This window comes from Anguilla rostrata, chromosome 1 (assembly GCF_018555375.3).
Source record: "Anguilla rostrata isolate EN2019 chromosome 1, ASM1855537v3, whole genome shotgun sequence".
In the NCBI taxonomy this organism is placed as follows: Eukaryota; Metazoa; Chordata; class Actinopteri; order Anguilliformes; family Anguillidae; genus Anguilla; species Anguilla rostrata.
Genome location: NC_057933.1, coordinates 43,223,243 through 43,295,331, shown reverse-complemented (window position 1 = coordinate 43,295,331; position 72,089 = coordinate 43,223,243). Strand labels below are relative to the sequence as shown.

At 38.9% G+C, this 72,089-nt stretch overlaps 14 non-coding genes across 14 annotated transcripts; 5 read left to right on the top strand and 9 right to left on the bottom strand.

Annotated features, from left to right (window-relative positions):
* Positions 1-37,759: 37,759 nt before the first annotated feature.
* Positions 37,760-37,831, bottom strand: trnag-ucc (transfer RNA glycine (anticodon UCC)). Its single transcript has one exon. It is a non-coding gene; the product is annotated as a tRNA-Gly (tRNA).
* Positions 37,832-39,093: 1,262 nt separating this feature from the next.
* trnag-ucc (transfer RNA glycine (anticodon UCC)) lies at positions 39,094-39,165 on the bottom strand. Its single transcript has one exon. It is a non-coding gene; the product is annotated as a tRNA-Gly (tRNA).
* A 93-nt stretch (positions 39,166-39,258) lies between these two features.
* On the top strand, positions 39,259-39,330 carry trnap-agg (transfer RNA proline (anticodon AGG)). Its single transcript has one exon. It is a non-coding gene; the product is annotated as a tRNA-Pro (tRNA).
* Positions 39,331-40,285: 955 nt separating this feature from the next.
* Positions 40,286-40,357, bottom strand: trnag-ucc (transfer RNA glycine (anticodon UCC)). Its single transcript has one exon. It is a non-coding gene; the product is annotated as a tRNA-Gly (tRNA).
* Positions 40,358-40,467: 110 nt separating this feature from the next.
* Positions 40,468-40,539, top strand: trnap-ugg (transfer RNA proline (anticodon UGG)). The gene has a single exon. It is a non-coding gene; the product is annotated as a tRNA-Pro (tRNA).
* Positions 40,540-41,838: 1,299 nt separating this feature from the next.
* Positions 41,839-41,910, bottom strand: trnag-ucc (transfer RNA glycine (anticodon UCC)). The gene has a single exon. It is a non-coding gene; the product is annotated as a tRNA-Gly (tRNA).
* Positions 41,911-42,003: 93 nt separating this feature from the next.
* On the top strand, positions 42,004-42,075 carry trnap-agg (transfer RNA proline (anticodon AGG)). The gene has a single exon. It is a non-coding gene; the product is annotated as a tRNA-Pro (tRNA).
* Positions 42,076-43,030: 955 nt separating this feature from the next.
* On the bottom strand, positions 43,031-43,102 carry trnag-ucc (transfer RNA glycine (anticodon UCC)). Its single transcript has one exon. It is a non-coding gene; the product is annotated as a tRNA-Gly (tRNA).
* Positions 43,103-44,548: 1,446 nt separating this feature from the next.
* On the bottom strand, positions 44,549-44,620 carry trnag-ucc (transfer RNA glycine (anticodon UCC)). Its single transcript has one exon. It is a non-coding gene; the product is annotated as a tRNA-Gly (tRNA).
* A 93-nt stretch (positions 44,621-44,713) lies between these two features.
* On the top strand, positions 44,714-44,785 carry trnap-agg (transfer RNA proline (anticodon AGG)). The gene has a single exon. It is a non-coding gene; the product is annotated as a tRNA-Pro (tRNA).
* Positions 44,786-45,740: 955 nt separating this feature from the next.
* trnag-ucc (transfer RNA glycine (anticodon UCC)) lies at positions 45,741-45,811 on the bottom strand. Its single transcript has one exon. It is a non-coding gene; the product is annotated as a tRNA-Gly (tRNA).
* Positions 45,812-45,921: 110 nt separating this feature from the next.
* On the top strand, positions 45,922-45,993 carry trnap-ugg (transfer RNA proline (anticodon UGG)). Its single transcript has one exon. It is a non-coding gene; the product is annotated as a tRNA-Pro (tRNA).
* Positions 45,994-47,281: 1,288 nt separating this feature from the next.
* Positions 47,282-47,353, bottom strand: trnag-ucc (transfer RNA glycine (anticodon UCC)). Its single transcript has one exon. It is a non-coding gene; the product is annotated as a tRNA-Gly (tRNA).
* A 1,071-nt stretch (positions 47,354-48,424) lies between these two features.
* trnag-ucc (transfer RNA glycine (anticodon UCC)) lies at positions 48,425-48,495 on the bottom strand. Its single transcript has one exon. It is a non-coding gene; the product is annotated as a tRNA-Gly (tRNA).
* Between the last annotated feature and the right edge of the window lie 23,594 nt (positions 48,496-72,089).

Genomic DNA, 72,089 nt, shown 5'->3' with positions numbered 1-72,089 from the left:
CCACCAGAGTAGTGGCATAAGAAGGAATTTGCACTTTTTGAAAGCCCTTGATCATTCCTTGAGAGGGTACCAAGGAATTGTTCAGCATCTAGAGTGATCCTGTGATCCTCACACCTGGAGCCTTAAATAGAACACCCCCGAAATGGGCAGGCACTGACCAGAGTTTGCATCTGTGCAAATGGGTTAAAGGACTGCAATACTTAATGATTGCACTAAGATGCCCATCTACCTTTATTAATACCATTACTGCAGCCATCACTGCACATTTTAGAACAAATGTTTCTCAACATTTACATCTATTTATTCCAAAGCAGGGTGAGCCAGAAATCAGTTCCAGTTAGTTGGAGATGTAAGATGTTTTATGAAGGTGACTAAGAAAAAGAAAGGTCAAGCCAACAGTCTTTGATTCAGACAAGTCCTCTAAAAAGGTATTTTTTGGAAGTAAACTTATTTTTATGATCACTCTTCCTTCATGTACCTTTATTGTGTAAGCAAAATGCATTTGACAGCCACTGAGTCCATGTTCCATTTCCGTTGTTGCTGTTCTTGAAGACAAAGAGGTAGTGAATGTAAACTGGCTACTTGTCCAAAGCACTTCCTGTGATTAACTTTGAATCAAGCGCAACCTGGACATTTGTGAATGGGTGTGCCATCTGTTCCTGAACACATGTTTATTCAGGCATCAGATTATCAGAACTTCTGTCCCATCAATCACAACACCTAATTCTCAGAGCCTGCTAAAGAGTAAAATCCCAGTCTCGTGGATTTCTTCACATACATAATGAGAAGTGTATGCAGAGCCCCGGTCATTGCAACAATGATGTTAGCGCCTGGGACGGTGCAGATGAAAAATGTGGATTGTGGCTTTGCAGCTGAGCTGTTGTTCCTCCTAGATGTTTCCACTTCACAATAACAGCACTTACAGTTGACTGGGGGGGCTCTAGCAGGGCAGAAATTTGGCGAACTGACTTGATGGAAAGGTGGCATCCTATGACAGTGCCATGTTGAAAGTCACTGAGCTCTTCAGTACGACCCATTCTACTGCCAATATATGCCAATGGAGATTTTGGAAATGCAGTGTATGCAGGTTATTTGGGGCCACAACCGCTAGGGGGGCCACACGATCCAATGTTTATCTAAGGTAAATAATGTTATTTTCGTAATTATGTTATTCATCCCCTATCGCGGAACTAGCGTTATGAATTTTAAATGGAATGGCAACAGAACATTTAATAACAATGTAATGTAAGAAGGATTACCCCCCGCCCCCCTCCCCCCCACTGGAACGCAGCCCACAGATTTGTTTAGGACCACCAAAATCTTAGGGCCAGCCCTGAGTGTATGAGCCATATTAATGACATTTTATGACTGCCCAAGAAACAGACTATGAACTCATCTCATCCAGGCACATGGGCACTCATTACTCATTGTGCCCCAGTAACGTGATCTGGCAACACCCCAGTCAGTTGTACCATAGGGATCTGGAATATTCTTGTTGGTTGGTAGGGTAAGTTTACTAAGATAACCGGACAGATCTTAGAAGTTCAGCTGTTTCGCATAGTCACTTAGCTTGCTTCTCAACATTGTTCTGTTGCCAAAATGCGCACACATCATCTTCGTTATGACATTACTGTTCACAAATTTTGAAGGGGTCTAAGAGTGGATTCATCTGATTGATATGAACAACAATGCTTGATCTAGCTGGCACTACCAAAGTTTCACAATAAAATGCACTTAGTGGTTCAGGTAAAGGTCAATGGTTATGCAAAAGTAGATATGAACAGAGACACTCTTGGCTGAGTGAACAATGACATACCACTTCAAAGTGGGCTGTTTTCTCTCAGTGCTCCACCAATGGAAGGAATGGAAGCCCTATCAATTATTTATAAGGTTGAAGCAAAAATGGGGAATACGACCACAGGGGTGCCCATAACTAATTGAATGGTTTGGAAACAAGCGACTATTTTTCACACGCTGCTCACAGCCTCGCTTTTTCCTTGGGTGCATATCCTTGCCAGTTAACCGCAGACCATATAAATATCTTGCTTATGCACCATTAGGTATATATAGACCAACTTTGTTCATTGTCTCGCAAACCTTTCCGCCACAGGTAATTGGAGCCAGCTCAATGAGAGGCCTTGTGGTTAATTATGTCCAGGACGTCTGAGAATCAGTGTGGTGCAATTGCCATGGGTGACAAATATATGGTGGGAAATGCTGAGAACAATGTGGAAACTGCATAAAAAAAACTCATTACATTCTGCAATCCAGGAATTACATCTCGCCTCGAAACTAAGACACATGCAGTAGAGTATGACAAAACACTTCATTAGTATACAACTAGTATAATATACAGTACTTGCAGCCTACTATGTACTGAACACCTATGAGAAAGATTATTGTATTGTATTGTCTCTTCAGCATCTTATTTGTGATATCTTTAGGTTCATTCTGCTTCTTAAGCCAATGGATTTCTTCAGACCATCTCTTTTCAGTCCAATTGTGAAGTTGCACATAAAGTGTCCTCCTACGTCTGTGTGAACTTAACTGTTGTGCTGATCTGTGAAAAGAAGCAGTAGCTTGAAATGGTGTTTTGGATGAGGGCACTGAGCCTGCTTGAACTGATAGAGGATGTTTCAGCTATGAGCATAAATACCAGACACAGCTGGGAATAGCAAATTATAAGACATGAGTAACATTTTTAAACTATCTTATAGTTCATTAAAATCAGATTCTGTAGCTGAAACTACTTCTCACTGTTTTTTACATATATAAAGCATTTTGGCGTGTTCTGACTGATTAATATGTTTTAAGCTCAACAGTTCTAGTGTTAAAACAATACTGAGCCGTTTTAGTATAATATAATTCTGATTAACATCATTATGTTATGTTGGTATATTGTGGTACTGAAGTGTGTGAGGTAAAACACTTTTTACTCAAAGGAGCTCTTTTTTTGTCCCTTTTTTTGGCAAAGCTCTTAAGGTAGTGGCAGGCTTTAAATTATCAGTGCGTTGCAAATGAATTTGGTAACTGCCTGTACAGTAATGCTGGAAGATTTCTCTGTTCCTTTGTGGGTGGTTCCCTCTTTTTTTCCTCCTCTTTCCATGGAGGAGGGGGAGGTGGGAGTTTGGTTGGGTCTGTGGTGAGGCAGTGGTGCATTCACACAGACATGAAACTCATTTCCTCCCGGATTCCCGCCGCCTTCTCGCCAGGCAGTTAGGATATTGGGCTTGTGCGAAAGTGGTTTTATTTTGAAGACAAGGGTGAAAACAAGCCTGACTTCACCAGAGACCTGAGACATCTCATGTTTCCATGATACATAAGGCCATAGGTGTAGTTTAAGGTCCTTTTGAAAGGGGAGAGGAGTGTGATTTTTAAAATACTGGTGGCAAAATGTTTACCAAAAAAAAAAAAAAAAACTGCTGACTTGTGCCTTCTGACACTGGAATTTGTTGTCTAGTGCTGGAATGCCATTTACAGGGCAGCACAGCATGTTTGTTTGAAAAAGTAGGTATCTTCTACAGGAAAATGTAGGTTCCTGCTATATTTAAATATATTGATTTTTTTTATTTGAAGCTCTTATCAATATTGACAATTTGACAGTCCAACTAATATTGAAATATTTAATTTATTGAATGCAAGATAAATATCGTTTACCTTTAAAAACTATTGTATCTGCTGCAGAATCATTCCCAACCTGATACAATCTGGGTTTTGTTTGCTAACTAGCTAGCTAACTAACCAACTAACTGGCCAGACTTTTAATAGTTTAAACACTGACTGACAAGATGTCATTTTGAGTCAAGTTTGTGCATAAGATGTGCTGAATTCTGCACTTAATTTTCAGGTTTCCCCCTGTATTATCAAATGTTATGTCACAATACTGTTTTTAACATTTCTGGTAACTTAAACAGTGGGAAAGGGAACATAATAGAAAAAGAATAATAAAGAGAATTGTTACCAATCCATACCTAGTGCTGTATTTGCAATATACATATGATCACATGCCATATAGTTCATAGTAAAATACAGAATACGTGAAGTTGTTTAGAGCAGGGCTGCCCAACCCTGTTCCTGGAGATCTACTATCCCGTAGGTTTTCACTTCGGCCATGAGGCCTGAAATATATCCTACGTAGGTATGCAAATGCAAATGACAACGCCGGGCCGACGCTTTGCAAACACACGGCCCGGTTGTACATACTGAACATGCGTTCAAACGCGCGGCCCGGTTGTACATACTGAACATGCGTTCAAACGCACGGCCCGGTTGTACATACTGAACATGCCCTGTCCCTGTGGGTATAATAAACTCAGGTCCTCAAGGTAACGATCCAGCACAGTTGTGAAAAGTCTGAGCGGAAGAAAGCACAAATCGTAGACAGCTTATCCTGATGTTACTTGCTATAGCGCCCCTTGCTGCAACACTTGACACTGCAGCTCGTGTGTGCATTGCGTTAAGAATTTCAGGTGACACATTTTAGAATGCAATGACGCATGAAATCGACTGTGCGTAGCTGAAAGCACCGGCGTTCCCGTACTTACATTGGGTATGTTTCGGGCCTAACAATGCACACCTCATTCAACAGCTAGAGATCTCATTGAGCTGCTAATTTAGAATCAGGTATGCCAAATTATGGTTGAAATTAAAGCCTACGGGATGGCAGATCTCCAGGAACAGGGTTGGGCAGCCCTGATTTAGATATTTTACAAAAAACCCAATATTGCTAGACCATAGTAAAATTGTTCAGAAACAACTTCTCTCTTTCTAATTTCACACAAGTTGATTTCCATACTTTTGTCAGATCTCTCTTTTTATAGTTTACTTTGTTTCTTTTTAAACTTATTTATTTATTTGTTTGCAAGTTTGTTTGTACCCTGAATAACTCCATCTCGTAAATGAGTGATGTCTTGATTTTTGGATTTGTGCATATTTGAGCTTAATGTATGTATCCTTCAAACAATGCTCCAAACATGCTGGGTCAGATGGATATATGAAGTAATAATATGTACCACCTTTTACTGCTTTATCAGTCTCGCACGTGCACATGCTTGTTTGTGCTGGAACAACTGACAAAATCCAATATAGCTTCCAGGTTGACCCTTTTTTATTTGCTATCTCTTTAAATTCATAATGGGGTATATAGTCAGTCATACCGGACGTGATTAATATGAACTACTGTATTAATGATTCAAAGCATTTTAGAAAAATAAGAGAAATTATAAATATGGAACATAATTATTCTGGTGAAATATTCCTGAAACAAAATATGATCATTACAGGTAGAGTCCTGCCGACTCAGACCACACTGTGTTCATCCGTGCCATTGTGCAGCTATAAATGAACACCCCACCACCACTATCTTTATAGACCTCAGAGGTTCATCAAATCTGATATGGGCCACACACCAGCCTTTTCAAATTAAGTTTTGTTCAGTTGTTTGCATAAATGTAAGGAGGGCGGGTTCTATTTTTCAGCTCTGGTGGATACATTTAAGCATTCTAATTTATAAAGCAAACAAGCTGGATGAATGTGCAAACAAGTGAGCTAAGCACAGGCACTTTATGGAAACTACAAATCAGCTGCAAATCCTTGAATACGTTATAGGATCGTACATTCATTTTTGTCATGTGTAATCGTGCTAGAAGCATGTTGGAATGTCCTTTTGAAGAGTAAAACATTGATCTGACCACTCAGGTACATGTCAGAATATTAACAGAATAAAAAGCAATATTTAAAAATATATGTCACACTAGGCATGACTTCCCTTGGAGGAAAAGAATAGCTGGACACAAGCAGATATGATAATTCCAGTTTTTTTTGGCAATTGCGATGGAGAGAGTTTAAAAAAATAAATTAAAAAAATTTAAATTTATTGTTCACACTCACAGGATTCTAGCAAAAACAAACTAAAATGAAAAAGACAAAATAAAGCAAAACACCTCAAAAGCTTATTAGCTCAGCTAGATCTTACTTTTCTGGCGGTCGAGTTTCACTCTCAGAAGCACACTTTTAAACCTTGGGCTGATTAGTTAACACAATCCAGGTGTGTGTGCCCACTCAGTTCTGTTTTAAATCAACTGTTAGAGAGTGCATGTGGTCCCTATTGGATTTAACAATGTACATTTTACTGTGCACCCGGATATGGGAATTGGTATCTTATTACTGTGACATATTTTGTTGAGACATCGCATTAGTATAAAGGAATATAATTTCTCATTTCTGAGCATGAAATGCATGCATCAGTTATTTTATGCATGGCTCTTTACTCATCTTTATCAAAGGTGTGAAGGGTGTGAGGGAACTGTATATGGTCATGACAGCAACAGGTCATCTGCTTGGAAGCATAAATATAACAGCATGTGTTCCATTACATTTTTATATATTATAGAATTGTATTTGCTACCTACTTAAAAATGCAGACAAGCACACTCACCTCTTTGATGTGTTGTCAAGCTGCTTCTTTTAAAATTGCAGTCTATAAGTTGGGCCTGAACAGATACGAGTTGGAGAAATACACTTCATATGCTGCTTGAGCAGAATGCTGTCGTCTGATTGGTCATTGCGGGGCAGTGAACAATGAGACACTGACATCCCCCTCCCCCTGAATATTTGGGTTCTATTTTAGGGTTTATTTAATGTCTGATTGACTGTATACATTAACTTGAGGTCAGGACATTTAAAGGCTGTCATTCATTTTCATCCACATGCAATGACACCTCTGGGCCAATTCTGATGAAACTAGAAAACCAGATTGTGTCATTGAGTGCCTTTTTGATATTAAAGACAGGATGGAGTGCTGACCTTGGGCCATATGAGACAGAGTTCATCTATGCCAAACTGGGAACCAAAATCCTAAATGTAAAACAGGAACCAACAAACCATGGTGTTATCTTTGACCCCAATCTAAATTTTGCTTCAGACATGAGTCACCCAGGCCTACTACTTCCATCTAAGAACTATTTCTAGTCATCATTTTTGTCTTAAGGATTCAGAGGATTTGTGCACCCATTTCACCTCACACGGATTACTGTAATTCTGTGTGCTCCTGCTAAATTACCTACACTTTAATCTTGCTGCAAGGCTTTTTACCAAACCATAAGCAGTCTCACATCACATCAGTCCTGAACTCTTGGCACTGACTGGCTGTGGCTTTTATAAATGTTCAAAATTTTTATTTTCTGGCACCTAAATATTTAAAGAATCATTATATCCCCTCAGAATAAAGCAGAGGAATCTATTCTTTAATACTACTTTTAAAACGTGTTTTAAGTTCAATTTTTTCATTCATTTATTAAATTTCATTTAAATTTTTATTCTTGAGACTACCCAAATATCTGTTAAAATGTTTTTTGATTTCATTTTTATTTGGCATATCTAATGTATTTCCTTGATACTTTGTTCATTTTATTTGGATCATTATTTTCCTTCATAATTATACTTTCAATCTGTAAAGCATTTGATGAATGAACAAGACATAAGTGGTACTATATGAACTTACAAAATTAAACTTATTATAATGTTAGTAAATTTTAAGTTTGAACTGTATTACATGAGCAAATATGAAACATCAGTACCTCTGTATATACAGTGATAAATCAAACATATTTTCATGTTCAATTGCAGCCCAGGTAAGAACTTGTACTTCTTAATCCGGATTCTTTGCAGATGGGTAATGAATATAAATCGAAGCATTTCCACAGGTGAAATGTTGGAGTAAATCACCCCACAGAAATCCATGTAATCTCCCTGTACCTCCACCTAAGCAGTCAGATATCAGCTTCATGCAGCATTTAACTGCTTGTAGATGGCTCTCCCATCAGATCCTTTCTGCGCTCACTTTTTGGGCGCTGCAAAATATTTAGTTTCCAAGAGAGATGTTGGCGCCAGGTCCAGCCAGAAAACCATCAGAATGTAAACCTGTCACCCTCCCTCCCTCCAAGTACACATTCGGATGAGCAGCTGCTAGCCAAATCCAGCTCGCTCCCCCCTCTGCAGGAAAATTAGCATGCAATGCGCTAGAATGAGAATGAGCAAAGCTGGTTTGAGGGAGTGCTCTTCCCCCTGAAAGGCTTAAAAAAACAAAGGTAAAGGACAAGATGGAACTTTTACTGCTGAGGAAGTACCAAATGCATTCTCAACAAAAGTGAGTCATGCATGAGAAGGCTATTTATGTCATGGAAAACACAATTAATGTGCCTGGACTGAAAAGGTTTGCTCAAATTTTGGCAAACACTCCTTTGAAAGTAAATTTCTATGATTATTTTTTATTTATTTACATTCATGGGTACCACTGTACAATTCTGAAACACTTGGGAATTTGACCAACGCTCCTGCTACAACTTTCCATTTGCACCCTATAGATTTATTTGAGGCCCTAGAGAAAGACTTACACAACCAATCCAGTGATTTCATCTCCGTGCCAACCAGCCAGCCTGCAGCTTGCCATAAACCTTTTGTTTTCTTTTCACAATGGAATGGCAACAGCACCCTCTGTCTGTGTGAGCTGAGAATTTCCCCCCATTCATCTTTTCTTCTCCCGTTGCATGAATCCAGAATTAATGCGCTTGAGTTCAGCATCGCAGTTACGGTGAGTGAATAAAGCTGACTGCGCTGCACGACTCTTACAAACAGCCTTGGTAAGATAAGCACTTTCCTTCACCTGCATTGAAGGCAATGCACACTTGTTTGTGCATGCATTTATTAAATTTATTATTAATAATTTCATTATTTTGTTCCATTATAATATTGCAAACCTCTGTGCAGTTATCGCTGAAAATATTTTGAAGTGAAACTGAAGTGTCTGGACAGTGTACATATAGTGCATACAGGGTAACGAATGAATGAATAGTAGGTTGTTTCAATTTTTATCTGACTTCACAATCAATCCAAGGAGCAAGGTAATGAAAAAGAAATAAAAATGTTGTTCTTCACATTTTCCTTTGGTCAAAATCCTTATATTTTTGAATGAGTAAAGCTCAATAACTGCACAGTGGACAATCAATACTACTTGAGTGTCACTTGTGTTCGAACATTAGTCTTATAAAACTGCCAGTACAGTTCACATGTTATGACTAGGGCTGCAAAGGGCTGGAAAAGATTTAATGATCTCATAGTTCATACATGTATATGCATTATCATTATCAGTTACCCAACAAACACAAAACGAAATGGTATCTTAACATCCAAAAATGCCAATTTACTCATGCATACAAAGCACCAAAGTTGTACATTTTCTAAAATTAACTTGACAACCAAGTTTAAACATATCCTTTCTAGAGTGCAAGTTTTCATCAGCTGTTTAAAACATCCATTTAAATGTTGACTTCTTCCATGAGGCATTTTTTGTGATTTGACACTTTGATGTGACACAAAATCACATCAAAGTGTCAGTTCTTTTCAGATGGTGCCACATACTTTTCAGATGGTATGATGAAAAACACAAAGCCAAATTACATGAAATAATTTAGGAAACATTGCGTAGTATTGTTTCAGAATAGAGCAATTTGTTCAGTTTATTTGAGCTAAGACAGCTAATATTATTTGTTGTAACTTGTAATCAAGGCTCGTCTTTGTGAGGAAACTTAATGATATTTAATTTATATAGAAAAATGCTACTTTATGTTCTACTATGCTACTTTTAGTCTGGTTTCCAGTCTGAGTTTTATGCCTCTATGTGCTGAGGAGTGGACAGCACAAGGCTAAGCAAACTCATTAAGTAGGTTTGCTCCACTGCTGGTGTGGCATTGGACTCCCTGGAGGTCATAGTGTAGCATAGACCTTTGAAAACCAGGGACATAAGGCTGAATGCTATGCACCCTCTCCACTCTGCCATCATCCACCTAAAGAGGTGGTCTGTCGACTTTATCGACTTAGTCTTTTATCTTGTTAGCATGGTAGCTAGCGATAAATGCAGAGAGCGGAACTGCCTAAAGTGTGGGTGTATAATATTTGGATATCAGAAATATAAATTAGTTTCCTGCGAAGATTTTACAGATGCAAAAGCAATAGTTTAAATGTCTTATTTTCAGTTAGCAAGCGAGCCAATGTAATGAGTAGGGGTTTGCTTCAGTCTGCAGGAGGATTTGAACGAGGGTCTAATGTAATACTTTCCCTGGTGAAAAAAACCCCTTCACAACAGTTGGCCAGATCAAGAACACCCTCCAGGAGGTAGGCATATCTGTGTCAAAGTCAACAATCAAGAGACGATTTCACCAGAGTAAATCCAGAGGGTTTACCACAAGATGTAAACCATTGGTAAACCTCAAAAACAGGAAGACCAGATTAGAGTTTGCCAAAAAACATTTTAAAAAGCCTGTGCAGTTCTGGAAAAACCTCCTGTGGACAGATGAGACAAAGGTCAACTTGTACCAGAATGATGGGAAGAGAAGAGTATGGAGAAGGGAAGGAACTGCTCATTATCCAAAGCATACCACCTCATCTGTGATGCATGTTGGAGGTAGTGTTATGGCGGGGGCATGTATGGCTGCCACTGGAACTGGTCCCCTTGTATTTATTGATGAAGTGGCTGCTGACAAAAGCAGGAGGATTAATTCTGAAGTATATAGGGCTATATTATCTGCTCAGATTCAGCCAAATGCTTCAAAACTCATTGGACGGCGCTTCACAGTGCAGATGGACACTGACCCGAAGCATACTGCGAAAGCAACCCAAGACTTTTTTTAAGGCAAAGAAGTGGAATGTTCTGCAATGGCCAAGTCAATCACCTGACCTGAATCCAATTGAGCATGCATTTCACTTGCTGAAGGCAAAACGCCCCAAGAACATCCAGGAACTGAAGACAGCTGCAGTAGAGGCCTGGCAGAGCATCACCAGGGAAGATATCCAGCGTCTGGTTGTGTCTATGGGTTCAAGACTTTAGGCACTCATTGAGTGCAAAGGATTTGCAAGTATTAAAAATGACAATTTAATTTATGATTATGCTAGTTTGTCCAATTACTTTTGAGCCCCTAAAATTGGGGGGGGGGCTATGTATAAAAATGGTTGTAGTTCCTACATTGTTCATACAATATTTTTGACAGAACCCTTAAATTAAAGCTGAAAGTCTACACTTAAATCACATCTTGATTGTTTCATTTCAAATCCATTGTGGTGGCGTACAGAGCCAAAATGATGAAAATTGCATCACTGTCCAAATACTTATGGACCTGACTGTATACATGTTAATTTTGTGTCTGTATCTGGTGATTTTTGTAACACTTTCAAATCGTGTATCGTGTAACCAGATTGATTGAAAATTTCACCATAAAAAAACAGAATGAATGCAAATAAACCCACTCTGGCTGAATATGGGCTGGTGCAACATAAGCGGTTAAGCGCTACTGAAAAAATCTCCAAGAATCCTTATCAGTTCATAAACGTGGGTATTATAAGTCCCCTTTCAAAGTACAAAACTGTAGTACCGTCACCGTGGAGAGCCACAGTCATCGTGTTGAAGTGAACAGAAATAACTGCTTTAAAGAGTTGCCAGATGATAGAAGACACTGTCCCCTTTTTGTTTCTATATTTCTCATGAGAGTGCTGGGATATTAGAGACATCCATTAGTGTTTCTGCTGTAATTTCAGTATTGATAATGACAGAATAAAATAAGAGGTGTGGTTCCATTAATATGCCAAGTCCCAAAGCAGCAGTTGTATTTCATATTTATTTATTTATTTTAAACAGAGGTTGTCTTATTTCACCAAAATCATGACATTTATTCTTCTTATATTTTACACTAAGAAAATAATACTTTGATGATAAACAATGATTGAGATTTATCCTAACTGTACAACCTGTTATTATAATAAACCGCCTATTGTACTGGTAAACCATGAGTCAGTTCATGGTAGATCGTTAAAGTAGAATCCATTGATATGGATGTATATCGTTCAGTCAAACAAAAATCCAAAATCTACTGGAGAGCCTTCTCAGAAGACTGGTGGCTTTTACAGCAGCAAAGGGGGTCCAACTCCATATTAATGCCCATGGGTTTGGAATGAGATGTTCCACCAAAACATATGGGTGCGATGTTCAGGTGTCCACATATTTCTGGAACTGTAGTGTATTTTATCTGAGAGAGAGGACCTTCTTGATTTTTTCAGACAAACAGAAGTGCAGTGGAGGTCAAACCGTGCAAGTGATCACATATGCGGAATCCCACTAGACTACAGGCCAGATGGTGAAACTTTGTAAAACAGTATAAGCAGCACCCACTGCTCATACGCTGTACTCTAGTACACTGTAAACATGCTCAAATAGACACCAGAGAAAGAAAAAAATATATAAAAATAATGTTGGCCTATGAACACAAAACCAAATAAAATAAACAGATTTATACAATGTCAAGTTCTTCTTCAGCTGTAGTTTTCAGCACAGAGGGTGGTATGCCTGAGGAAAGATGTTGCCTCTGCTCTGTTTACGTGTTTATACCCATGGGTATTTTCTGCTGTTGTGGCCTACCTTAAGACTGGGACCTAAAAATAAACTATGCACTGCTTTCTGATATAACAAAATACCAGAATAAAACAAACTGTTTGGGAAAGAAACCTAAGATAGGAGTATGTTCAGAAAGCATGATCTTGAAAAAAAACTGCTCAGATTACAGCTGGAATGATTGGTTAATTCAAATTTTGGGATGTGGCTATAAAACTAAACTAGCCTATTTAAAAATAAGGTAACAGTAATGTAAGCAACAATTCCAATGATAGAATTCAAATTATTTAAACAGCCAAGAAACAATGAAACAGAGGCCCAAAAACCTTAATCCCTGTTTTTATATTATAGAAGTTATGTTGTACATACATACATTTAATTAACAAGAGCATATCTTAGACAATTTGGCAAATGTAGAGATGACACACTCTGTCTCCCTCTCTCTCTCTTTCTCCATCAAAAGTCTCATGTGATCACTTCCCTCATATGTGTGCATTGAGGATTAAATACCACAATGCACCAGCATTAGAGTTAAAAGCCTTATTAGAAACCAAGCTTGCACAGTGACTAATGATTTTCTTTACACACTCACCATTGCACTGCCCTGCCCATGTTGACGCAAATGGGTTTAGTGCAGACCATAAAACTACCAAACCTGGTAGAGTTCTAGTTGCACAGCGCAAAATGAGCTATTTTACTTGGTCCCTAGGATTTGCGCTACCATTGCCATCAAAATTTCTTTCTAAATCTTGTAAATCCAAACACACATTAAAAATGTGACATTCATCACTTGTGCTTAGCAGGTGCGGGCTGTGGGTGGGCCTAACGGGCCTGGGGCCACCCACTTTTACCACTGGCCCATCCTAAAAGGACAGTGGGGAGATTATATTCTTTACTTACTTCCCAATTATTCATTAACATTTAAATGAACATTAAATATTGAAAATAAAAAATGTCCTCTCCCTTTCTAAAAAAAAAAAAAGAAAAAATGAAAAGATAACATTTTATTAGAATATATTATATTATACATTTCCAGGTATGTAAACCGGATGTAGGGGTAACTTTCTTCCAGTAGCAGAAAATGGATCTCAGAAGCACTTGCTGCTCCATCTCAAGAGTGAACAGTCCCATTTGTCCTTTCATTCATTCATTGACAAGCACCACCAGTAGTCTATGCATACATAAAATCTTAAAAGGCAATTAGCTTTCAAAGGAAATATATTTAATCACATGGAAAACTCTCGGGCGGCACGGTGCTGTAGTGGGTAGCACTGTCGCCTCACACCAAGAAGGTCATGGGTCTGAATCTTGGCTTGGTCCTTTCTGTGTGGAGTTTGCATGTTCTCCCTGTGTTTGCGTGGGTTTCCTCCAGGTACCCTGGTTTATTCCCACAGTCTAAAGGCATGCAAGTAGGCTAATTGGAGACTCTAAATTGCCCATAGGTATGAGTGTGTGAGTGAATGGTGTTGTGCCCTGCAATAGATTGACAGCCTGTCCAGGGCGTAATCTTGTCTCTCGTCCAATGCATTCTGGGATAGGCTACAGCACCCCCCTCGACCCTGCCCAGGATAAGCGGGTAGATAATGGATGGATGGATGAATGGAAAACTCTCAAACAGATTCAAGTTAGCTAGGTAGCCAGCTAGGCATTCCACATTCATTCATTAGAGTAAGCCTGTGTTATGCTAGGTCTGCTGTCAGTTTAATAATGTAATTGGGTCAAAATAGTGAATACTACAGTAAAGGTCAACATGTCTACTGGATTATATTCAAAACAACAGCTAAACTATAAATGCAATCACAAAGCTACAGAACAAAATGAGTTCCATTAAATATGGAACAAGATCCAATATGCTGTCCAAATGAGGGACAATTCTGTATTTTGAGGGCTGGTTGGCAACCCTACTGTAAATCTATAGACTACAGTAACTAGAACCGTGATTGAACATTGCTGCTATTTGTGAAACCTGGCGTTGAAAAGGGGAGGGAATGTTAAATTATTTCAAAATCAAAAGAATGTCATTTCTGTTTAACTGCTTTAGAATTCTGCTTTTGATGATTTATTTGATGATTTTGTAGGGCACTGATTTTATTGAAAATGAATGCACTGCCTTGGTCCAATCAAAATCCAGTATTCAGCCAAGCCATTGTATAATGTGAATTAATTAACTTAACCCCTTAGTGCACATGCCAAATCTGGTCAATCCATGCCCATTTAGGGGGTACCCTATTTAAAGCTTGATAACTGGCTTAAATGAAGCAATAGATTTGTACCATTTACAATACTAAATTAGATTATATTCATAATTTTGGAAGAAATAAACTAAAGTGCAACAAATGCAATTGTCTAGGCAAAAAATCAAAAATAAATTTGCTCTTTTTTAGTTTGCAATGAAACACTGAGAGATTGCATATATATACAGCAGGTTAAACTATACACATCCTGAATCAAAAACGTCTTGACCACAAATTCATAAAATCTAAGGGTGGATATGTATAACTACTAAAGATATATGAAGCAAAAACTAAGCAGTGTACCCAGTGTCTCCAAATCTATCCAAAATGTCTAAATTACTGCTGCAAATCACCTCATATTCACGTATTTCACTAAAAATCAACTGTTTTGAATCAAGAAACTCACTGTTGCATCATTTCCAAGTGGGAATTACAAGCTGTTTGTCAGTACAGTGGTATAAAATAACTAGGTGTCCAGAAACATATCCAAAATCTCTTTTGTCCATTATAAAAATATCCTTTGTCCATTATAAAGCATATAAATGAGCCCCTTATGAAGGTTTAAGTTGAAACATTAATATCAGATTACAAAATAAATGTGTAATAATTAACTCTCGTATGTAATTCTGTACTCTGTTCCCTTGTATGTTTTCTGGTATGGGGATGGGACAACATGAATTTTCAACCATCCACCACGTTTTGACAATGTTCCAACACTTATCTATGGCAAGCCATTTTAGTTTTAATTCATTTCTGGAGGATATCACAAATTCAATTCTAACTAGTGTCGGACAAGCAAAAATTAATTAAGAATGTTTCTTTTCTGAATCCAGCGGCTCCAACAGTCAATGTCCTTGTTAAAATGTACAGCACTCTGAATACTGAACCAAGTGTCAGGTGCGTGGGGGGTTAGGACCCAAACGCAGAGTGGAGGGGAAAAACTCAAAACTCCAAATGGTACAAACAAAAGACTTTACTTAACAAGTCCAGGACAAAAGGGAACAAAAGGCCTCGCAGGGCAACTCTTCAAAAAAACACAAAGTAAATCTACAAAACTCAGGAAACAGAAAATCCAAAAATCCAAGAATGCATGAAAAAACCGAAACACACAGGGCAGAAACATGACCAGAAGCACACACAAAAACAAGGAGTCAGGGAGAAGGGAACTTAAATAGACAAGACACTGACGAGACACAGCAGGGCACAATGCACAATCAGGCCACAGAGAGGGAAGGGAAAACGAGACAACCAAAAAACAATAATTGAACAATTGAAAACAATAATACAATTAAACAGGGTACAAGCAGAACACAAAACAGCCATCTGGCGGCCCCACAAGGAAAGACAGGGATGGAAACACAGAACCATGACACCAAGTGATATTGCATGCTAGAACCCCTCACTTAACCTACATATTAAATTAAATCTAATAAAATATATTTAACAATTATGTTTAAAATTAAAATTATCAATTAAATCGCCAAATTTTTTGATAGGTCAGCCTACAGAAAACTGGTGGAATCAACCAACAAGTCAAAACAAGCTGTATATCAGGTTTTCAGATTAAATAATTGAATTCAATAAGAAGCAGTCAATTATATTAAGGAATTGAAAACTTACATTCTTTATTGGATGAAGGCACACTACTTCTAAATTGCATAACAGAAAACATACAGCAAAACATTAAACAACTAATCTAGAAATACCAGAAAATAGAGAGAGAGAGACGGTTGAGAGAGAGAGAGAGAGAGAGAGAGAAACGGATCGGCCAGACCTTGCCAAACTATCACCCACTTCCAGTATAAGCGCCACAAGGAAACCAGCTAAAAAAACACAATCTAGGAACCACCATCAAAATAAAGAGGAAAACTCTTCTTCTTCCAGGCTCCGAAACCAAACGCAACACAACAACCTTTTTTCTGTGGCAATCTTAAATACCTTACTCAGCATGGCTTGAGGATGTTTTGCCCTGATTGGGTGATGCTGAGTTAAGGCCTAGGATAGAAGGGGGGGGGGGGGGGGTCAGACTAATTTATGACAAGGACTGGCCTACCTAAAGATTGCATTCAAACTTAGAGGACATGGGAAAGGGAAATGTTAGGCATGTAGGGTCTCAGACCCCCAATATCGTGTCCTGTGTCATCTGGTTTGTCTCTTTAGAGGGGGTGAGACCCATAGATTGTCTGCCTAGATCAGGGTATCAGTAGATTTTATATTGCCCCAATCACATTTGCTTTGATGCTGGTGACGGGGAGGCCAGGCCACATTCTTATTCACTGATTCCCTCTCTAGGGCCAAAATCTAAACACATAAACTACATATCCTACACTAGTTTGAATGCAATTTCTTGATATCAGAAGAATTATCAATTGTAATTAATTATGTGTATTTCTGATATCAGAAATTCGATTTTAACTAGTTAAAATGCATATCATTGATATCGGAAATTAAATTTTACCTTGTTAAAATGCCAATTCTTGATATTGGAAATTCCATTTTAACTAGTGAGATTTAAAACGTTTTTCTCATTCATTTAAATGGGAGTTGGAACTTGACCTAGTTATAATGCCAATTTGTGATATCATAAAATCAATTATTTATATCAACAATATAATTTCAACTAGTTAAAAAAAAAACAATTTTTGATATCATGAATTCAAGTTTAACTAGTCAAAATGCCAATTATTGATATCAGAAATAAAATTTTAACTAGTTGAAAATCCATTTATTGATATCATTAAATCATATTTTTATATCAATAATTAAATTTAAATTCTTGATATCAAAAATTGTATTTATGATATCAATTATTGGTATTTGAACTAGTTAAAATTTTATTTCCAATATCAACAATTGGCATTTGAACTAGCTAAAATTGAATTTCCAATATCAAGAAGAGTCATTTTAACTAACTTTCTGATATAAGAAATACACATTATAACTAGTTACAATTGAATTTCTGATATCAAGAATTTGCATTATAACTAGTTAGAATTGAATTTGTGATATCCTCTACAAATTAATTAAAGCTAAAACGGCTTGCCATACTCATCGCTGTTGCATGCATAACAAAAACTACTAAACTACCAACTAACACTTACATCACTGTGTGATATCTGTTAAGAACCGGTCTCGGACTGGACCCAAACGCAGGACTCAGAGGCAGCAGTAGATATAATACAAAAGGGGTTCATTTGAGTACAGACAGAGACGGTAGGAACCAGGGCAGACTTGGGACAGGAACCGTGAGGGTAGGTACAGAGGTCCGGAACCCGGCTGGGCGTGGCGCTGAACAGGCTGTGGCAGGAACCCAGGCAGGCTTGGAGCAGAGCTGTGGGGTTTTGTGGGGAGGTCCGGAATCCGGCTGGGCGCTGGACAGAATACCTCCGGTGTCGGTAGCGGAGCTGGGCTGGAGACTGGGAGGCCGGCGAAGGACGGGCTGGATCGGGAGGTTGGAGCTGGGGAGGTAACTGGGGAGAACAGGGGAAACACGGAACAAGACGCAACGCAGACAACACGTAGGCACGACAGACAGGGGAACACTGAACAAGGTACATGAACAAACAAACTGTGGCCAAGGTGCAGAGAAAACGGGGTATAGAAAAATAGTGCTAGGCTAGGTTTTAACGTGATAGCAATGCGTGACGCTGGGCAACAAATCAACGATCTGGCAAAGACAGAAACAAAAAGTGTGGCTTTATAGTCTAGTGCAGATTGGAATTAATCAGGGAGGGTGTGAGGAATGCGACCTGAACGAGTGTGCAAATTGCTGAAGGCTGGAAGTGATTAGGGAGTGCATGGGGAAAGATCACGCCCACCCTGTGGGGAAAAGCAAAGACGTGGTGAGGAACAAGGCACGCGGAACAGAAATAACCGGAACACAAGGGAAACCATAAGACAACCAAACACGGGGGCATGACAATATCCTCATTATAAAATACCACTAATCTATTCGAAGACACTCAATTTAAAAAATAATGTATATAACTGAAATATTTTGAATACTTACATAACGATGATGAAATCTTATCTGTGTTCAGTAGATAGAGACAGAGACAGTAAATCAATAATACAGTTCTCTCCGCTTCTGTCTTACTCCAGAAAATGATGTCAGCTAGGTCTGTCAGTAAACATATGGCTTAGCTATGCTCATAAGTCCAAGAAATTACTAAAAATCATTAATAACGTTTTGTGCAGTGTCTTTTACTGCTACCACAGAGTGAATGCGATGATGAGAAAACATTCGGTTACGCTGAACTATAAATATTAGACATGTTATACGTCGTTAGAAAGCTTATACTGTCACCTACTGAATAAATGAATTGTCAATCAAGCCAGACTGTACTAAAAGGGCAACAACTCCATAAACAACTCGTGTGGTATTACGCACAGCTATTTTGGAAGGTACCCAGATGTCACAAATGTGCGTATATTTCACAAACGAATTGTCTAAGACAATATATGACCACTCAGTCTCAAAAGGGACATCTCTACGCGTAAAAACAAAGGTAAGGTTGTGTATTTATTCAATATTTAGTCCCAGATATTGACTGTAGAATGACATGGTATAATTTAAAAAAACTTTTGTTTACTTTGTTATTCAGTGAGAATCGTTTTCACTGCTGTATTGGCATACCTTAGGGCTATTGTCAGGTTTATCTTGTTGCTATGACGGAACACAATTTTTAAGTTGTGAAAGAATATTTTTCTGAATGCCCAAATAAACAGTATTATCCATTATATCATGAATGGGGGTGTAGTTGCAGATGAGACCGCAGGGAGGGGGTGCTTGTTAAATGAATGACCAGAGTGACAATGGTGGCGCTGTATTTGTCATAGTTGTCGTGTATCGTCTACTAATGAAACTAAAACAAAGCGTTTCTGTTTTCAACTCATACTTTGGTTGCAGGAGCAATGAATGTCTGAGTTGAACAACATAGGCATGCCGGCGTGCCGACCAATAGGTGGTGTGCGCTAAGAGGTTAAGGACATGGGGTGTGGAAACAGTTAGCCTAATTCACTTTGGCCCACCCATAATTTAAATCCTGGTGCTGCTACTGGTGGTTAGACAGAGAAAATAAAATTTCCTGAATCCTGTATGGTAACTCACAAAAGAAATGTGATTATAAAGTAAAGAAAACCTGGGTTGGCTATTATTTTGGGGCATATGATGTCATATCACCCTAGAAAAAATCCAGCAATAATCCCTCAATTAACTTTAGGACTTTCCCCAAAGGTTTAAAAGTCAAGAAATTAATTTAAAACTTAAATTAATACTAGTATTAATTCCAGGCAGTGATTTCATAACGTTGATATATTTTGTTGGTTCCTTCAAAATAATTGAAAAGGAAGGAGAGCCGTACTTACAGTAAAATGATGAAAATATTACTCTGAGGTCTTTATTCAATTTTGTAATCTATTGCACCTAAATTACATGCCCCTTGGAGTTGTTCCCTCTTCAGATTTGTGTTGTATGATGTAATCCATAACTGGATTGTGAATTACATTTTTTTTAAAGATTCCAAGTACCTGCAAGGTGAAATAAATGGGCTTCAACTTACAAAGACTGTACCTAGAAATAAAAACTGTCAGAAAAATCCAATTAAGTAATTGTTTAATCTACAACTGTTCTTCTCTCTGTGGTTTCTCATTTATCATGCTTTCCCCCAAAATTGAATATGTAGTCATTTCCACAGTTAATAACTCATGACCTAGACACACATGGCATTTATCAAATTTCTGAGATTTGCAACTAAATGTGCAAAGCTGATGTATAGAGAAAACAAATGGCATTCAGTAAAGAAATCACAGACTTGTAATTATGGACTACATTTAATAAATAGAAATAATATTCACCAGCCGATAGAGAATCATATCTAAATATCCCTATGAGGTTGAACATTGTCCTCATAATATTTGTACAGAATGAATACTTTTATTACTCCCTCTGAGAAGAATCCTGTCTGGTGTTAATTCACCAGAGATTCCCATCTCTCTTTGTTACAGATAATTAGAATAGACTAGATATCCCAGCAGAGAATATAGAGTGACAAAGAGCAAATGATAATGGGTGGTTCAAACCTCCTGCAAAGCTTCTTGTGTGCCCAGTATGCTTTTTTGAATATATTTTTTCTTTCATTTTAAGATTAGCCCCATTAATTCCTGGCATAGGGTTGCCATGAGCTTTATATTCAGTCATGTATTCAGTATCAGACCTGGGTCAAATGCAGGTATTGATCAAATAGTTTTCATTTAAAATATTTGTTTTGTGTATTTATGTTATTTGCAAATAAAACGGGGAAGACCAATTCCTTTTATTTGAGGTATTGTACATAATTGGGAAATACGTTCATTTGAAATAATTGCAATTATGGATTCAAATACTATTTTAAAGGAATTCATACAAAATGGAAATATCAAGTTGTTCTGTATAATTACTTCAAATACTTTAGAAATAATATTTCATGTGATATATGGCAATTATATTGTATTATCCATTGCATTACATTAATGTTTATTACGTGTCAATAATACAATATGAAATATATATCCTGAAATGAAATATAATGAATTAACCTCTTAGCGCCAAGCCCCTAGTGGTCGGCACGCCGAGATTACTGAACTCAGACAGTCAGTGCTACTGCAACCAAAGTACGAGTTAAAAACATAAACACCTTGTTTTAGTTTCATTAGCAGACGATACACGACAACTATGCCAAATACGGAGTTTCGCAGTGCCACCATTGTCGCTCTGGTCGTTCATTTAACACGCGCCCCCTCCCTGCAGTCTCATCTAAAAAACACCCCCCACTCTTGACATAATGGACAATATTGTCTATCTTGGCATTCATAAAAATATTCTTTCACCACAAAAAAAAATCGTATTCTGTCATAGCAACAAGATAAACCCGACAATAGCCCTAAGATATGTCTATACAGCAGTGAAAACGCTGCTCACTGAATAACGAAATAAACGAGAAAAAGTTTTTTAAAATGATCCCATGTCATTCTACAGTCAATATCTGAGACTAAATATTGAATAAATATACAACCTTACCATTGGTTTTACGCATAGTGATGTCTCTTTTGAGTGGTCATATATTGTTTTGGACAATCCGTTTTGGAAATATACGCGCATGTGTGATGCGTGGGTACCTTCCAAATTAGCTGTGCGTAATACCACACCTGTTGTTTACGGCGTCGTCGCCCTTTTTAGTACAGTCTGGCTTGATTGACAATTAATTTATTCAGTAGGTGAGAGTATAAGCTTTCTAACGATGTATAACATGTATAATTCTGCTTTTGTAATAGCGTTTTATGGGTCAGCGTAACCAAAAATATTTTTAGCATCACATTCACTTACGCATTCACTCTGTGGTAGCTGAACCTAACGAAACGTGGTCAACGATTTTTTGTAATTTCTTGGAAAATACTATTATTATTGAGGACTTCTGGACATAGCTAAGCCATATGTTTGCTGATAGACCTAGCTAACATCGTTCTCTGGAGCAAAACACTGCTTAGTTTTTGCTTGATACATCTATAGCACTTCTACATATTCACCCTTAGATTTTATGAACGTGTGGTCAAGAAGTTTTTGATCCAGCACATGTATAGTTTAACCTGCTGTATATATGCAATATTGAGGAAATATTGGGTAGCATTGCTTTGGAATACATCTTACTTAATTTCGGTGAGGCAAGATAGCCTATATTGTTTGTAGTACCGTAACTTGGCGTCATTTTGATATCAGTACTTTTGAGTAACTTGGCATTTTTGTACATTGAAAACGTGTTTTTTATGAGATATCATTTCTTTTTGCAAAGCGTTTTATTATGAGAGTGAGAAATGCGAAGTGACCCTGTAAAAAACGGTTGTGGATTATGGCTGTCCTTGTGTGAATTTGTACAGTCTGATGAGCGTGTACTGTTTAGCAGTTTCAGTTTGCTATATATGTAAAACAGTGGCTGTTACAAAGGGTGCGGTGGCATAAGTATAAACGCAACAGAAACGCAGGTGAAATATGGCCAGTGTATGTACTCACGGATTTGACGGCCATCCAACAAGCCTTGATTGAGAAAAGAATCAGCAAGCCCGTAGAATTAGAGCTGCCTAGGTCGCAACTTGTGTACCCTGCTTTCCTGCTCCGTTGTCTGTTATTTCGTAGAGATGCACTTTTAGTGTTTGTAAGGTTTATAAGGCATTTTGATAGGCTTATCTGCAGGTGGGAATCCTGTTCGCTGTTTTGCTAAGCTAGAACCGGAAAACTTGATAGTGGAGAATAGGAGCAGACGCATATGTCCCAGTAGGCTTTGCAGATGAGAAAATAACAACAGTGTGAGAGAAATTAGGATGAAATGATGAAATTGCATAGTTGAAACAATATGTTTTTAGCAGAATGGGCATGTAGGTGAAGGTTGACATGATCACAGACTATAGTGCGGAGTAAATAAAGTGACCATGAGCGTGTTTAGTTTCCTTATGGAATGGTATATATAACAGTCGGTATAGAGCATTAGCTGTTAAAGTGGAGGGTTAAGTAACGTGTGAAATTTATTGCACTAATGTGCTTTTCTCATGTTCAGTACTAGTAGTTATACTTATGAGTGAGTCATGGTTTTAAATGTAATGTTTTCATGGGGAGTTGCAGAACGTACATACGTAGTAATTGTTTGTATGTGGCTAGATAGAGAACAGGGTGAGGTAACATGAATGTAGAAACGTGGCATTTGCTGATAAGAAGGTTTTGAACGGTAGCCAAGTGAAGAAATATAGTTAGTAGAAATGGCAGAGTGGTGAACTGCTGTAACGTTTTAATAAAAGGAATACATTTGCCGTCATGAAATGCATATGAGTGGTCGTGAATGAGTTTTGGTAAAGAAAATATAAAAGCGTAAGAAAACGTTAGTGTAAAAGAGGAAATTATCTGCCTGAGGGCGAGGCGGGATTCATCCTTCAACCGGAGGTTTACCAGTCTGTGACTTTGTTAGTGCAGCACCATGACATAGCTATGCAATGCGTGAAATATCATTAGCAAACCTGTCCGTGGTTTTAAAGAAGAACACAGGCCAGTAAGCACAGAAGAGCTCCCGTTGAATCCATATGGCTTTGCAATATTGTAGCCGGTTAATAACTGAACGTGCAGACGGTACGTCATAATGCAGTGTATACGTTCGGTGAACGGCGGTAGATATGGTGCAAATGCAATAATTGAGAAGTAGTAGACAATTATTAGTGAGGGTAAAAGCAGGTTAAAGAAACACGTCTCTAGCTGGGCTTGAAACTACGACCCCATGTTCCCAAGACTGTAACCTTACCCACTAGGCCACAGGTGGACTAGCTGTTCAAATTGGAAATGTTTCAGAATAAAAAGGTATGGGTATTTTGCGTGTGTATGCGAGTTTTTGATTGGGTCGTGACGGTGAGGATTTGGCTGGTGTCGGTAAAATGTCCAATGGGGAGACATGTTGTTAGTGGGATAGGCGGCAGGAAAAATAAGAATGAGAAGAAGAAGAAGAAGAAGAAGAAAGAGAAGAAGAAGAAGGAGAAAATGCAAAATCCCCTTAGTTTGGGGCTTTATTGTGTGGACATGTGAAGTTGTTTATGAAATCTGTCTGTTGAAATGGGGTCAGAATGTACAGAATTTAATGTTTTTAAGGGCTGAGTGTCTGTGGCTGTTGTGGTTATTTCTGTGGGGGAACCCTGAAAAGTGCCGGACTCTCGGTGCTGTATAGGTATGGGGCATGCCCCCGCCAAGGTGTAACTTGACGGGATGGCATACCTGCCATCCCAATCTCTCAGTATTTCATTGCAAACTAAAAAAGTGCAAATTCGTTTTTGATTTTTTGTCTAGACAATTGCATTTGTGGCACTTTATTTCTTTCAAAATTATGAATATAAACTAATCTGCGTCAGTATTGTAAATTGTAGCCATTTCTCAAGTCTCTGTGATGTTCACATCTGGAGTTATAAAGCTTTAAATAGGGTACCCCCTAAATGGGCAAGGATTGGCAAGATTTAGCATGTGCGCTAAGGGGTTAATTTATTTTAAGAAATATTTTCTTTATTTACAGTTAATTGTGTATGAGAGCTTACCTATGTGACACTCCTTACTAAGAGCAACAACCAAATCCATTATTATACAACAGTGTGTTTTCTACAACTTTGATTGATGTAACTGCTGATAGCGGCAGTAGAATAAATTCTGAAGTGTTCAGAAGCATCTTATCGGCTGACGTGCAAGCAAATGACTCCAAACTCATCGGATGGTTCTGCATCCTACAGCAAGACAATGATCCCAAACATACTGCTAAAACAACAAAGGACTGGGAAATCAAAAAACTCAAATATTCTTGATTGACCAAGTCATTCACCTGATCTGAATCCAATTGAACACGCATGTGATATGCTGAAGGGAAAATTTAAGGCAGCTAGCTTTAAAGCATTCACATTAAACATTTAAAAATGAATATCATCTTACCATGTATAAAGGCCTTGCAGAACAGCCTTGCAAGTAGGAATCTTCAAATCCACATTGTGACAAAATTAGAAAATTACAAACACTTGTTTGCAGTTTCATTTGCATGGAAAATTTGAACACACATTTAACAATTGCAAAGGCATTGCAGCCTCTATGTACCATCAGATGCATATATCCCTTGTTTAGCACTGGTGCTACTCCAGTCTTAACCCGTAGACATAATTAGCATGAGGATGTTTGAATGAATTGATTGATTAATGTAGTGCATGAGAAACAGCTCTGTTTAAAAAGTAATGTGCCATTTTATGACTAATTTGCTCCTGAGTGCTGTGTCATGTGGGTCATGTCCACATGAACACTTAACAATCAACTAGATGAAAAGTGTTACTTTCTGCAAGGCTTGAATGCTCACCCAGTACCAAAGGGCTGCCATGTTCAAACACTTGAACTTTTGCACTGGTGAGAGTTCGGCCCCATGCGGTTAATATACTATCCTAGGTTCTAATTTTGGCCCTGCGGTCTTGAGAAGCAGTATGGCTACAGCTTCATGAAAAATGCCTCTGTAACAACCACCCTAGAACCCATCAGTCCTAACAATTTGTCTAGTGAATAACTCCAGACTGTGATTATTTCTCTCCATCTGTGAGCTGTACTGTTCTGGAACTGTCAGTCCATCAGTCAGTCCCTTGGGTTCACCATGTCTGAGTATAGTGGCATCCCCAGCACCAGGCCTGAACACTTAGTTAACGGGACCTTTTTTTGGTAACGGGAGGAAAGGAAAAAAATGGTGAGCTTATCATATCTGATTAGGCCTGTCACTCTCAGACACCGGCTGCAATTAGTCCTCAACACGGTCATTCAGACCTCCTTTTTCAGAAACCCAACCAAGGGTGTGGGTGGATGGGTGGGAGGGGGCACTTGAGCCATGTAAGTGTGTACATGAGTGGCAGCTGCTGTACATGCTTGTGAGAGATTTTCTGGAGGTAGGGCAGGCTGCAGAGAGAGAAAGGGTTTCAAAATGAGTTAGAGCTGGCATTTGAAAAAGTGAGCCAGATCGATGGCACTCCTAATCCTGTTTACCATGGTAGATATTCAGAGGAGCTTTGTGTTACCATATGGGCTGGCCAGCTTGTCTATTCAGACCAACACCCAATACGAAATGCCCCCACCCTTCCCCCATTCTCCACCCTTCAATCTCACCCTTGTCCCTTCCCCGCCACACATAGATACACACAAATGCAAACACACAGCTCTCTTCTCCAATGTGTGTTTCCTTTTGTCCGAGCATAGAACCGAGTTATAGAAACAGACCTGGTGATTTAGCGTTTAGGTGGCACCCTACTGTCCACCGCCGCCTCCCCCCCACCCCCCCCCCCCGCCGCCCCGCCCCGCCCCGCCCCCTCAGAACTGAAAACCACCAAGGCCAATCTAAAAGGAAGACACAAAAACATAATTAACAAAAATAATTTCTATCCCCGATACTCCAGCAGATTGCTCAATAGAGAAATGCTCCTCCATGATTAGAGGTCCTTGGCTTTTGGGGAGTGGGGAAAGAAGCGGTTGGGGGAGGGAGAGAATGAGGAGGGTGAATGCCAAAATTACACCCTGTCTTCATCAGGAAATAAAATGGCTGAAGAGGGAAGGCATACTGCCTGCCTCTCTTTCTCCCCCTCTCTCTAAATTGCACTTCTTTCATTATTACGCATTTTACATGCAGACCCACACTCATACACCTGGCTGCCTCTGGGTTGAATGGGAATTGTGATTGTTTCTAAATGCTTTGAATGTGATATTTGATCTCTTCAAATGCATTTGGAGAGGGTCCACTGCTTGAAGACGAAGTCTTCATGAATATTCATCAAGTTGTGCTCCCCCTTCTCTAATGCAGTAGAATAATTGCTTTGGAATCATTCAGGCAACAATATTGACATTGTGAAAGGGTTGGTTTAGAACAAACAGGCACTGCTCAGTGAGCACAAATTAAGCTTGAATGTATGGAAGCTGTAGGTTTTCAGCGTGAAAGAACAAAATTTTAAAAAGCTACACCCAGAAGAGAGATTCAGTGATTTATCGTATATGTCTCCATGGTTTTATGGACACAAAGCATAGATAAACAGGTCTGTTGTTTTATTAGCATTTTCTGACTGCTGTAGGGTGGTGTCCTTTCTTGACTGATTATGCAGTTTTTGCCCTCCTGAGACAGAGTTAACAGGAATGAGAGGATATAGTTGCTATAATTCATACCATTTACTCTTGGTTACCTACTTAATGCTGAAAAATCCAACATTCAAGCTTTGATAGGTAGATTTTTTTTTTTTTTGTTGAACACTGACCGAACTGATTAAGGTGATAAAACTGAGGCCCTTGTCCTCAAAGCCAACAATAAAACATCAGGTAAACCAAACTGATTTAAAATTAGCCATTTAAATGAATAAACCAAACCTTTCATTGTTCATTTCTCTGGCCAACAAAATCCGATTTTTATTTTTTTATTTTATTTAATATGGGTGTCAGGGTCACATTAACACATTTACTTTTTTCAGAAGGTCTCCATCTGAAAAACAAACATGGTTTTTTGTAGCATGTTTTTGTGTGGTGTTTTATTTGTATTGTTTTACTTGCCTATGTAAAACTGTCAGTCAGTTCTCTCCAGTGAGAAAAGTAATGAGGTTACCCTTCAGGGGCATGGTCTAATTGATTAGTGTCATTTCATCACTTACAAAGAGTTACCATACCAATCAGATTCTTGACCTAATGTTCCCTCTGCCATATTTCCAGGACATACCTCACACCAATGCAGCACAGAAATTTTGGCCCTGTTAGGGTTTCCCACAGAAATGATTTATACACTAATCAGAAACACAAAACAAACTGCTGTAGCTAGTTAACAATTTCCTGTTTTTACTGTGTTTAGTCGTATATCGATGGGCATGGGTACATGAGGACTTAAAGGCAGACCATGATTTTTTACTTGCATATATGATAAAATAACCACGCTAAGTCATATCTATGGTGCACTGGGTATCAACATGGGATCAGATTCCAGAAGTGCTTGTTGCTTGTTAGCTGCTGCAATGACTGATGCCCAGAAGCCTAGATACAGCAAAGCAAAAAGACAAGCTGACAGGGCTTGTTCAAAAACTGGAGTCAACCTTGGAATTGCTTTTCCTTGGTGGTGTCAGCTGAAGTTCGCAAAGGGGATGAAAAGCGACACGGAGTTAGGCTGTTTTCTGTTGGACCTGGAAGTAACTTACTTTTTGCAAGCTAGCTGTTAGGCAGCTAGATGCCCGAGGTTGTGGGGCTTTTGTATTGAATTCCATTCTCCCATCAAGATGTCTTTCTCCCTGTGGGAACTGCTGGTACTGTTAATAGTTGCAACTTAGCTAACTTGGTAATTCACCAGCATCTGTTTCAATCAGGAACTGAATTGCATGCTATCTAGCTATGTGTAGCCAACTTCAATAACAAAGCTAACAAAGTTGCAAAGAAAGACTCCCTGTCCTCATTAGGATTCACTGATAATAAAACGCAGCATAACTGCCTAGGCATCAGTAGTTCACCTGTATTAATTTTAATCAGGGGAACTGAATTCGATATAGCATGCATGCTATCTAGCTTCCTGTAGCTAACTTCACTAACAAAGCAAAAACAGTTGCAAACGAAGACTCTTGTCCTCATTTGGGTTTGCTGATTTTAAAACACAGCATAACTTATATATTATATAACTCAAATATTTCAAGAATGTATTTCTAACTTTAGACCTTGGGAATATAACAATGCAATATTACATTACATTTTATTTCTGCACAATAACAGTATACCAAAGAACGTTGGAACAACTGCAGAACACAGGTGCAATAAGGTAGCTACAATTTTCACCAATTATCCATAGCCATTAACATAAACATGATGTGGTATTTGAGAAAATAAATTGGCTAATATTTGAATAGGATACAGATAACTTTGTGAAAAAGTAATTCACTTTACAAGTGTATTAGCTAGCACACAATGTTCCCACACGTTAAAGGGTGAAAAAAGATCACTAGAACATGGCCTAATTACTGTTACCATCTATATGTAATCATTCATGTTGCTAAAATTGCGATTTTCAATATCTGACCACCACTCCTCTTCGCTTGAAATTTTTCTTGTAGTGCTTGGGGGTGTGTTCTCAACGGAGGTGTGGGTGGGGTTGAGGACAAAGGAGGAGTCAAACACAGAGTCTAGAAGGGCCTCAAAAAATCTGCATACAATACCTAAGAAAGAAGGATTGTTTCTTGTTTCTACTAGCTAACAAAAGCGGGTCACTTAACAAAATTGCATTTGTATTTCAGTTAATCCCATACAAATACAATTTATGGTAATGTAGATAGAAATGCCAGATGTATTCTGATTAAAGAAAGGTCCCCATTACCGTTGATACATTAAAGCTAGATAGATTGCCTGTCAGATACATTCAGATAATAAGGTTAATGCCAGTAGCACACAACAAATGCTCTGTGTCCTTGCTTCAGGCTGCCACATGGTGATTGCATACTATGATTTCTTTATGAACATAGACAATATTATACTGTGTACAGTTTTTAATATAATTATCATTTGCCTTAGCTTGCTGCTAATTCTGTCAAAACTGCTCAACCTAAAGGACTTTAAGAAACTTATTTTGATCATATCACTTTTTTTACCCGGTGCATAATGAATTAAATCAGCCTCTCTGTTTCACAGTTTAGGCTCAAGGTACCTATCTTATGGCACCTTTTACAACTGCTAATTTCAATTCATTTTTGAGACACTGTCAATTTGAAAGGAAACAGGGAATGGGAAAATTGGAAAGACTGAACCTGAGCACCTATATAACCAGCGATTGAGAAACTCCCCAGTGGGGAAAAAAAAAAAAAAAACATCAAAAAGTGGCAAGAAGAAACTCATTGGTGGGAAGAAATCTCGGGAGGAACTCACACATTATAAAAGGGAGGTAATGGGCAATCTATCAGACAAAATAATCATAGTGGTTGGGCAAATTATAGCCTGAGGTATTAATCTGGATGGTAAAATAGACAGTCCAAGCAAAGAAGTGTTTATTAATATGCAGTGCAGAAGAGCAAGCTGATGCATCTAGGCCTCCAGGTAGCACAATAGCGGGGCATGAAACAACAGAGGGCCAGAGCTCAAGTGGCTCATGAGGGTGGGGTAAAGGGACAGAAGCCCCAGAAAAGGACATAAATGCAGATATATTGGGAACTACACAATTACGATGTCAAGTCCTGCAAATGTAGAGGTCTGATTTAAATAGAAAAGCCCCAGTGTGCTATGCCGTGAAAGTGTATCTAAGAAAGGATTGCATACAACCATGAAAGTGTTGTTGGACTGATGGCAACCAAACAACGAACAGAAAGCCAGAGCATTTACATGCAATGACTACCCTCTCCACAAATATTTGAATTGATTAAAAAAGTGAGATTTCAGCCTACACTTAAAACATTGTTTTAAAGCAACAGGCCACAGACATGATAATCACTGCAATCTCAGATGTTTGTCACTGTTTTATAAAACCACACACATCCATCCTTTCTGCTTTGCTTTGACCTCTATTGTTAATCTGAAAAGACATTTGTGATAGACAGAATCAAGGATTTGTATATTTGGAGAAAACCAGGAAGATCATGGCTTTCACAGAGAAAGAGAGCCTGCAAAGGCTCCCCAAATTAACAATTCATTAAAGGTATACAATGAAGAAACTGGTTTTGGCGTTATTCAAGTGATTGGCACAGAGTCTGTCAAAATGGATCAAATACAGCAAAGTGAGAAAACATTTCTTTGTGATTTCAGTATTTCTTTGATTTTCTAAAGAAATAGTCTTACAGGTCAATGCTGTTATGCTTTAAATCATCACCCAGCATGCAACTTACCAATACATTATGCAGGCAGCCAGTTACATTGGCAACTATACAAAGGTTCACCTCAACAAAATATATAATGTCTCACATTGTGTTCTATATAAATCAACCCCCGTGTCTGTGTGGGTTTCCTCCAGTACTTCGGTTTCCTCCCACAGTCCAAAGACATGCAGGTAGGCTAATTGGAGACTCTAAATTGCCCATAGGTATAAGTGTGTGAGTGAATGGTGTGTGTACTCTGTGATAGATTGGTGGCCTGTCCAGGGTGTTTTCCTGCCTCTTGCCCAATACATACTGGGATAGGCTCCAGTCCCCCCCACGACCCTGCCCAGGATAAGTGGGTATAGATAATGGATGGATGGATGGATGGATAATAAATCAACATCTAAAAATAAATAAAAAATTCAGGACAATACAGTTACAGGTAGCCAATAAATAATTTGATTAACTCCACAACAGCAAAGGGCACCAATTTGACAGAATGCATTTTTCAAATTTTAATTGATATGAATTTTAATATTTCCACTCTGGCTGGGAATCTTGTTAAAGTTTTCCTCGTGATATGCTCTGCGTAATAATGACCTTTAGTTTGTGTTTATAACACCGATTTATATTGGATCTGTTCATTAATTGCTAATTAAATGCAAAATAAACTGCTGATGTAGTTATTACTCTTCACACATTCATCTTTTATATTTTTATAGAACAATACATTTTAAGGAAGCAATTACATTTCAAAAAGAAATGTTTGCCATCACACAATCTTATTCAGGCACCGTTGTTGTTAAAGTTTGAGAGCAAATTTATCATTACACCTCAGACCTGCAATTAAAGAAATCTGCAGATCTTAATTAGCAACTGCAGCTGTTGAAAGCCCCATCCATCCCTGACAGGACTATCAGCTCCGTCACTGAGTCCCGTCACTCTGCATGGCCTTTTGAAAGAACTCTATAAGTGTGACCCATGTTGGAGCTGTAGTCCGCCCTGGTCCTTGCCTTCACTGATGCCCATTCCTCACCTTGGTAGAGCATCGACGGGTGGAAACCACTTTCTTTCTGACACCTCAAATAGAGCTTATCTACTACTACCCAGCGACTTGTAAAACTTCACAGAGCTTATGAAAAGGATGGAAGGGTGGGAAGTGTGATTTTTTCTGACAAAAAAAAAAAAAAAAATGCCACCAAGAAAGAAAAAAAATTCCTGGCTTATGGAATTAAGTATTGAGCATCTGGCAGCTCAGAATACCCATGTAATGTCTGTGTGCAGCACATAGATGCCTTTGTGCCTGGGCTGAATCTGATCTTTGTGTGCACTGAGCTCCCGCTCAGAAATCAAACTACCAGGTCCTGACGACAGGTCACATATGAAGTAACCCTGGGCTGCACGGTCTGCCTCAGTCGGGTGATACAACCAGAACACTGGCAAATCCTGGATTAGATAAATGCTTTAATATTTTTTTTTTAAATCAATAAAGGTACGGAGTAAATGTTCTATCAGTTGGTCAATACGTGCTGACCACAGAAATACATGCATCTCGATATCTGTTTGAAAAGAAATTGTTTATATCAGCAGCTGTCTTGTAAGCTGCAGTGTAGTTACTGAAAGTCCAGACAAATTGTAGTAAACACGATGCACAGTTGTATGTGTGTTACATTTTGACTAACTAATATGAATAGCATAAAGCATTTCTCTTGTGCTATCATAGGAATACCAATTAAATTATATTTCCTTTCCTTTTTTTCTCTTTTGTGTTTTGTATAATACATTCTTTTTGCAATTAGATATAATTCATTCACTGAAGTGTTTGATTTACAATTAGCAACATAAGTCAATGATATGTGGGCATGTGAAATCATTCAGCCATAATTGCCTGTCTTTACTTTTCCTTAGAGAGCAAAATATCAAGCTCTCCAAGGCCTAATAAATATGGCTTGCCATGCTGCTGATTAAGAGATGTTCATTTTTCACAAACAATATTACCATTTTTCTTCAGCAGCAGACATTTGGCATTAGATTAAACCCTAACCTGAGGTAGCCCTCCAGCTAACGGTAAAGCTTGAAGGGCAAATGCTCTCCTTAATTTATCAAGTTTGCCTCGTGGTGCTCTCTGGACAGTAATGACCTTAAGTTTCCATTCTAAAGATGGCTTTTACCGTCACAGAGTAACAACATCTGATTGGTTATAATGAATCACTAGAGGTAAAGGCCATCTTCTTGTCTGATTTAAGGATTTTGATCTTTTGTACACAAGCTTGCACAAAGAGAAAAAAAAGGTATTTTGCAATGGATTCCTTTTTTGATGTCTCCTCCACTACATGTGTGCTGTAAATGTCAGAAATTAAATCAGATGCTTTTTGAGTTGAAATTGGACTTGGATCTGTCGTGCTACTGTTGGACGAAAGAACCTGACTGTCTGTGTGACATGACATCACATTGCAGACATAATCTTCCATGCTGTAAGCAAATCATGAGCAAAAACATGTCTTGAATTTAATATGATGAATGATTTTGTAATCAGTTGCATGTTTGCGTATAGGTACAGAAAATTGGCAGATATGCCATCCCACCAAGTTACGGCTTGGTGGGGCAGCATGCCCCATACCTATACAGCATGGAGTGTTTGCCAATTTTCCAAATTTTCTACAGAAATAACAAATCACAATGTCCATAGACTCTCAGTGCTTAACAATATTAACTTCCTTCTTCTTCTGACCTCATGTAAACAGACATAATTCACAAATAACTTCACATGTCCTCACAATAAAACCCCAAACAGGTGATTTCATGTTTGTTCCTATCATTTCACATACCCAACATAATATTGTTCAAGGCAGGCCACAAAACCTTGGATTGAACCATTAATGTCATTACTCTTTTACTAAAACATTAAAACAACTGCATGTCTAGCTAGCTTGCTAACTCAGCTCAGTTCAGTTAAAATGAAAAATCAAACTAACACTATTTCGGGGGACAATATTTATGACAACGTTGTCATTTTGTTTGTCATCATGAAATTCACCCACCTAGGCTATTGTTGTAAGTTACCCAAACCCCAACTAACTGCTTTAACTAGGCTAACGTTACTGTAGCTACCTTGCAAATGGCACAATTAATGTTAGCTAGGTCTATGGATCATCTACCAACATACAATCAATTAGGTCCGTCTTGTATACAATAAAACCCGTGAAAAATACTTACCACATCCATTAAAAAAAATATGACAACACTTTCATTTATCTGTAATTCATTTCCATGGTAAAGGAAAAATGAGTGAATCCATGACTATGTGTTTTGTTGAGCTAGAATGGATGTGTGTTTGCATGTATGTATGTGTCCACATTGCTTTGGAATAGAGCTGGTTTAATTTGTGAGCCAAGATAGCCAAGATACTGTCTGTTGCAAATTGGCATCATTTTGATATGAATACTTTTAATGGTGGCCCTAGATATATTAGGATTTAATGACTTATAGGAAGTGCTTTGTATGTGTGAGTAACTTGGCAGTTTTGTGCTTTGAAAACATGTTTTTGTTTAGATAATACATTCAAGGCCATGCAAAACATGCAGTGATTAATTTTTATGTTCTCCATACAGTATCTGCCTTTTTAAATAACTGGCTTGAAGCTGACAATCAGGGTTTTCAAAACCCTGGCATGAAACATTTGCAGAATCTATGTTAGCTGTTTGTGCTGTTAAGTATGCTGCATCCCTTCTGATGCTGTTTTCTACCTCAGATGTGGGATCCATGGTTTCCTTCTGTCATGGTTTACCAGTTAATTAATATTTAATAACAATTTGAGAATCAAAACTTTAAACTAGATATTTTCATCAGTAGATCTGATATAAAAGAGTAAAGAAACAACAATTTGTAATCACAACATCTATGTTTGCATTTTAACCCACCCACAACACATCTTAACTCAAACACCAGTGCACTGTGCTGTTTTGGTGCTTTTTTTGGTGGTGTTATGAATGCATACGTGTGAATGTATGACTACTTGAAATGCAAGCTGTACTCAGTTAAGCACGCCAAAGTATAGGCCCTTGAATGGAGTGGTCATTCAATGCACTTGAATGTATGAGGGAAAAGGAGGAGACTGGCTTTACAGACATCAAATCATGTGAAACACACATTTCTCAAATGTGTGCATGTATGTATGTGTACAAGCAGTATGCATGCATGTATGTATTGCGGCATCCACAATCCTGTCTTTCCAATCCTTTAATTCTCTCTGTCCCCTTGTCATCAGACCTACAAGGCTGTCCTCTCCCAGCACATCCTTATCATCCTGGTCTTAGAGAGCCACTGGTTTTTGTTTTCTAAAAAAATTCTGCACACAGTTCAGACCAAAGTATTCAGGTGAAGCGTGTTAACCATATAATCAACTCCTCTAATTGATTAATTTTCAATGGAGATGGCCCTGCTCGCCGTCAGCGAGGGGCTCTATTCTGCAAGGGTGTTTTCTCCGACCACCACTCATGGGTGTCATCAACCATAGGCATATGCCCACATCCCACATTCTTTGGGGGGGGGGGGGGGGTGTCTGAATCCCATTTCACTGTGAACATTGTATCCCCCCCAGAACTACAGAAATATTAAAGGTGAACTCTAATTACTTTGACAGTTACAGTTCTAGTTACTTGGCAATGGACTGTAACTCTCAACCAAACCAAAACATATTGGGAACTTCATAGCCAAGCGGATACTTACTTTAAAATTTTTATAAAGTGATCATATGCATTACATTACAGGCATTTGGCAGACGTTCTTATCCAGAGCGACGTACAACAAAGTGTATAACCATAACCAGGAACAAGTGTGTCGAAAAGCCTAGAGAAAAGTACCATTCCAAGTGCAGGGAACAACCGCATAGTTCAACTTGGACCCTGAAGGATGAACTGATTAATACTAACACAAACGAGAACAGCAACAATGCAGTCTACGCAAAAATTCAAGCAGTAGATAAGACGAGTGCATTAACTAAGTCACCTACGAACAGCTACCTAGTTACAACCCTAAGCTTAAAGTTAATTTAGAGATTACAGGGAGGTAGGGAGGGATGGGGAGAGGTGTAGCCTGAGGAGATGAGTCTTCATGTGTCGAGAATATTACAAACAGCAAGTAGCTGGCTAATTAACTGGCTACCACATGTTGTGTGTATGATATTAAATTATAAGAGGTCTAAAGCCACAGTATCTATACCAAGGAATAAGGAAAGTGTAAATTTCATTCAATAGGCATATCAGTGTGTTCATCAGATCTCCTGAGCATGCAAGATTAAACGCTATTGAGGAAGGTTTAAATTGCAAATGTTTTCACATTGGTTATATATTTATATAATCAGAAGAAAACATATATTTTCATAGCATTTAACAACTAACATGTACACTACCTAATTGAAAATGCCAAATTTAAATCATTTAAATAGATTATGTTCAAATATAAGATTTGGGATTTTGGCTAATTTAGGGCTTAACTCTGAAAAACGTGATGGCGTGCTCGCAGTGCCAGATTTCTGCTTTGCCAGCGATTAATTTCTGATCACATGATGCAGTATATGCTCCCTACGGAAAAATGTCTTACCGCTGCTGTCACAAAAGATTTGGGATTTTGGCGTGTTTTGCTTTCGGAAATTTCGGAGGACCACGGCAATATAATGATCCTCTGGCTCTTGGTCAGGTATAGATTCGCTTTGGGTAGGGAGGTCCCGGTTAAATCCGACGAGCCCTTGGCACGTCCGTGCCGTCCTGTACCCTTTCCAGGTCCAGATTTGGCGCTGGTTGGGCCAACCTGAACGTGCTGGCGTGCTCGAGTGCTCAGATTTCTGCTTTGCCAGCGATTACTTTCTGATCACGTGATGCAGTATATATTACATGATTCTCGGCTATTTGGTCAAAATGGCAGCGCTGAGCGCACTGAGCAACATTAACAGGTCATCTCCCCTAGCATTCGGTAACATTCACACCCTTTACTTTTATTGTTCCATTTACTTGTGCAAATGCGCTACCAAAAGAAACCAGTTTCTAGCAGGATTACACTTCCTCACCTTATTCAATTAAAAGTACTGTCTAATCAAATGGGCATCCACAGGTTAAAAAAAATCATTTGGATATTTTCAATGAAATTTCTACCCCATTCATGGATAGAGACGTGTGATTCTGTAGTGAACTAGTTATAGGCACTCTTTAGCCCTTTTGGGACATTATTGCATACATACTGCAATGTGGCATGATCTCTCTTCCCTTCACAAAAAAGCCTCTTCTTACAGCTGTAAAGTTAACACACCAATGTTCCATTTGCTTCTGATGTCATAATAAAAACACTGAAAAAATCATTTGATTGACTGATTGTAAATTTGACTGCCTTTACAATGCATTTCAGCCCTGGCATAGTATTTCACAGGTGATTGGAGAGGATTCCCTTTGAACATTGCTGTCTATGCATCCATGATGTCAAATTTCAGTCATTTCTTAAATAGTAAGTCTGGAGGTGAAACACTGTGCTTCCATGTTGTAAGTTTACAGGCATGCTTTCCGTTCCTTGATGTATGTTATTTTTCACTACGATAGCCAGAAAGGCTGTATGCCATCGTCCAACAAATCCGTGGCGCTCAGCTCACATGGATTTTGAATTGGATTCGAGTTGCTTTCGCACCCGACCGGGTCGTTTACGAAAACTTCACGACTGCCAGGAAGCAGATAGCTCCATGAAGTGCATTGGCCGGGAATCGAACCCTGTTCAACTGCTTGGAAGGCAGCTATGCTCACCACTATACCACCAATGCTCCCTACGGAGGAATGTCTTACCGCTGCTGTCACAAAAGATATGGGTTTTGGCGTGTTTTGCTTTCGGACGTTTCGGAGGACCATGGCATGTGGCTCGTTGGTCTAGGGTATGATTCTCGCTTGTTCAATCCGGAGAGCCTGGCGACTCGTCGTCTGTCCCTTGCAGGGTCCACATATGCGCCTGGTTGGCCATCTGAAACCTGATGGCGAGTGCAGTGCCAGATTTGCTTAGCGATGTTCTGATCACTGTGCCAGGATTTACGATTCTCGCTATTTGGTCAAAATGGCAGCGGACGAACCTGGTTCGAGTGCAGTCATCAACCTAGCTCGAGAAACTGTGAATGCTGCTCAGTACCGTTATTTTCTTGACTTTGCCAGCGTACTTTCACTTGTGATGAGTATATACATACTGATTCTTCGCTATTTGTGCAAAATGGCTAGCCCTTGCTGACAAAGACTGAGGCAACATTAACAGGTCATCTCCCCTAGCATTCGGTACCATTCACACCCTTTACTTTTATTGTTCCATTTACTTGTGCAAATCGCTACCAAAGAAACCAGTTTCTAGCAGGATTACACTTCCTCACCTTATTCAATTAAAAGCATTGTCTAATCAAATGGCATCCACAGGTTTAAAAAAAATCATTGGATATTTTCAATGAAATTTCTACCCCATTCATGGATAGAGACGTGTGATTCTGTAGTGAACTAGTTATAGGCACTCTTTAGCCCTTTTGGGACATTATTGCATACATACTGCAATGTGGCATGATCTCTCTTCCCTTCACAAAAAAGCCTCTTCTTACAGCTGTAAAGTTAACACACCAATGTTCCATTTGCTTCTGATGTCATAATAAAAACACTGAAAAAATCATTTGATTGACCGATTGTAAATTTGACTGCCTTTACAATGCATTTCAGCCCTGGCATAGTATTTCACAGGTGATTGGAGAGGATTCCCTTTGAACATTGCTGTCTATGCATCCATGATGTCAAATTTCAGTCATTTCTTAAATAGTAAAGTCATGGAAGGTGAAACACTGTGCTTTCATGTTGTAAGTTTACAGGCATGCTTTCCGTTCCTTGATGTATGTTATTTTTCACTACGATAGCCAGAAAAGGCTGTACTGCCATCGTCCAACAGAAATCCGTGGCGCTCAGCTCACATGGATTTTGAAATTGGATTCGAGTTGCTTTCGCACCCGACCGGGTCGTTTACGAAAACTTCACGACTGCCAGGAAGCAGATAGCTCCAGTGAAGTGCATTGGCCGGGAATCGAACCCTGTTCAACTGCTTGGAAGGCAGCTATGCTCACCACTATACCACCAATGCTCCCTACGGAGGAATGTCTTACCGCTGCTGTCACAAAAGATATGGGATTTTGGCGTGTTTTGCTTTCGGACGTTTCGGAGGACCATGGCATGTGGCTCGTTGGTCTAGGGGTATGATTCTCGCTTAGGGTGCGAGAGGTCCCGGGTTCAAATCCCGGACGAGCCCTTGGCGACGTGCGTCCGTCCTGTACCCTTTGCCAGGGATCCAGCATTATGGCGCCTGGTTTGGGCCCAACTCTGAAAAACGTGATGGCGTGCTCGGAGTGCCAGATTTCTGCTTTGCCAGCGATTACTTTCTGATCACGTGATGCAGTATATATTACATGATTCTCGGCTATTTGGTCAAAATGGCAGCGCTGAGCGCACTGAGCAACATTAACAGGTCATCTCCCCTAGCATTCGGTAACATTCACACCCTTTACTTTTATTGTTCCATTTACTTGTGCAAATGCGCTACCAAAAGAAACCAGTTTCTAGCAGGATTACACTTCCTCACCTTATTCAATTAAAAGTACTGTCTAATCAAATGGGCATCCACAGGTTAAAAAAAATCATTTGGATATTTTCAATGAAATTCTCACCCCATTCGTGTATAGAGACATTTGGTTCTGTGGTGAACTAATTTCAGGCACTCTTTAGCCCTCGTGGGACATTATTGCATACACACTGCAATGTGGCATGATCTCTCTTCCCTTCACAAAAAAAAGCCTCTTCTTAAGGCTGTAAAGTTAACACAGCAATGTCCCATTTGCTTATGATGACATAATAAAAACATTGAAAAAATTATTTAATTGATTGTATATTTAACTGCCTTTACAATGCATTTCAGCACTGGAATAGTGTTTCACAGGTTATTGGAGAGGATTCCCTTTGAACATTGCTGTCTACGCATCCATGATGGAAAGTTCCAGTAATTTCTGAAACACGGTGCTTCCATGTTGTAAGTTTACATGCATTCCGTTTCCTGATGCAAATTATTGGCCAGTACTGTTATCGTAGAACGGAAATCCGCTGCACTCTGCTCTCACGGATTTTGAAATCGGATTTGTGTTGCTTTCACACCCCCACTGGCCATTTTTGAAAATGAGGCATCTGCCAGGAAACTTAATGCTGCCGCAAACTGCATTGGCCGGGAATCGAACCCGGGTCAACTGCTTGGAAGGCAGCTATGCTCACCACTATACCACCAATGCTCCCTACGGAGGAATGTCTTACCGCTGCTGTCACAAAAGATTTGGGATTTTGGCGTGTTTTGCTTTCGGACATTTCGGAGGACCACGGCAATCGCTAGTAGTCCATCGGTGGCTCGTTGGTCTAGGGGTATGATTCTCGCTTTGGGTGCGAGAGGTCCCGGGTTCAAATCCCGGACGAGCCCTTGGCGACCTCCGTCCGTCGTGTGCCCTTTGCAGGGGGTCCAGCATTATGGCGCCTGGTTTGGGCTCACATCTGAAAAACCTGATGGCATGCTTGCAGTGCCAGATTTCTGCTTTGAAAGCGATTGGTTTCTGATCACGTGATGCAGTGTATGTTACATGATTCTCGGCTATTTGGTCAAAATGGCAGCGGATGCTTTCGAAACCCTCGCTTCCCAGGAGAGTGGCGAGTCAATTCATCACCTTGGACCCCTCGGCCACGCTGCCTCGCATCGATGAAACTACCTGTGAAAAATGCTTTGGTTTCTCACACAGATAACGCTTTTAATTTTTTCTTAAGACTTTCGTGGGCACACAAAGTACAGTTTACACTGTGTGATGAAGGCCTATAGCTAAAAAGCATAGCCGTCGTATAATTCAATTTTAAAACAGATTTTTGCATTCACGACGACTAATGTCAACCCTTTGGTCTGAATGAAAATGTACTGAGTGCACTGAGCAACGTTAACAGGTCATCTCCCCTAGCATTCGGTACCATTCACACCCTTTACTTTTATTGTTCCATTTACTTGTGCAAATACGCTACCAACAGAAACCAGTTTCTAGCAGGATTACATTTCCTCACGTTATTCAGTTAAAAGCATTGTCTAATCAAATAGGCATCCACAGGTTTAAAAAAAATCATTAGGATATTTTCAATGAAATTTCTACCCCATTCATGGATAGAGACGTGTGATTCTGTAGTGAACTAGTTATAGGCACTCTTTAGCCCTTTTGGGACATTATTGCATACATACTGCAATGTGGCATGATCTCTCTTCCCTTCACAAAAAAGCCTCTTCTTACAGCTGTAAAGTTAACACACCAATGTTCCATTTGCTTCTGATGTCATAATAAAAACACTGAAAAAATCATTTGATTGACTGATTGTAAATTTGACTGCCTTTACAATGCATTTCAGCCCTGGCATAGTATTTCACAGGTGATTGGAGAGGATTCCCTTTGAACATTGCTGTCTATGCATCCATGATGTCAAATTTCAGTCATTTCTTAAATAGTAAAGTCATGGAAGGTGAAACACTGTGCTTTCATGTTGTAAGTTTACAGGCATGCTTTCCGTTCCTTGATGTATGTTATTTTTCACTACGATAGCCAGAAAAGGCTGTACTGCCATCGTCCAACAGAAATCCGTGGCGCTCAGCTCACATGGATTTTGAAATTGGATTCGAGTTGCTTTCGCACCCGACCGGGTCGTTTACGAAAACTTCACGACTGCCAGGAAGCAGATAGCTCCAGTGAAGTGCATTGGCCGGGAATCGAACCCGGGTCAACTGCTTGGAAGGCAGCTATGCTCACCACTATACCACCAATGCTCCCTACGGAGGAATGTCTTACCGCTGCTGTCACAAAAGATATGGGATTTTGGCGTGTTTTGCTTTCGGACGTTTCGGAGGACCATGGCATGTGGCTCGTTGGTCTAGGGGTATGATTCTCGCTTAGGGTGCGAGAGGTCCCGGGTTCAAATCCCGGACGAGCCCTTGGCGACGTGCGTCCGTCCTGTACCCTTTGCCAGGGATCCAGCATTATGGCGCCTGGTTTGGGCCCAACTCTGAAAAATGTGATGGCGTGCTCGGAGTGCCAGATTCTGCTTTGCCAGCGATTACTTTCTGATCACGTGATGCAGTATATATTACATGATTCTCGGCTATTTGGTCAAAATGGCAGCGCTGAGCGCACTGAGCAACATTAACAGGTCATCTCCCCTAGCATTCGGTAACATTCACACCCTTTACTTTTATTGTTCCATTTACTTGTGCAAATGCGCTACCAAAAGAAACCAGTTTCTAGCAGGATTACACTTCCTCACCTTATTCAATTAAAAGTACTGTCTAATCAAATGGGCATCCACAGGTTAAAAAAAATCATTTGGATATTTTCAATGAAATTCTCACCCCATTCGTGTATAGAGACATTTGGTTCTGTGGTGAACTAATTTCAGGCACTCTTTAGCCCTCGTGGGACATTATTGCATACACACTGCAATGTGGCATGATCTCTCTTCCCTTCACAAAAAAAAAGCCTCTTCTTAAGGCTGTAAAGTTAACACAGCAATGTCCCATTTGCTTATGATGACATAATAAAAACATTGAAAAAATTATTTAATTGATTGTATATTTAACTGCCTTTACAATGCATTTCAGCACTGGAATAGTGTTTCACAGGTTATTGGAGAGGATTCCCTTTGAACATTGCTGTCTACGCATCCATGATGGAAAGTTCCAGTAATTTCTGAAACACGGTGCTTCCATGTTGTAAGTTTACATGCATTCCGTTTCCTGATGCAAATTATTGGCCAGTACTGTTATCGTAGAACGGAAATCCGCTGCACTCTGCTCTCACGGATTTTGAAATCGGATTTGTGTTGCTTTCACACCCCCACTGGCCATTTTTGAAAATGAGGCATCTGCCAGGAAACTTAATGCTGCCGCAAACTGCATTGGCCGGGAATCGAACCCGGGTCAACTGCTTGGAAGGCAGCTATGCTCACCACTATACCACCAATGCTCCCTACGGAGGAATGTCTTACCGCTGCTGTCACAAAAGATTTGGGATTTTGGCGTGTTTTGCTTTCGGACATTTCGGAGGACCACGGCAATCGCTAGTAGTCCATCGGTGGCTCGTTGGTCCTGGGTTCAAATCCCGGACGAGCCCTTGGCGACCTCCGTCCGTCGTGTGCCCTTTGCAGGGGGTCCAGCATTATGGCGCCTGGTTTGGGCTCACATCTGAAAAACCTGATGGCATGCTTGCAGTGCCAGATTTCTGCTTTGAAAGCGATTGGTTTCTGATCACGTGATGCAGTGTATGTTACATGATTCTCGGCTATTTGGTCAAAATGGCAGCGGATGCTTTCGAAACCCTCGCTTCCCAGGAGAGTGGCGAGTCAATTCATCACCTTGGACCCCTCGGCCACGCTGCCTCGCATCGATGAAACTACCTGTGAAAAATGCTTTGGTTTCTCACACAGATAACGCTTTTAAGTTTTTCTTAAGACTTTTGTGGGCACACGAAGTACAGTTTACACTGTGTGATGAAGGCCTATAGCTAAAAAGCATAGCCGTCGTATAATTCAATTTTAAAACAGATTTTTGCATTCACGACGACTAATGTCAACCCTTTGGTCTGAATGAAAATGTACTGAGTGCACTGAGCAACGTTAACAGGTCATCTCCCCTAGCATTCGGTACCATTCACACCCTTTACTTTTATTGTTCCATTTACTTGTGCAAATACGCTACCAACAGAAACCAGTTTCTAGCAGGATTACATTTCCTCACGTTATTCAGTTAAAAGCATTGTCTAATCAAATAGGCATCCACAGGTTTAAAAAAAATCATTAGGATATTTTCAATGAAATTTCTACCCCATTCATGGATAGAGACGTGTGATTCTGTAGTGAACTAGTTATAGGCACTCTTTAGCCCTTTTGGGACATTATTGCATACATACTGCAATGTGGCATGATCTCTCTTCCCTTCACAAAAAAGCCTCTTCTTACAGCTGTAAAGTTAACACACCAATGTTCCATTTGCTTCTGATGTCATAATAAAAACACTGAAAAAATCATTGGATTGACTGATTGTAAATTTGACTGCCTTTACAATGCATTTCAGCCCTGGCATAGTATTTCACAGGTGATTGGAGAGGATTCCCTTTGAACATTGCTGTCTATGCATCCATGATGTCAAATTTCAGTCATTTCTTAAATAGTAAAGTCATGGAAGGTGAAACACTGTGCTTTCATGTTGTAAGTTTACAGGCATGCTTTCCGTTCCTTGATGTATGTTATTTTTCACTACGATAGCCAGAAAAGGCTGTACTGCCATCGTCCAACAGAAATCCGTGGCGCTCAGCTCACATGGATTTTGAAATTGGATTCGAGTTGCTTTCGCACCCGACCGGGTCGTTTACGAAAACTTCACGACTGCCAGGAAGCAGATAGCTCCAGTGAAGTGCATTGGCCGGGAATCGAACCCGGGTCAACTGCTTGGAAGGCAGCTATGCTCACCACTATACCACCAATGCTCCCTACGGAGGAATGTCTTACCGCTGCTGTCACAAAAGATATGGGATTTTGGCGTGTTTTGCTTTCGGACGTTTCGGAGGACCATGGCATGTGGCTCGTTGGTCTAGGGGTATGATTCTCGCTTAGGGTGCGAGAGGTCCCGGGTTCAAATCCCGGACGAGCCCTTGGCGACGTGCGTCCGTCCTGTACCCTTTGCCAGGGATCCAGCATTATGGCGCCTGGTTTGGGCCCAACTCTGAAAAATGTGATGGCGTGCTCGGAGTGCCAGATTTCTGCTTTGCCAGCGATTACTTTCTGATCACGTGATGCAGTATATATTACATGATTCTCGGCTATTTGGTCAAAATGGCAGCGCTGAGCGCACTGAGCAACATTAACAGGTCATCTCCCCTAGCATTCGGTAACATTCACACCCTTTACTTTTATTGTTCCATTTACTTGTGCAAATGCGCTACCAAAAGAAACCAGTTTCTAGCAGGATTACACTTCCTCACCTTATTCAATTAAAAGTACTGTCTAATCAAATGGGCATCCACAGGTTAAAAAAAAATCATTTGGATATTTTCAATGAAATTCTCACCCCATTCGTGTATAGAGACATTTGGTTCTGTGGTGAACTAATTTCAGGCACTCTTTAGCCCTCGTGGGACATTATTGCATACACACTGCAATGTGGCATGATCTCTCTTCCCTTCACAAAAAAAAAGCCTCTTCTTAAGGCTGTAAAGTTAACACAGCAATGTCCCATTTGCTTATGATGACATAATAAAAACATTGAAAAAATTATTTAATTGATTGTATATTTAACTGCCTTTACAATGCATTTCAGCACTGGAATAGTGTTTCACAGGTTATTGGAGAGGATTCCCTTTGAACATTGCTGTCTACGCATCCATGATGGAAAGTTCCAGTAATTTCTGAAACACGGTGCTTCCATGTTGTAAGTTTACATGCATTCCGTTTCCTGATGCAAATTATTGGCCAGTACTGTTATCGTAGAACGAAATCCGCTGCACTCTGCTCTCACGGATTTTGAAATCGATTTGTGTTGCTTTCACACCCCCACTGGCCATTTTTGAAAATGAGGCATCTGCCAGGAAACTTAATGCTGCCGCAAACTGCATTGGCCGGGAATCGAACCGGGTCAACTGCTTGGAAGGCAGCTATGCTCACCACTATACCACCAATGCTCCCTACGGAGGAATGTCTTACCGCTGCTGTCACAAAAGATTTGGGATTTTGGCGTGTTTTGCTTTCGGACATTTCGGAGGACCACGGCAATCGCTAGTAGTCCATCGGTGGCTCGTTGGTCTAGGGGTATGATTCTCGCTTTGGGTGCGAGAGGTCCCGGGTTCAAATCCCGGACGAGCCCTTGGCGACCTCCGTCCGTCGTGTGCCCTTTGCAGGGGGTCCAGCATTATGGCGCCTGGTTTGGGCTCACATCTGAAAAACCTGATGGCATGCTTGCAGTGCCAGATTTCTGCTTTGAAAGCGATTGGTTTCTGATCACGTGATGCAGTGTATGTTACATGATTCTCGGCTATTTGGTCAAAATGGCAGCGGATGCTTTCGAAACCCTCGCTTCCCAGGAGAGTGGCGAGTCAATTCATCACCTTGGACCCTCGGCCACGCTGCCTCGCATCGATGAAACTACCTGTGAAAAATGCTTTGGTTTCTCACACAGATAACGCTTTTAATTTTTCTTAAGACTTTGTGGGCACACAAAGTACAGTTTACACTGTGTGATGAAGGCCTATAGCTAAAAGCATAGCCCGTATAATTCAATTTTAAAACAGATTTTTGCATTCACGACGACTAATGTCAACCCTTTGGTCTGAATGAAAATGTACTGAGTGCACTGAGCAACGTTAACAGGTCATCTCCCTAGCATTCGGTACCATTCACACCCTTTACTTTTATTGTTCCATTTACTTGTGCAAATACGCTACCAACAGAAACCAGTTTCTAGCAGGATTACATTTCCTCACGTTATTCAGTTAAAAGCATTGTCTAATCAAATAGGCATCCACAGGTTTAAAAAAAATCATTAGGATATTTTCAATGAAATTTCTACCCCATTCATGGATAGAGACGTGTGATTCTGTAGTGAACTAGTTATAGGCACTCTTTAGCCCTTTTGGGACATTTGCATACATACTGCAATGTGGCATGATCTCTTCCCTTCACAAAAAAGCCTCTTCTTACAGCTGTAAAGTTAACACACCAATGTTCCATTTGCTTCTGATGTCATAATAAAAACACTGAAAAAATCATTTGATTGACTGATTGTAAATTTGACTGCCTTTACAATGCATTTCAGCCCTGGCATAGTATTTCACAGGTGATTGGAGAGGATTCCCTTTGAACATTGCTGTCTATGCATCCATGATGTCAAATTTCAGTCATTTCTTAAATAGTAAAGTCATGGAAGGTGAAACACTGTGCTTTCATGTTGTAAGTTTACAGGCATGCTTTCCGTTCCTTGATGTATGTTATTTTTCACTACGATAGCCAGAAAAGGCTGTACTGCCATCGTCCAACAGAAATCCGTGGCGCTCAGCTCACATGGATTTTGAAATTGGATTCGAGTTGCTTTCGCACCCGACCGGGTCGTTTACGAAAACTTCACGACTGCCAGGAAGCAGATAGCTCCAGTGAAGTGCATTGGCCGGGAATCGAACCCGGGTCAACTGCTTGGAAGGCAGCTATGCTCACCACTATACCACCAATGCTCCCACGGAGGAATGTCTTACGCTGCTGTCACAAAAGATATGGGATTTTGGCGTGTTTTGCTTTGACGTTTCGGAGGACCATGGCATGTGGCTCGTTGGTCTAGGGGTATGATTCTCGCTTAGGGTGCGGAGGTCGGGTTCAAATCTCGGAGAGCCCTGGCGACGTGCGTCCGTCCTGTACCCTTTGCCAGGGATCCAGCATTATGGCGCCTGGTTTGGGCCCAACTCTGAAAAGTGATGGCGTGCTCGGAGTGCCAGATTTCTGCTTTGCCAGCGATTACTTTCTGATCACGTGATGCAGTATATATTACATGATTCTCGGCTATTTGGTCAAATGGCAGCGCTGAGCGCACTGAGCAACATTAACAGGTCATCTCCCTAGCATTCGGTAACATTCACACCCTTTACTTTTATTGTTCCATTTACTTGTGCAAATCGCACCAAAAGAAACCAGTTTCTAGCAGGATTACACTTCCTCACCTTATTCAATTAAAAGTACTGTCTAATCAAATGGGCATCCACAGGTTAAAAAAATCATTTGGATATTTTCAATGAAATTCTCACCCCATTCGTGTATAGAGACATTTGGTTTGGTGAACTAATTTCAGGCACTCTTTAGCCCTCGTGGGACATTTTGCATACACACTGCAATGTGGCATGATCTCTTCCTTCACAAAAAAAGCCTCTTCTTAAGGCTGTAAAGTTAACACAGCAATGTCCCATTTGCTTATGATGACATAATAAAAACATTGAAAAAATTATTTAATTGATTGTATATTTAACTGCCTTTACAATGCATTTCAGCACTGGAATAGTTTTACAGGTTATTGGAGGATTCCTTTGAACATTGCTGTCTCGCATCCATGATGGAAAGTTCCAGTAATTTCTGAAACACGGTGCTTCCATGTTGTAAGTTTACATGCATTCCCTTCCTGATGCAAATTATTGGCAGTACTGTATCGAAGCGAATCCGCTGCCTGCTCACGGATTTTGAAATCGGATTTGTGTTGCTTTCACCCCACTGGCCATTTTGAAAATGAGGCATCTGCCAGGAAACTTAATGCCGCAAACTGCATTGGCCGGGAATCGAACCCGGTCAACTGCTTGGAAGGCAGCTATGCTCACCACTATACCACCAATGCTCCCTACGGAGGAATGTCTTACCGCTGCTGTCACAAAAGATTTGGGATTTTGGCGTGTTTTGCTTTCGGACATTTCGAGGACCACGGCAATTAGTAGTCCATCGTGGCTCTTGGTCTAGGGAGATCTCGCTTGGTGCGAGAGTCCGGTTCAAATCCCGGACGAGCCTGGCGACCTCCGTCCGTCGTGTGCCCTTTGCAGGGGTCCAGCATTATGGCGCCTGGTTTGGGCTCACATCTGCCTGATGGCATGCTTGCAGTGCCAGATTTCTGCTTTGAAAGCGATTAGTTTCTGATCACGTGATGCAGTGTATGTTACATGATTCTCGGCTATTTGGTCAAAATGGCAGCGGAAGCATTCGAAACCCTCGCTTCCCAGGAGAGTGGCGAGTCAATTCATCACCTTGGACCCCTCGGCCACGCTGCCTCGCATCGATAAAACTACCTGTGAAAAATGCTTTGGTTTCTCACACTTATAACGCTTTTAAGTTTACTTCGTGGGCACACGAAGTACAGTTTACACTGTGTGATGAAGGCCTATAGCTAAAAAGCATAGCCGTCGTATAATTCAATTTTAAAACAGATTTTTGCATTCACGACGACTAATGTCAACCCTTTGGTCTGAATGAAAATGTACTGAGTGCACTGAGCAACGTTAACAGGTCATCTCCCCTAGCATTCGGTACCATTCACACCCTTTACTTTTATTGTTCCATTTACTTGTGCAAATGCGCTACCAACAGAAACCAGTTTCTAGCAGGATTACATTTCCTCACGTTATTCAGTTAAAAGTACTGTCTAATCAAATGGGCATCCACAGGTTAAAAAAAATCATTCAGATATTTTAAATGAAATTTATACCCCATTCATGGACAGAGACGTGTGATTCTGTAGTGAACTAATTTCAGGCACTTTTTAGCCCTTGTGGAACATTATTGCATACACACTGCAATGTGGCATGATCTCTCTTCCCTTCACAAAAAAAAGCCTCTTCTTAAAGCTGTAAAGTTAACACAGCAATTTCCCATTTGCTTCTGATGTCATAATAAAAACACTGAAAAAATCATTTGATTGACTGATTGTATATTTAACTGCCTTTACAATGCATTTCAGCCCTGGCATAGTATTTCACAGGTGATTGGACCTTGAACCCCTCGGCCATGCTTCCTCGCATCGATGAAACTACCTGTGAGAAATGCCTTGGTTTCTTACACTTTTAACGATTGCAAAAAACTGCAGATATTGCCGAAGATTCTCATTGACCATTGCTGTCTATGCTTTTGTGATGTCAGAATTCAATAATCTCTGAAATATTAAATTCACAGATGGTGAAACACTCTGCTTTCATGGTTTAAGTTTGCAGCATGTGTTACGTTTCCTGATACAAATGATTTACCTTTACATTGGCCAGAACGAGCCATACAGTTGAAGTTGGTCCATTGTTTTCTGGGCACTGCTTCGTGTACGTTGCGAACTCAGATAACCCAATAGTTTGTTTACATTTCGGAATAAATTCAGGATTTTCAGTTCCACAAAGTCATTTGACGATTTAGCCCGACTGGTTATCGGGCCAACAGAGTGTTTAAAGCCATCGCCAAACCTCGGCTGAACTGTGGCAAAACGTCTGTCTGACCACTTCTCTCAAGATGCATACGTTCTTCCTGTCGTTACGATGCAGCTTTACAATGGCTTCTCTGGCTAGAAAACACAAGACATTGTCTTCTGCCTCTTGATCTTCCTGGTCATCTCTGTTAACATTACTGTTACCTAGATAAGATTACTGTTAGCTAAATAAGATTTCACTCAGTTCATTTACCCCTCCACTTCCCTCCCAGCCTGCTATCTCTCAATTGTGTGGTGCTTCTTGGCAGATTACTGGGAGAATCGGTGAAATAACCTGAGAAAGACATTAAGCCGAGAAATCGCATCATGTGTAGTAGTAAAATTAAGCTGTTTCCTACACACAAATACAAAGGAAACAGAGGGAAGATGGTGCTGAGACTTAGTTGGATCATACCTTTCAGTAATTTTCCAGAAATACATAGACTTGTATCAACTGACCCAACTTTAATTGCACCCCATAGCTGCACAGGGTGGTATCTTCTCTGTCTTCACGTATTCAGCTTGTTTGTGTTAACAAAACGATTGTATATTTTGAAGCATGAGGAGCATCTATCTTCAGTTTTAAACACATCCTTGCTTGAAATGGTTAAATCCATTGAATGAGCAATCAATCATGTGAATCATTGGCCATTAGGTGGCCCAAGAGATTATCCTAAAGTTCTGTGCTCCGATTTTTAAATGTGAAAAACAAAATAATTTTTTTAATGGAAATGTGGTATATTCTTAATTTATCATTCTCTGTAATTTTGAGTTTGTTTTGGATTTTTCTTAATAAATCCCATTACCGGATTAGTTAGGGTTTTCAACACACTTGTCCCTGGTTATGGTTATACATTTTGTTGTACATCGCTCTGGATAAGAGCATCTGCCAAATGCCTGTAATATAATGTAATGTCAGGATAAATAATAGGCAAGACAAATTCCAAAGTATGTGGCAGAACCATTAACAAAAAGCTTCACATTGGAGTTAAGAAAGAAAATTTAATGATACAAGAAACATGTTTACTTTTCAATAAAGAATTTCGGGCCAGATTAAATATGGAAGTGGTTCCAACTGTCATAATTTGGAAAACATACAGCCAATGTGGGGAAAATTCGTTTTTTGTGGAGAGATGACATTTACATCATTCGGCAGATACTCATATCCCCAGCAATTTAGAATTGCTTTTAATTTTAGTTCAAGGTAATTTGCATGCACATATTTAGTAAAATAAATAAATAAATAAATAAAAAACAAACAAACAAATAAAACAACATTCAAGTCAAATAACTGCTGTCCACATAATTTCCACCATTTTTTAAGAGTTAGTAAACTTTTAAGTTTTTTGAGGTAAGTACAGGGTAGGTTGGTGCTTAATACAGTTGTTCTTAGAAGAAATGAGTCTTCTGTAAGGCAGAAGATGGCAAGTGACTTCACATTACTTACTTTTACTTCCTGAATATAAGAGTCATAAGGGAACCATCAAGGCCAAATGATTTCCCCCAGACTGCATAGATCAAACCACTTAACTATTCCTTCAAATGTAATCAGACTCTTCAGGCTCTGCTTGTAAATCAGTGGCGAGGAAAGGTATATTCAGTTTTTTTTTAAATGAATCTTTTATGGATCTGTGGTCCCTGGCTTATTCTGAGGTAAGAAATAAAATGTATTGGATTCATTATTAATATAAACCTCATCTGATGTTTTTACTCCGACTGTGCAGCAGTTTTGCTTGCAGTTTTTCTGATTTCTCACCCCTTACACAGAACAAACACCTTGTCCTGATTATTTGTTTTTCAATTTTGAGAGAAGTTTTTCTGTCAATTCTAGCTACCTAGTGTAAGAAATAATTGGACCTTGTAGATTTATACACATTGAGGTTAATTTTTTTTAAAGTATATAATAATACATTTTATCAATAAAATTCTTCATCTGACTAAGTTTTTTCATTTTCAAAATGGTGCAGCATGACCTGAGATCACAATACTTTAATACATGCATGAGCAGACTGGGCTCCCCCTAGTTTTCTAATAAAAAAGTCATCTATATATTAAAAATTTGCATGCGAAAATGAATACCATTTAGGTAGAGGGATCTCCAAAGGTCTGAATTTCCTTACTCAAAAAGAAAGGATTTTAACTGTACTGCAACTTATAATAAGTTTGGGAAAAGAGGAATACTACACTGGATGCAGGCAGCAATTCAAATCTGCAAGAACAAGGTGATAATGATTTAAATAAGGGGGAAACATCCAAGAATCCAAGAATTTGATATCATCAATGAGTAGGATGTTATTTCATCAGAATTTAAAATGCCAAACAAAAATTGAGCTAGCAAATAGTTAGTCAACCATGGCTAATGTCAAAAACAAGCAACAAAAAAAATGGTAAAGGAGAAAATGGGAATTCCTTTTGTTTTGTATTCTTTAAGTAAAGGATAGGACCAAAGCTATCCAGTTAGATTTATTTGTGTGGATTTTTGCCATGGAGAATATTAGTTGAAATTATTATTATTTGCCCTGTGCTCTTTGGATGGAAAAAACTAAAGCGGTGGATATAATTCATAGTATGCTTTCAAGCAGATATTTCATTCCATTGATCAAGCATGGAGAGCTTTTTCATGGTTTGAGTAGGGATTAACAGGTTTTTGTATCTGGTCAGCATGCATTATAGTCATAGCCCATGGCTTCCTGGAACAGCAGATGGACAGTTAATAGATCTCAATGTGTCTCATCCTATTTTTGCTCCCTGTTACCTTATTAGGTTCTAAGTAGCAGGCTAATAACCCTGCTGCACAAAGCCATCTGACAAACTGGGCAAGGACCCAGCTCTATATATTGTCTGCCCCCATGCACAAATATAAGCAAACTTTAATCCAACTGCCTAAACAAAAACTGTGAAACAGAATTAGATTTCCACCACCACATTATTCGATAAATTGAAGTGGACGATACAAACATCACAGATTCCTAAATTGTTTTGTGTATTTCCGTTATTTGCAAATAAACCTGGAAAGAGCGATTCCTTTTATTTGAGGTATTTGTAAATGATTAGTAAATGAAACAAACACTTGTATATAAAATAACTGAAATAATTCAAATGATTGAAATTCTAATACTATTTTAAATAAATTTGTACAAATTCAAAAAATATTCATTTGTTCTTTATAATTTCTTAAAATACTTCAGAACTGTTTCAAATAAAATTTTTAATATATTTGATGATTAGGGCCACCAGTTTGTCTCCACCATGTGAATGCTCTGTAGGGATTAAAACTTGTATTTCAATGGTCCCCATAGGCACTCCAACAGCACAGTCTAGTGACTAACTGTACAGTTGCTTTTATGACTTAGACATTTCTAAAAACAATTAGTTGATATAATATGAGGAGATTCAGAAAGGAAAATGAACATGGATGGAAGTTTAAATGTTATGAAAAAAGTTTTGAGCCTGTGGTCATCACTCCTCACCCCTGGAGAATCGCAGGGTGTGTTGTTACTCAGAGGTTTTTGTTGTTACTCAGCAACTGAGTAGTAAGGCAATTGATGAGTTAAGGCAGTTGATTTTGTACTGCTTCTTATAAAGCCTATAATGTGCCAGTACCACACTTGAAAATACTGCATCATGTCCACGGTAGTAAGTAATCAAACTGAATTTAACATGGGAGTGTCCCTTGTAAACATTTCTGTCAATCATTGTGTGTGCTTAATTAGTGGCAATTACGTCATAAATGTAGATTATTGAGGTGGTTAAAATGGGATAATTGTCTGAGAAGGGGCCTGACAAATGGGCTATTGTGACCTCTGGCTGGCGGAGGACTAAAGTACCATGCAAGTAAACAAGGGGAAACAAACTAGTGGCCTTATTGGTGATATAAGAGAGGGTGTGACCCAAAACTAAAAAAATGTATCCAACCACATTGTCTCCTCTGTGCCCTAGAAGTCTTTGTGTACTCCCTTCCTCCAGTGTTACTTCAATGAGAGGAGGGAAGCAGCTTCAAACCCATCCCACAGAATTTGACACTATCCAAATTTGAGAACTGGAGAACTTGAATTTGCTCAAACATGCAAGACATTGAGCCAAATTTGTTTGTGGTTCAGTAGGTTATCACAAACAGCATTCTACGCAAAGGCTAGATTGCCTACAGCGGATAGCAAAATGTAATTCTGCCCAATCCTCATCCATTTACGGAGTGTTCTATTTAGGGCTTTACAGTGTAACTCCAGATGTGAGCATCACAGAGAACTGAAAATTCATATAATTTAGATTAGTTCACATTCATTAATTAGGTTAAAAAATTTAGTTGCACGAATGCAATTATTTTTTGCCAAAACACAGGAATAAAGTTGTTAATCATACCATAATTATATACTTTACTACAAATCAACTATTTTGACTCAATGAATGTGAAACTCAGGTTTGCCTCATTTTTATCTTTCCATCAGTATAGGGGACTAAGATATCTATGGGTCTAAAAACCTATCCAGAACCTCTCCAAAAATGCATAAAATGCTTTTTGTCCATTATAAAGCATATAAATTATCCCCTTACTATGGTTTAAGATGAAACATTGATATCACACTGAAAGATGATATAAAAACATTGTGACACACAGTGGTACATATATCTAAATATTTAATCATTCACTGTTGTATGTTTTTCTGTACTCTACAGTATGTAATCTTTTGTTGCATGGGGACGGATGACATTTTACAAATGTTTCTATATATGATCACTCCAAGGGAAGTTTTAAGTTCATCTACCATATCAGCACACAGTAAATCTGAATAAGTATTTTCCATATATTTTTGCATGCCCTACATAACAAGTATAGCCCATGGAAATACCACACATTTAGGGTACAATAAGAGTACATGTGGATTGATTGATTACAAATAAAAAATTTGGAGTATACAGCCAAATCAAGAAGAAAAAAAAAAACATGTCTTTGTCCCAAACATTATGGAGCTCACTGTATTTTTTCTTGATTTGGCTCTGTACACAACTTTAGATTTGCAATCAAACATTGCAAATGTGGCTACAGTACAGATTCTCAGCTTTTATTAAATTATATTTTTATAATGTTTGGGCCAAACAGTTTCGTAGATGTTTCTGATTATTTAGGTGTATTCAATTGCTTGTAGGGTCAGAATTTGGCGTAAACAACATGAAAGCATGGATCCACCCTGCCTTGTATCAACAGTTCAGGCTGGTGGTGGTGGTGTAATGGTGTGGGGGATATTTTCTTGGCACACTTTGGGCCCCTCAGCATCGTTTAAACGACACAGCCTACCTGAGTATTGTTGCTGACCATGTCCATCCCTTTATGACCACAGTGTACCCATCTTCTAATGACTTCCAGCAGGATAACGCGCCATGTCACAAAGCTCAAATCATCTCAAACTGTTTTTTTGAACATGACAACGAGTTCACTGTACTCAAATGGCCTCCAGTCACCAGATCTCAATCTAATAGAGCACCTCTGGGATGTGGTGGAATGGGAGATTCGCATCATGGATGTGCAGTCGACAAATCTGCAGCAACTGAGTGATGCTATCATGTCAATATGGACCAAAATCTCTGAGGAATGTTTCCAGTACCTTGTTGAATCTATGCCACGAAAAATTAAGGCAGTTCTGAAGGTAAAAGGGGGTCCAACCCGGTCCGAGCAAGGTCTACCTAATAAAGTGGCCGGTGAGTGTATATGTTGTGTGTGTTTTTTTTTTTTTTTTTTATATAGCTAGTGTAAGAGATTTTTGGTATGTTAGTCAGTGTCACAGTAATAATGGTTCATTCTGTTTCAATGCTCCGCTACTTGGTGGTGTATGTCCCAGGGCGTACAAGTTGGTGGACTTATGGTTTTATGAACAGCAGTGGGAAATTAATAAAGAGTGAGCTGAAGTGAAATTACTGCCTCTGTGTGCAGTTATTGTTTTTGTTAAAATGTTTGCGTATACTAGCTAGCGACAGCTATCTAAATCTACCTCTCGCTATCTAGGTAGATCACTAGCTAGCTATAAAGATGTAGCTAGCATATTTTGCTAGCTAATACATACTCAGCATTTATTTACTCCTGTGTGTGAAAAAGGAATGACTGAATGTAGGTTATACATATTCAGAATAGTCTAGCTAGTTCTCCTTATCCAGTACACACGCAGAAGTTAATACATATTAGCTATGGATTTATCTACTCCTGTGTGTGGCCGAGGAATGTTGGACTGTAGGCTATATGTATTCACAATGGTCTAACAGCTAACATACAGCATTTATATTTAAAGCCAATCTCAAAGACAAATGCAAGCAGCTGCTCCATGTTTACTGTTTGCCAGTAAATGGCACAATGACAATGACCTGGAAGTACACATGTTCTGTTATTTATACATATTTGTTTCTTGGGAGAAAGCAAAAGTCTTGCAAGGGAACACAAAAGTTTTACAAGATCTCGCAAAAGTATTTCCTTTTTTCCCCACCCATTTTTTCTCACATTTTTCCATTTCTTGATATTTTGTCCCGACAACTTTAGTCCAACTGGCACAATTCAGATTTGAGCCACCCAGCAGCCCAACCCAGACACTTTTTTGGTCCATCTTACAATCTGATAAAAATCTTGAAACTGTCACATTTCATCACCTCAAAGTGTAACATGCCCAACACCTGTGGTTTTACACCCCAGACATGTGTGTCAGCTCAATTATCAGCATTCACATGGTATGGTACATTGAGAATCAATAGTATTGTTTCCCAATGTCTATCACTATTTACCCTTGAGCTCATTCAGTTCTACTATAAGTACAAATCTATGACAAAACTATCTTTAAATGACCTTCAAAATGTCCATTTCATTCAAGACAAAAACACTCAACAGCAGCCTTGAAACCACTGATTACACATTGTATAATACAAACAGCATTACAGTATGTTCAAATACAGTATATAGTCAACACGGTATAATAAACTTGAAGAGCTTAGCGAAGTTATTGTTACAGGCTTACATCTTTTGCTGTGATACAATATCTGCTTATGTATAGATGTACTGTATAAGCATTACTCATTACTAGACTCAAGGTAATGTTTTTTTAGACTTACTAATTCCAGTGTTCAGTAAAATCTATTCTTTGATCTTTGCATTAAGAGTTTGATATGAGATGAGGTGCTGTATAAATGCAAACCATTATTAATGAACATGTTTAAGGAAGTGATATAACACAAAATGTGAACACCATGAAAAACTATGATTATTGATACTGATATAATTTGTCTTAGTCTTCACTTCAACATGATCATGACCAGAAATACTGGATCCTGGAACCTGTATGAAAATATAGATTCAAAATAGGTATGTTTTGTTGAAACACATTTGAAGGCTTCATGGCTTTTTCAGATAGTTTGATGGCTTTTTGTACAATGGTGTATTAGGGCCATTTGTAGGTTGATTTTTCATTGCAGCTCATCTAGAGCTGGAGGGGGGTAAGGGACTTTTTTTTCTCCAAGAATTAGAAATACTCTATTTTAGTATTGCAGTAAAGTGAAATAAACTAACAGAAGCTTAAGCACAGTGGAAGTGGAAGTTTTTTTCTCACCTAAAAGATTATTTGTTTTTTTGGATGGATAAAGATGTTTTTTGTTGTGCCTGGTGGGTTTAGAAACACAGTTGAGCCACAGCCACAATGCTGGCCAAATCCTGGTCCAAATTTGATGAGAGTGCCACCAACAATGCATTCTGCATTGTTTTTTCTAAGCTATGTCTAGGTGGGGTTCCCAAAGGTACACTTGGTAACCAAATTATATTATGGATGTTTATAGGTGTAAAATCCTATCTGATGAAAAAGACATTTTCATCGTACAAAAATACCAAGTTACTCCCACATACAAAGCACTATCTATAAGTCATTAATTCTAACTGGCAAAATCTAGTCCTGCTATTAAAAGTTTTGATATCAAAGTTACACTAAGTTACAAGAAACAATATTGGCTATATATTATGAGGATGTTGCAAAGCCTCTTCACTTTGATGGCAGACTATATTTATTAGAATCGAAAAATACACAAAAAGCGAAATAAAATTTGTTTGCGCACAGAATAGAGTAGCTTTCGATCAATTCTGACAGTTCAGACATAATTATTTTTAATTTTGAAAAATTAATTTCAACATTCACATTCATTTTCACTATCCAATAAGATAAAATAAACAAACCTGCCGGTCACCGATCATGTGTTATGGAGCAAAAACTGGCCAAAAACAAAAACTTTCGGCCCTGAGGTGCAGATGCAACATACAAAAACAAAAAGGAGTGATCCTGAGGTGCAGATGCAGCATACAAAAACAAAAACGTGCAGCCCTGAAGTGCAAAACACAAATACAAAAAGAAAATGCAAAAACAAAAAGGAGCAGCCCTGAGGTGCAAAACACAAGCATACAAAAACTAGCAGTCCTGAGGTGCAGATGCAACATACAAAAACAAAAACTAGTAGCCCTGAAGTGCAACAGTTTTTGTTTTTGCATGTTGCATCTGCACCTCAGGGCTGCTACTTTTGTATGTTTGTGTTTTGCACCTCAGGACCGTTCCTTTTTGTATGTTGCATTTGCACTCCAGGGCTGAAAGTTTTGTTTTGCATTTTCTTTTTGTATATGTGTTTTGCACTTCAGGGCTGCATGTTTTTGTTTTTGTATGTTGCATCTGCACCTCAGGACCACTCCCTTTTGTTTTTGTATGTTGCATCTGCACCTCAGGGCTGAAAGTTTTTGTTTTTGTGTTTTCTTTTTGTTTTTGTGTTTTGCACTTCAGAGCCACTGTACAAAGGTGTACAAATTCGGCAAACAATTGCCAGTGAATCATAGATATGTCTTAAAGGGATATTTCACTTTGGTATAACACAAGTAATTTTGTGGAGCTTACCCCATTGTATTTGTGTTGTGTGAATACTAATAACATCACGTCCCTGTTTTCCGTTAATGGCAGCGCCGGTCCTCAGGTTTTTCAGTTCTCATTCATTCCCATTCATTTTCGCGACCTTAAATTCATGATTATCCAACACTAACTATGGAGGATAATCAGTTGATATGTTTCTTATGACCTGTGCCAGCACAACTAAAGTATTGTTTTCATAACTGTTAACATTAAATCCAAATGTTTACACTATTTACATGTCGTAGTCAAGTTGGCCATTCATGGCAAATTAAGGTGATATGAAATCTTGGCGGCTGTAGTGTTAACATACAGTCCAAGGGTACCTGATTGACCAGCGAAGGTCACTAGGTAGAAATTAAACCCACACCCTGGGCAATGCAGAATAATTGCAGTTTAAATTCACCATTAATTCACATTAGGAAAAGTCAGGAATGGAGAAACACATTGTTTTAATGTTGGCTGTGTTATTAAATATTTGATACACCTAATTGCCAAACAAACTGGCCATTCTGGTGTCACTAAGATAAGGGGGAGGTGTTTTAGGAGGAGCATAAATAAAATAAAATAAAAATAATTAAATGGATAAATAAATAAATAAATAAATAAATAAATAAATAAATAAATAAATAAAAACAAAATAGAACCCTCCAGTTATAAGATAGAACTGGGAAACTATACAGTATAATGTCAAGCGATAAACAATGGAATCTTCATGTCAGCCAGGTTTAACATTATGACAAAGTGTCGACAATCTTTTAATTCATGGGTAAAATAATTTACTATACTGTATGAATTTGTATTAACAATCAGTGAGATTGTTTTGATTAACTTACTGTTTAGTCATTAATATAATTACATGATATGCTGAATTTCCCATTTCCTCTATATTAAAGTTCCTCTACATATTCAGTTCATAGTTTGCATTTACTAATACTCATTTGTGGGTGGTCTGATAATTATAGGTCTGGCTCTACTGATTAAAACAGTAATTATATATTATTTGTATTTTCATACTCACTTATAATCGATTATGAATGTTCATTCATTAAATTGATGCCCCTTGGAAGAAAGATGAGACCAACATTGTTGGTGTTGTTCCTAAGGCACACAACTGGCTGGAATGTTCTTAAATAATGCACACTACAAGGCAACACATGCCAATTAATAGCACTAGTAAATTGCCAAGCTGTCTGTATTGCAAAGTGGCATTTTGAGCAGATGTTCTCAAACCAAAGGGTTTTACACAATTCTAAACCTTGGAAAAGATCTCAATGCATAAAGGAGTTTACAGATTGCTTCATACATTATTCCATTATCACTACCCTTGAGCAGAAGCTATTCAGCGACTCTCAAAAGATCTGGAGAAAGCATGTCTTGTACAAAGTCCAAATTTCCATCTCAATGCCTTTGGAGAAACTTCAAGTTTTCTGGCATGCCAGAGAAGGTCATGTGATGAACTGCATGGGCTTCATTAATTGTTTGATGAAATACGCGAGAGAGAACGCCATCTGTGTCAGATAATGGGTTACAGAGAACCAAAATATTATTCTCAGATGCACTGGCTCAAGAAGCAGCGTATTCTCCAAATATAAGCACGGATCTTTTCTGTGCAGCATGGGATGTCTGCTTTCCAATTAGAATGGCAGGAGAAGGGTTTCTGAGCACCTCTGAGCACACTTCCCCCTCCCCCATTCTCTGAAGAATTTAAACATCTGTCTCAATCCAACATGATTAGCCTGCTGTATTGTGTTTTGGTGTAAAGTCCTCATCAAATGGTGGTTTAGATACTGTTCACACATCAGCATGTGTAACCAGTAAATTTAACTCGCCACACATTCAAGTCCATAGCTGCTAACTTGTATGTTTGGCCCTTGACCAGAGAAATTATACTTAGAAAATGTTTGTTTTCAAACTGACATTTTACTTAACAGATTGACCCTGAACCCCTAACCAATAGAGATAAATACAGTATATAAGTGAAGAGATATGGCTAGTCACATCATTAAAGTAATCTCACTTGTTTGCATGTTAATTTGTTCACTGAGCAGAATAGAATTAAAATGAATTGGTGTAAGAAAAGTTCTGCTCACACTACCTTTCAATTTGTACCTTTCTTAAGAATTACATTCCTTCTTTAAGGTTGATTTAATGTATTCCTGGAGAATCAGGTACACAGCATGTGAAAAAGTTTACAGGATACTGTAGAGTGACCTCAATGTTGATAATTGAGAAGTCATGCAGCTACATTCTTCAGAGTGGAAGAGGAAATTCAGAATTATTATTCCAAATAGCCTACTACCAAGAACAAATACTGGTGTGGGGTGAGCGGCACTCTCAGTGTAGTCGTGAGGTGAGCTTGAAAGCTTTCTCTCATTGAATATTTGTGATTTGTGGGATGTGATTAATGCGGACCAAGACCTTTGGTTCCTTTTTTATACTTAAGCTCCACCACAGGGAGCATAGCTAATTTTATATTGCATTAATCCAACTACTAGTATATGGAAATCTGTTCCTCAGTGTAATGGATTGGGTGCTGAGGTGGGGTAGGAGGTTGGTTGTCATCCATTTGCCAGTCTACCCTCAATTAGATGAAACAGTAGCGTTTTCTGAACAGTTAATTTTCAAAAATGCTGACAAACAAAGCAAAGCTGCGCCCACTGGCAATTTTACATTGTGCTTGGTAACAAGGATTTTTATTCAAGCTGCATTTCGTTTTTGTTGGAATCGATGTTGCTCAGTCACTGTGATTCCCAGTCAGAGGTCGGTAATAGTTCAGTGATGCCATCGGGCAGAAACTTTTTTTCACACTGGAATAAAAATTTTAATGAATAAAATCATTTAATTAATAAATTAAGTGCAATCCCCCTGTCCCCAAGCTATAAGACAATATTAAATGTTTGTTGGTTGTCTACAATAAATAGTATTTGGACCACAATCAATCACAAAAGGCTAAGACTTTTAAAGTAAATCCCTATTGTCCCTATTGATTTTCTGAGGTGCAGAAAGCCTGTATCCAACAACATTTTATTTTTCCAACAGAAGATAAGTTTTGGCCATTTCTGATGAGGAATCCCTCAGCCCAGGCAATACAATTATCTCAGACCTGTTCTAATGAGAGCATGTGTTTTTATGGACACTTGTGAGGGATAAGTACCCTTGTAGTTACTGTCATTGTTGCCATATCAATTCCTAGCACACGGTAAATTCAAAATACACACACAAAAAAAAGAAAGAAAAAAAAACCCTCAACCAACTGCATCACTGAAGTGACAGAAATATATGACAGAAATATATTCCCACTGAAAAAATATTTGGCAGTTTTCCAGAGTAATTATGGTGACATATTTCATGTGTGAGCTGTGTGTGAGTAATTATGAGATGATAACAGCTAACACGGTGCGACTAAGATCTCTGGATCAAACAGATTTTAATGGTTATGTAATAGACAATAAAAAATGTGATTTTAATTTCTTCAAAATCTTCATTCCTGATCAGTTTAAACTTCATTTGAAACGGAATTATGAACTTCTTTATATGACTGCATTTAACATAACATCAGCATAATAGTATTATTTGTGCCAACAGGGGGCAAGTACATTTTTCTGGCCCACCTCTATTCAAAGGGAGCCCAAAACAATCTTCTTGTCCAAAGATCAACTAAAGCGTGTCAATAAAGTAATGTGCATGTAGTTATGAGTTATGAGAGCAAGAAAAAAGGAAAAACCTTCTCATCTATTGAAAGGTAACAGTGTTAGGAAACAAACTATGGCAGAAATAATTTGATTAAACTATTTAAACTGCAACATATTTTCACACAAAACAGGTGTAGTTGTAAACGTCACATAATGAAACCAAAGGATCAATAAGATAAATTTAAATTTAAAGGGATAGCTCTAAAATGAAAATGCAAAAGCTTGCTGTGCCATGATATAATAGCTATTAATGCATGCATACACCAACTGATGGAAAATACATTGACAGCACCAGTGTACTCCACACGTGAAATCTTTATGGGAAATACACACAGCTTCATCTTTAGGTGTCAAACAGAACGGTTATCATCAATGGGTGTCATGCAGCTTCACCTTCAGAAGTTGAAAAATCATCTGTCACCTCATCTTTCAGTTAAAACCACATTGAGCATCAAAGCAAACTGCACTCCCCTCCCCCTCGTCTCCTTCAAATGTCAAACAACAGTCTTTCAACACAAACTCCATCATTCAAAAGCAAGGCTGTAACCATGTATTCAACATTTGGAGGGTGTGGGGGGGAAGCAAATATGACCAAAGGTGGGTGTGGAATGTGGTATTTAAAAAATATTAAGTTTTAGGTGAATCAGAGATTTAGTGAGCACATGTCCACAGTAATACTACAGGAATATTTATTTCAGAACAAATGATCTATTGACTTAAAATATATTCTTAATTGGCAAAAAAAAAAAACAATAGTATCACGGCATGAATGTACATACTGTAGGTAGACTACTGGTAATTAGGGCTCATCACAATGCCTTCGGTCTTCATTCAAACACAATGTGGTCATTCAAATAAAATGCATGGTCTAATTATTTAGAAAACTGTGTTCACAAATAAGATATTTAATTATTTTAAATTATCAGAGAAATTCTACAATTGTACTTATTAAAATAATTCAGGAAATATTGTGTAGCAGCATTACATTGGAATGCAGTACGCTTAATTTGTGTGACCTAAGATAGCCAATATTGTTCTTGGCCTAATTTTTGATATCAGTACTTTTAGTCGCAGGCCTAGATTTTGCTAGTTTTAATGACTTATAGACAATGGTTTGTATGTGTGAATAACTTGGCATTTTTGTGTGTTAAAACCATGTTTTTCTTCAGAAATATTACTTTAGCCGTTATTTATTTTTATCAACATAATCAGCTGGAAGATACAAGACAAGGTAACACTAGTAAATTCATGGACTCTCCATAATACATATTTGTATCAAATTTAACCCCTTAGGGCACATGCCAAATTTGGCCAATCCTTGCCCATGTAGGGGGTACCCTATTTAAAGCTTTATAACTCCGGATGTGATCACCACAGAGACTTGGAAAAATGGCTTGTATTGTAAATGATACAACTTAGATTAGTTTATATTCATAAATTTGGAAGAAATTAAGTGCCCCAAATGCAATTGCCTAGGCAAAAAATCTAAAATGAATTTGCTCTTTTTTAGTTTGCAAATAAAAAAAGTTTTTGTGTAACATGAGAGGTCATATTATTTGTTGATGTAGATTTCGTATTACATTTGATGACAATGTAACGTTACTAAATTACATAGTTATTTGCACAGCTAACGCTAGCTACCGGACCATGTCAAGAAAGGCAACATTAGTTTAGACAACGTTACGCAAAGTATCCCAAGACGTCTGATTGTAAACGTTCTAACTGCACTTGACGATTTGACAAGGTGGGTCTTTTGAGACCCCAGGCAACGGCTTCAGATGCTCTCCAACTAACCAGTTCACACCGCTGCAATTTTCTCTGCAACATTCAAAACAGTTTCGTCTCGTTGCGAATCATTGATCTGAACAAGCCTTAATGTTACCGTTATTTATGTTGCCATCAAGTTCATGAATATATTTATCGGAATAAAGCCGGGGTATAGGTGGAGCAGAGCCGGGTCTGATTTCTGTGTAACGATTAGGGTTGAGCTGAATACTTGGATGAAAGGAGTATCCAGTATGGATAATGTACTTTTTACGAGCACGAGTACCATCTGAGTAAAATGTGTCAATATTTGTACTCGTGGTGAAGGAAAATCCTCATTGGGTAGCTGTGTCCAGTGTCCACATCGTTCTGTGATAGACCAGCCACACACAGAGCTCCTCCTCTACACAGAGCCTATACAAAGTTTACTGCTGCTGCGCCACGCAACACAATCTTGCCATCGTGACAGCCACTCTGTCAACAGGGATCTATTATCTATTGTCATGCTCAATAAAATAAAGTTTGCAATTCTCAGATTTGGCTCAACACATTATTCTCACCATAGCTAAGCACACATTTACTGGACATCCACATGTAAGCACATATTACTGATCACAAACGGACATTTCTAGCTTCTAGCTTGCTACAGTGGGGCTAACTAGCCAGTTAAATAGCTGCTACAGTAGGGTTAACTAGCCAGTTAGCTAGCGACTACATGATATAAGCATGTACTTGCATTTCCTAACATTTAGCGATCTCACACACACACACTCTACTAGCATCATTGACATCCTAGCATTCTTATACATCCACTGTACTAATGCAATATCACTTTTTGTGCACATTTAGAGGTTGTCTTTTACTGCTACCACAGAGTGAATACGATGATAAGAAAAGTTTCGGTTACGCTGACCTATACAACGCTATTCCAAAAGCAAAATTAGACATGTTATACATGGTTAGAAAGCTTATACTCTCACCTACTGAAATTAATTGTCAATCAAGCCAGTCTGTACTAAAAGGGCGACAACGCCGTACACGACACGTGTGGTATTACACACAGCTATTTTGGAAGGTACCCAAGCATCACAAATGTGCGTATATTTTACAAACGGATTGTCCAAGACAATAAATGACCACTCAGTCTCAAAAGGGACATCTCTACGTGTAAAATCAATGGTAAGTATGTGTATTTATTCAATATTTAGTCCCAGATATTGACTGTAGAATGACATAGTATCATTTTTTAAAACTTTGTCTCGTTTATTTAGTTATTCCGTGAGCAGCGTTTTCACTGCTGTATTGGCATATCTTAGGGCCATTGTCAAGTTTATCTTGTTGCTATGACGGAATAGGATTTTTGAGTGGTGAAAGAGTATTTTTATGAATGCCCAAATAGACAGTATTGTCCATTATGTCATGGGTGGGGGGTGTAGTTGCGGATGAGACTGCAGGGATGGGGTGCGTGTTAAATGAACAACCAGAGCGACAATGGCGGCACGGCGAAACTCTATATTCGGCATAGTTGTCGTGTATCGTGTACTAATGGAACTAAAACAAAGCGTTTCTGTTTTTAACTCATACTTTGGCTGCAGTAGCACTGAACGTCTGAGAGTTCAGTAATCTCGGCACGCTGGCGTGCCGACCACTAGGGGCTTTGCGCTGAGAGGTTAAAATACCAACTTCCAGTTATGCCACGTCCACTTTCGGTTTAAACCCCGCCCGTTCCGAGTACGGATACGAATACAGATAATTTTGTTGGTTGAACAGATACAGATACAGATACGGATAATGGTCTACTCGCCTCATCCCTAGTAAAGATGTCAAGCCGGAGAAAACAAAATAAAAGAATACGGCAGTATGGATTAGCATTGTTATTATTTTATTACGCTTCCTCATATGTTCCTTCAGCCTTGATGCCTTTTTGATGAAATCTCCTTTGTTTTTGTTTTATTCTTCTTGTTCTGATTGCTAATTTAACACCCAGCTCAGCTTTATTCTCGAACAGTTTAGCTAGCAAAACCAGAAACGCCAAGGGAAGCATTTTGCAAGGCAGTTGTTTCAAAAATATCACACAACAATCATTCACGAAAAAGACTGCTTATTGTGCACAAGATACATAATTGCACAAGCCACAGCGAATCCCGCAAATTCTTCTCTGCAATGTAAAGATGTTCATACCGGGCAAAAGGTGGATAAAGAACATTTGTGGAAATTGATCATCACTAATTCTACCCCAGATCTGCTACAGTATTTTACCCCGCTCGACAGTGTAAAGACAGCTTAAGTTAGCCTAATGTTAGACAATGAATGAGTATGTACATAACGTTACTTTTATAACAACCATTTTTTATTCAGTAAATAGTATGTGTTACAGGTGGCGTGGCCCAGATGCCAATTGACTGATGTCACACAGGCGACACTGGTTGGATCCGGTTGGATCTGTGGAAAGTGAGGTCCAAAAACACACCTGCAATTACCGCTTCTCGCCATTGGTACCACCAAAGAGAACGAAGCGGAAATCTTCAATGTAACTTTAAACAGATAACTTTATTAAAGAGTATTTAACATTATTATATTATTATAATATTAACATTGTTAGCATTGTCAACCAATTTTAGAAATGAACACTGAGAAAATAAAGAATACATAAAAATAAAATAAATAGCTAAATAAACATCAGTACTGTATGTTGAGTATCCAATTGCTGACTATTTCAATACTGCCAGTCAATTAGAGGCAAGTTGTAAAACAAGAAGCATAGCTTCGATGCATTTACACCTGCCAGGGAGCTCCTCTTGTCCTCATAAATGTTCCCTATTGTGCTGAAAACCCTCTCACTGGGGTCAGAGGAGGGTGGAGGAGTCAGGAACTGTCTGGCCAATGGAGACAGCTTCAGAAAGCGGCCACTGTTCTGCTTTCACCATTGCTGAGGGTCACCTGATGATAATAATAAAAATAAGATTACTTTTTTTATCTGGATATAAAACATTGATGTTTATTCGAGAAAAAAAGCTCAAAGTGTTTTAACAAACCTGTTTTCCAATCCAGAACTGACTCTTTCAAATACCGCTAGCTAGCTATTCAAAACAAGCGCTGTCATCACCTCAAATCGGTAACGTTAATCTCATGAGTTTATTCAATATGAAAATAAATGCCTCCGTTAGCTGAAATCTAAAATACAGGGGTAAGTCTGTAAGTCTAAATGTACAACGTCCTAAATATATGTTTTATATCTGAATCGGCACTCATGAATGATAACGTTAGCAAAGAGAAAGAGAGCACTAGTATGTTACTGGCTGTTGATTAGCTAGCTAGCTGATAGCTGAGCAGGATCTGTCAATATAGCTAGCTAGCTAACTAGCTATCAAAACAAGCGCCATCTTCACCTCAAATCGGTAACATTAATCTCATAAAAAACACGTTTTCACCGTACAAACATGCCAAGTTACTCACACATACAAGACATACACCGTCTATAACTAATTAATTCACACTGCCAAAATCCAGGCCTGCCATTAAAAGTATTGATATCAAAATGACGCCAAGTTACGGTACTAGAAACAATATAGGCTATCTTGTCTCACCGAAATTACATAAGATGTATTCCAAAGCAATGCTACCAAATATTTCCTCAATTCTTTCAAGTCAATTCTTTGTGTTTTGTAATCTTACCATTTTACAATGTCATGCAAACTTTGTGTTAGATCAAAGTGTAAAATATTTCGAATTGCCTCATGGAACACATTGAAATTCATGTAGAAAACTGCTGGTGAGTAACTACAGGAAGCATTTTTCTCCAGAAAACATATGTTTATACTTGCTTCTGAACTGAATTTGAGTAAATGTACAAGTTATTGTATATTTGCTACGTACAAGAAGTACTGCATGTAAAATACATATTGTAGATACATAGAGAACTTCTTTATCCCCATGGGGACATTTCCCTGGCAGCATGTTACATTCACATTTACGAACACACACTTATACCAAGACACATACTATCATTCACGCAACAGAAAGGCTGGGCAGCGAAATACATACATACCAATACAAATTGGACATATACATGTCTATTCAATCAATCTTGACTGTGAGAAAGCCATCCACACATATGTTTGGCCTGCCCATGTAGTGCATGCTTTTATACACACAGGGCCAAGTGACTTGAAAGAATTGAGGAAATATTGGGTAGTATTGCTTTGGAATACATCTTACGTAATTTCGGTGAGACAAGATAGCCTATATTGTTTCTAGTACCGTAACTTGGCGTCATTTTGATATCAATACTTTTAATGGCAGGCCTGGATTTTGGCAGTCTGAATGAATGAGTTATAGAAGGGGTATGTCTTGTATGTGTGAGTAACTTGGAATTTTTGTACGTTGAAAACGTGTTTTTTATGAGATATCATGTCTTTTTGCAAAGCGTTTTATTATGAGAGTGAGAAATGTGAAGTGACCCTGTAAGAAACGGTTGTGGATTATGACTATTGTTGTGTGAATTTGTACAGTCTGATGAGCGTGTACCGTTTAGCAGTTTCGGTTTGCTATATATGTAAAACTGTTCAGAAGGGTGCGGTGGCGTAAGCGTAAACGCATCAGAAACGCAGGTGAAATATGGCCAGTGTATGTACTCACGGATTTGACGGCCATCCAACGAGCCTTGATTGACAAATAATCAGCAAGCCCGTAGAATTAGAACTCCTTAGGTCACAACTTGTGTACCCTTCTGTCCTGCTTCGTTGTCTATTATTTCATGGAGATGCACTTTTAGTGTTTGTAAGGTTTATAAGGCATTTTGATCTAAGCTAGAACCGGAAAACTTGATAGTGGAGAATAGGAGCAGATGCATATGTCCCAGCAGGCTTTGCATATGAGAAAATAACAACAGTGTGAGATAAATTAGGAGAAATTATGAAATTGCGTTGTTGAAACAATATGTTTTTAGCAGAATGGGCATGTAGGGGAAGGTTGACATGATCACAGACTATAGTGCAAAGTAAATGAAGTGACCATGAGCGAGCTTGGTTTCCTTATCGAACGGTATATATAACAGTCTGTATAAAGCATTAGTTGTTGAAGTGGAGGGTTAAGTTATGTGTTCAGTAGTAGTAGTAGTTATAATTATGAGTGAGTCAAGATTTTAAGTGTAATGTTTTAATGGGGAGTTGCAGAACGTACATACGTAGTAATTGTTTGTATGTGGCTAGATAGAGAACAGGGCGAGGTAACATGAATGTAGAAACGTGGCGTTTGCTGATAAGAAGGTTTTGTATGGTAGCCAAGTGAAGAAATATAGTTAGTAGAAATGGCACAGTGGTGAACTGGTGTAACTGTTTAATAAAAGGAATACATTTGCCGTCATGAAATGCATATGAGTGGCCGTGAGTGAGTTTTGGTAAAGCAAATATAAGCGTAAGAAAACGTTAGTGTAAAAGAGGAAATTATCTGCCTGAGGGCGAGCTGGGATTCAGTCCTTCAACCGGAGGTTTACCAGTCTGTGACTTTGTTAGTGCAGCACCATGACATAGCTATGCAATGCGTGAAATATCATTAGCAAACCTGTCCGTGGTTTTAAAGAAGAACACAGGCCAGTAAGCACAGAAGAGCTCTGATTGAATCCATATGGTTTTGCAATATTGTAGCCGGTTAATAACTGAACGTACAGACAGTACGTCATAATGCAGTGTATACGTTCAGTGAACGGCGGGTAGATATTGTGCAAAAGCAATAATTGAGAAGTAGCAGACAATTATTAGTGAGGGTAAAAGCAGGTTACAGAAATGTGTTTCTAGCTGGGCTTGAATTTAGGACCCCATGTTCCCAAGACTGTAACCTTGCCCACTAGGCCACAGCAGACTAGCTGTTTAAACTGGTAATGTTTCAGAATAAAAAGGTATGGGTATTTTGCGTGTGTATGCGAGTCTTTGATTGGGTCGTGTAGGTGAAGATTTGGCTGGTGTCGGTAAAGTGTCCAATGGGGAGACATGTTGTTAGTGGGATAGGCAGCAGGAAAAATAAGAAGAAGAAGAAGAAGAAGAAGAAGAATGAGAAGAAGAAGGAGAAAACGCAAAATCCCCTTAGTTTGGGGCTATATAGTGTGGACATGTGAAGTTGTTTATGAATTATGTCTGTTAAAATGGGGTGAGAATGTACAGAATTTAAATTTAATGTTTTTAAGGGCTGAGTGTCTGTGGCTGTCATGGTTATTTCTGTGGGGAACCCTGAAAAGTGCCAAACTCTCGGTGCTGTATAGGTATGGGGCATGCCCCCGCCAAAGCGTAACTTGGCGGGATGGCATACCTGCCATCCCAATCCAATGAGTTTATTCGATATGAAAATAAATGCCTAAGTTAGCAAAAATACGGGGGTAAATCTAAATGTACGCTGTCCTAAATATATATTTTATATCTGAATCGGCACTGAAAGATAATGTTAGCTAAGTGATGGTGGGCTAAGTAAGAGAGCACAACAAGGTCTGCAGCTGGATGCATCTCACTGGCTGTTACTGGCTGTTGATTAGCTTGCTGATAGCTAGCTAGCAATGTTATCGTTAGTTAACATTCATTGGCAGATTGCAAACATTTATTAAGACTGCAATTAATGAATGACTAACATTACTGTTAATACACTATTATTATTGACAATATTCAAATAGCTAGCAAGAGAATCATACCTTATTCTTCTTGGTCAGTTTCAGTCAGTCAGTCTTCCTCCAGCGCTGCTCTCTGACTGAGTGAAGGTTCCAGGTCACATGAACCTTGTTGATGTTGTGGGCAGTGAGAAAAACACTAGATGGAGTGCTGTAAATCACAACATATTCACGTACTTCACTACAAATCAACTGTTTTGACTCATGAAACTCACTGTTGCATCATTTTCAAGTGGGGATTACAAGCTTTCCGTCAGTACAGTGGTCTAAACTAGCTAGGGGTCCAGAAACATATCCAAAATCTCTCCAAAAAGGAATATAATGCTTTTTCTCAATTCTCAAAAGGATATAAATGAGCGCCTTAGGAACATTTAAGATGAAACATTGATATCAGATTTAAAAATTACGCAAAAATATTGTAGCAAGACAGGGCTCCATCAGGAAGCTGAGACTGAGTCAGTTCACACTCAATGAAACTTTATTGAGGAACTCAATCCGGAAGCAAAACAACCGTCAGATTCGCTTTTCGTAGTACAACAGTGCGGGCTCACTCGCGGTAATTACACCAAAACTAAACAGACAACGACAAACATCAAGTTAACTCAAAGACATGCATTCACACAAAAATAACCCGCTATTTACACACATTTAACATTTAACGATCACCCAAGCACCATTCTCATAAGTCGCACGCCGTGCATTCTGGGACCTGTTGGCTGCGCCGGCCGGAACAGCCCCGGGACGCTACATTATTGTCACACAATGCTGTACAGTACCTAAATGTGTAATTAACTCTTGCATGTATTTCTATACTTTCTCATATGTTTTCTGGTATGGGGATGGGACGGCATGAAACAATTTTCAACCGTCCACCACGTTTTAGCAATGTTCCTACTCTCATGTCATCACTGTTGCACACATCACAAAAACTACTAGACAACAACAAACGCTTGCATGATAGTGTGAAATATCCTCATT